General features: G+C 33.6%; 5 protein-coding genes and 1 long non-coding RNA gene across 8 annotated transcripts; 3 read left to right on the top strand and 3 right to left on the bottom strand.

Annotated features, from left to right (window-relative positions):
• Positions 1–17729: 17729 nt before the first annotated feature.
• On the bottom strand, positions 17730–19655 carry LOC133692952 (cathecol O-methyltransferase 1-like). Its single transcript, XM_062114136.1, has 4 exons — positions 19216–19655; positions 18729–19039; positions 18252–18316; positions 17730–18162 (listed from the first exon to the last, which is right to left on the bottom strand). Exons 1-4 carry the CDS (start codon positions 19617–19619, stop codon positions 17866–17868), a joined length of 1077 nt encoding a protein of 358 aa, XP_061970120.1. The 5' UTR covers positions 19620–19655; the 3' UTR covers positions 17730–17865.
• Positions 19656–22896: 3241 nt separating this feature from the next.
• Positions 22897–24120, bottom strand: LOC133692895 (uncharacterized). Its single transcript, XR_009842014.1, has 2 exons — positions 23548–24120; positions 22897–23455 (listed from the first exon to the last, which is right to left on the bottom strand). It is a non-coding gene; the product is annotated as an uncharacterized LOC133692895 (long non-coding RNA).
• Positions 24121–30284: 6164 nt separating this feature from the next.
• LOC133692491 (protein LATE ELONGATED HYPOCOTYL-like) lies at positions 30285–38897 on the top strand. Of its 3 annotated transcripts, none has more exons than XM_062113483.1 (8): positions 30285–30536; positions 30780–30906; positions 31061–31250; positions 31398–31509; positions 31732–31793; positions 36318–36542; positions 36630–38081; positions 38208–38897. In XM_062113483.1, exons 3-8 carry the CDS (start codon positions 31212–31214, stop codon positions 38622–38624), a joined length of 2307 nt encoding a protein of 768 aa, XP_061969467.1. In that variant the 5' UTR covers positions 30285–30536; positions 30780–30906; positions 31061–31211; the 3' UTR covers positions 38625–38897. The 3 variants fall into 3 exon arrangements, with proteins under 3 accessions (XP_061969467.1, XP_061969466.1, XP_061969468.1); XM_062113482.1 differs by having other exon boundaries at positions 30780–30805; XM_062113484.1 differs by lacking the exon at positions 30780–30906.
• A 580-nt stretch (positions 38898–39477) lies between these two features.
• On the bottom strand, positions 39478–45151 carry LOC133691234 (serine/threonine-protein kinase ATG1a-like). The gene is made up of 13 exons (XM_062111654.1): positions 44741–45151; positions 44524–44641; positions 43982–44040; positions 43671–43735; positions 42919–43012; positions 42748–42828; positions 42532–42643; positions 42068–42122; positions 41632–41921; positions 41163–41527; positions 40307–40604; positions 40139–40209; positions 39478–40048 (listed from the first exon to the last, which is right to left on the bottom strand). Exons 1-13 carry the CDS (start codon positions 44975–44977, stop codon positions 39812–39814), a joined length of 2082 nt encoding a protein of 693 aa, XP_061967638.1. The 5' UTR covers positions 44978–45151; the 3' UTR covers positions 39478–39811.
• Positions 45152–55694: 10543 nt separating this feature from the next.
• On the top strand, positions 55695–58839 carry LOC133692804 (probably inactive receptor-like protein kinase At2g46850). Its single transcript, XM_062113950.1, has 3 exons — positions 55695–56790; positions 57214–57297; positions 57580–58839. Exons 1-3 carry the CDS (start codon positions 56022–56024, stop codon positions 58650–58652), a joined length of 1926 nt encoding a protein of 641 aa, XP_061969934.1. The 5' UTR covers positions 55695–56021; the 3' UTR covers positions 58653–58839.
• Positions 58840–65413: 6574 nt separating this feature from the next.
• LOC133691203 (soluble inorganic pyrophosphatase 1-like) lies at positions 65414–68375 on the top strand. The gene is made up of 9 exons (XM_062111607.1): positions 65414–65672; positions 66534–66666; positions 66774–66802; positions 67065–67130; positions 67283–67390; positions 67513–67578; positions 67697–67817; positions 67920–68001; positions 68113–68375. Exons 2-9 carry the CDS (start codon positions 66534–66536, stop codon positions 68153–68155), a joined length of 648 nt encoding a protein of 215 aa, XP_061967591.1. The 5' UTR covers positions 65414–65672; the 3' UTR covers positions 68156–68375.
• Positions 68376–72089: the final 3714 nt, after the last annotated feature.

A 72089-nucleotide genomic window follows, 5' to 3' on the forward strand; every position in this document is an offset into this window, starting at 1 on the left:
TGTGTCAGATTGGTCTAGGTTGCTGGGTAATTCAGTGTACCTTGTGCAGAGAATGAGAGAGGGGTCATTTTGCATGTCCTTGTCCTATTGCACTGGTGAGGTCCAATCAGCTTCTAGTTCATTTATACTGGCTGGTAAAAACTCTTCTGGAGGTATAAATTTACTGCATGTCTCTTCATCTGATTCTTCAGTGCCTGATGTATCCATTGAGTATTTAATTGTGGTAAGCAGGGGGCTAAAACCTGGCTTCATTTCCATGACTGATATATCAAATTCCTCTCCGTCTAGAATCAGTGAAAGCTGCTTGTTTAAAGTCATGAAAGAGGTTGTGCTCAGAAGTACTTTGACTCCCATAAGTGAACCTTGACTCACACTTGTAATGTCGTACCCAATCATCTTGCCTACATCTTCTACCATGAATTCAATACATCTGCGGTTCCATCCAATCAGAGGAAGTCCTAGAATAGACACCCAAGCAAATCTGTCTACTGCTTTTACTTCCCTCTTCCATGGTTTGATACTAGAGAAGTAGTTTGCCAAAGCAGAGCAACTGTTTATTAATTCTTTCTCCATGGTCTCTTTGTCTGTAAAGGTGATAACTGCTTGGCTTGCTCCCAGGAAGCGAAATCCAATTGCCTTCTTAACAGTTTTCAAAACCATATGCTCCAGTTGTGCATAGTCCACTTCTGTGGCTATACAACCGACTAAACTTCTCAATAGCCATTCCTTGTCATCCTGTGTAGACTCATACACCACAGTCTTCTTTGATGGTTGTTGGACTAAAAGAGCTTCAACAAAGGTCCTGTTGTCTCTGAGGGCTAGTTTGGGCGAGATTTTGGTTTCTGGCTTTGTGGTGAGGGTTGTCTTTTCCCTGGAATCTGTAGGTGTTTGGAATCTTGCTAAGTTTGCACGAATTTTGAAAGAGTCAAACCATATAAGATTCAATCTGTCACAAAGTTCTGTTTCTTCTAAATGGGAGAAGAAAGTTACAAATCCAAATTGTCTCCCTGTTTTTGTTTTTTTCCTGGAAACAAAGAGATTGGTGACCAGACTAATTTTTGAAAAAGCTTTTTTGAGATCTTGGTAATCAATCCAAGATGGGAAACGTTCAAAATAAAACTTAGTAAGAACAGAGGGAGTAGGAGTTGTGTTAGGTAAGTGTTTGTTGTTTTGACTGTTGTTTGTGTAACACATAGGTTGCAGAAAGTTCATGGTGGCAGGATGAAGAGGGGGGTGTTGTGTATGTTTAAGAGGGACATTGACAGGTGTTTGTGGGGTTGGATTGTAAGAGGGAGGTTTGAAAGAGGTTGCTAAAACCTGGGTTGCAGGGGAGGGGATGATAGACAAAAGGGGAAGTGTTTTGGATGGGAGCATCGTTGCAGAGGAGAGGATGATAGACAGATGTGGCTACAGCAGCTTCAAAAAAACTCGGAACAGTGCTGGAATATCTGGTTGTCGCTGGTAATGTGAAAAATGAGGGGTTCGGATAGATCTCCTCCTTGCTGCCTTTCCTGTGTCAGCTGTGTCACCGATGGAGACCTTTATGCATCTTGAGGAAACGAGGAGGGAGAAGACATCGTCCGGCCAGAGCTAACCGGTCTTCACCATTTGCTTTGTGTGCTGCAGCCCGGTTTCATTCTTCATGGTCAGTACTATGCATGAGCTCCGCTCTGCATCCAAGCAATAGCTCCGGTGGAGGAAAGGGGAGATCGGCTGTCTCTTGATGATCTGGCTGCAGTTCTCTGTCCTATTCTCTGTCCTCCTGTTAAGATCATCGATTTTGCTGTGTGAGCTGCTTGCTTTCCCTCACTTTTGGCTTACTGTTTACTTTTGGCTTACTTGGGCGATGAAAGATCTCTTCAGATCTGCAGCGAGAGGATCTGATCTGCTTTTTTCCTTTGATCTCACTTTCTTCTTCTCCTTTACAAGTGGCTGGCGGCAGTGTTGGGTCCAAGATGAAGGTGAGGGTGGCTGGTTGGTTTGGTGGTCGGTGGAGCCTGATCTGTAGGGAGAAGAAAGCAGAACAGCCCCTGCCCTTCGTGGCTTTTTCTTCTCCCCGGTTCTGGGTCTCCTCTTCTCTCAGTTTTCCTTGAAGAAGAATGCCATCCTTCCTCTGTGATTCTTCATCTGTGTGTACTCAAAAGGAATCTCTAACTTTCAGCGGCCTGTAATCTTTCCAGATTCAATCTTTCACCTCCACATTCCAGAATTAGTCGTCGTGTCTGACTTCGTTGTATCAGTTGCTCCCACACTGTACGTACTTACCACATTAGACGTGAGTTAATGGAGGATAACCCAAATCATTATTGTTTGATTGAGATATATTAGCTTAGATCTATGATAATTTCTTCCATTAATGGTTAGTAGTTTCATAACATCCGGCCATCAAGTTTTTGTTCCAAGATCCAATAAATTCACAACTTCATTTCTCATCTGGTACGAGTAACTAACAAGTAACAAGGGCTTATACGAGTTACAGCTCTTAAACTTGGATATCATCTACTTCAAGAACTTCGTAACCTAACAGTGATAAAGATAAGATACAAAATTGACACTTTTAAATCCAGCACTGAATGCCAAGTTAAAAAGGTGCTTTTACCTTCGTTCCTTCCCTCCTGTTGAGTTAGTGAAACCATGTCAAGTTGAGAGTCGTCTATGCATGTAAACAGTAGTAATCTCTGCAAGATTTGGAAGAATCTGCTCCACAACAATTAATTTCCCATCAGTTAGAACAAATATATGACAGCTCTTTAACAATTCCAAGTAGCAGTATTCATCATCCCAGTCACTAGGGGAAACTGTCAGCAAGGTTTTAACTCACCTTTAGAATGATAACACATCTCCCTTTGGAACGCTTTTGAACATATCTCCCTCCACATGTTTTACACAAAAGTTCTCTTTTAGTTGCTACGTTTTCAACATTTCACAACAGGGCCACCCTGGCTCCTGTTTAATCTAGCTTCAAGAATCTATAAAAACATATATGAGCCGAGTTGACAGAATCTTAATTGTTGTTATGACTAATAACAACGTTGTACTGAGTAGAACTGATTCAATTGAAGATAAAAGGCACTGGATGGATAAAAAGCAGTGGCTTCCTGGCATGCTATTAATTATCTTTTAATCGAGCACAAGTCACAGAAACCTCAACTTTAACAGCTCACATAAATACAATGAGTGTTGAGTATTTCAAACCAATTTATTCTCAATTCCTGTCATAAATGCTTGATAACTATAGAAATACTTGACAAACTTAAATAATGATTTATTAAACGAGAAAAAATAGAGATGGGACTAACAGCTTGATTGTTCTATGAGACTATTTTGGTGTTTAATTTTTCCCTGTAGTGATAATAGAGAGTGGTGCAATGAAGGAAAGTGGTGAAGCTGTTAGAAGATTAATTGGAAAGAATTAGGCAAACAAAGGCAACATAGATTTTTGTTTCCTTTATCTACATTAAATCAACAACTAAAAGCAATAATACAAATAACTAGACTTAAAAATAAATATTGAAAAATATAAGAGTTTTAGAAGAAACCTGTGTTTGTAGCATGCAGAAGCATTTTTGCACATGGACAATTTTACATATAATACGCTTCTTTTCTAATATACAACAATTCATTCGAATTTTTGGATGCAAGAATAATTTCTCAAACCTTTTAATCATTTTAAAAAAAAAAGAGTCAAGTTCGTAGAAAGTTATTTATCAATATTATTAAACTCGAACATGTTATATCAATCTTGAAATCTATATGATAGGCTATTTTTCTAGCTCGAGTTTAAAATTAACCCGCATGAAAGTTGTCTCGATATGATTCAGTTAATTTGACTAGTCTAAAAACTACCCATAAAACAAGTAAGAAGCATGTTTTGGCTTTTAAAAAAAAATTCAAGATGACATCTTTTATTTTATTTTATTTTTCTAATATTGAGACGATGACATATTGGATCGACCCAACCTTCACGTCTTAACCCACCAAACCCTTAACCTGGATCATGAACTCCACTAGGTTTAACCGCTTTGTTTTTTAAAATTATTTTTTGCTTAAAAATATGATAACAAAAATCATCTCTTGCAAAGTTAAGCACCAATCAAATACCATGATATTTATTTGAGACAGTAATAACCTCATACAAAGTGAACTAAAATAAATTATAAAGACCAATTCAAAATCAACCAAATATTAAAAGACAAGATTGAAAAATAAAAGGAAAAAAAGATTCAATCAAAGAAAAAAATGGAGTCCAGCCCAACTTTGAAACATCCCAACCTGACTCATTATTTAGCCCAGATTTAAAATTAATTGATGTGGTAGTTTTTCTAACGTGACCCAATCAACTTGGTGGGTCCAAAGGCAATATGAAAAACCAATAAAAAGGCTGGTTTGGCTTTAAAACAAATTTAAGATGACATCCTTTTTTTTCAATATTTAGATTGTGATATTGTTGATTGACTCTGGCTTTGCTGTTTAACCTGTCAAACCAATAACCTGGATCATGGACTCTATTGAGTTTAAATATTTTTTTTAACTATTTCTTACCTAATGATATAATAACAAAAATAGATGCTTATAAAATTAGGCACTAACCAAATATTGTGATATTTGTTTGAGATTACGATAACCTTATAGGAAGCAAACAAAAACAAATTATAAAACCAGTTCAAAATCAACGAGATGTTTAAAGATGAAATTAAAAAAAATAGCCTAAAATACTTTGATAAAAAAAAATAAGAGATGAAATTTATAAAGAAAATAAAAAAGGCAACTCATTCACTCTTCACATAAGCAGTGAAGAAGCTGGGTTGTTCTAGTTCTTGCAGTAAAGACTAGTTAGATGGCCCGCACTACATCGCGGGCTAATTTTTTTGATATAAAAAATATCAAAAAAAGCTAAGATCCAAGAGCATTAGGTCTATTTATAAAGCTAGACCCAAGAGTTCTGGACCTTGTTGCAACGCCTGACCCAAGAGTAATATTTATAATATTAATTATAATAACACCAATAGTAATATTTATTATAAAAATAATAATATTTTATATATTAATAATAATATTAATAGAGAAAAATATAAATATGTCATTACTAAAACAAAACCGCATATTTTGTGTTTAACATTTCATTTATTTTTTTGAATGAATCATTTTTAATCTTATTTATTTTAATTGTCAAATTTATATTTTATTTATTTAGGGGGGCTGTTTGAGAGTGCTTTTATTTTTATTTCTTGGTGCTTTTTAAAAATGTTTTTGACTTTAAAACAAATAGCTAATTGATATTTTTTTAGTATTTTTTTCAATGATTTTTACACGCTAATGTTAAAAATTAAAAAAATAATAAAAAAAAGTTAATTATAAAAAAAATTATTCACCTCAATCTCAAACTATTACATAGGTATTTATGTGTTCATGCTTGATAAAACCCTCATAAAAAAATCAAACAATCATTCATTTCATCTCAAATCAATTGATCAGTGCATAAATCAATAAGTTATTTTTTAAAATTGTGGTATTAGTTACTTTTTAAAGTAATTTTTATTTTTAAATATATTTTAATATTTTATTTTTTAAAATAATTATATCATGACATTAAAATAATATAAAATTATTTAAAAACTTTATTTAAAATAAAAAATTAAAAAAAAATTAACACAAAAACAAACACACTTTTATAAACTACAACAAAAAAAAAAGTAAAAAAACAAATATCGTAATAATAATGTTTAACTGATATATATTTTCTTCTAAAAAAACAAAAAAAAGAAGCTCTTTCATTATTATTTTTATTATTTATTGTTAATAAAGGTAATAAACGCATTTTTTTTTTTTAAGATTTTTGATCCCTGTTTACCCCATAAAGATATTGAATAGAATGCGCTGTTTTTTTTACCATTTGTAGTTGTAAATGACTGTATTAACATTTTTAGAATATTTTTTAGATATTTTAGTATAAAATCAAGTTAAAAACATTTAATTTGAACTCTAATTTTCAATCATTAGAAGTAAGATGAAAATAATCGAAAGAATAATAGGTTATATGACACAACACGCAACTCGTCCGCCGTCTGTTTAGAAAAAAAAGCTTGACGAATGAAATAATTATAATTACAATCATAGAAAAGCTTTGTCCACCTGTCAGACTTCTCTTGACGAGATCGGTTACGAAATGATGCCAAATTTCGTAAACTATTGTAATAACCATCTTAGTAGTTTAATTACCCTAATACAAATGAGTTTCCTTATTTGTTAGCGTGGTTGTGGTTATTTTTCAAATAATTTTTTATGTTAATGATATTTTTTATTTTTTAAAAATTATTTTTGACATCAGCACGTCAAAATAATTTAAAAACACTAAAAATATATTAATTTAAAGTTAATAAAACAATAAAAGAATTCAAATTTTTTCAAAAACGATTTTGAAACATAGAAACAAACAGGCCAAGACGTTTACTTTTGTTAGATAATTAGAGTTGCATGGTTGCTTCTGCGTTTGAAGCAATCACAACCAAACAATTGTTCAATAAAGTTAAAAACGCAAATTATTTTTGATGGGGCCCAATGTATTTCGCGTTTCAAACGCAGGTTTTATCAAAGCAGTTCTCGACTGCTTTCTACTTTGCACTGTTTATTTTTTTAAGTGAACATTTTTTTTCCCAAGAAACCAGTGCAGTGAATTATAAATTCACTCGCACTGTTCACGTTAACGTGAACAATATTTTTTTCTCTCTCGAAAAACCAGTGCAAGTCTGATTTGGATTGCGATTGCCAATTTAAAAGATTTATTACTGACAAGCCGTGGCAATCGCACCTATCAAAGCAACTAAAAGAATTATTGAAATAAATTCAAATGGAAGAAAAAAATCTGTTGATGAATGAATTCCAATTTGTTAACCATTACTTACCAAATCTTGCTCTATAATCTGGTTTGCTCTTGTAGTTCAAATAATCCCATATCATGTTGTATTTGAAATAATAGTAATTAGTAAAACAAAAAGACTTGTACAAATTAGAGAAGTAAGACCATTCCCAACAGTCCAAAGATTGAAATCTTTGTAATATTCTGAACCACTCATGAACATCACAACAAATAAAATTAAAACATTTATAGCTCCCATATAAATAAGGAGCGGCGCCGCAGCTACAAAATGAGAGTTTGATAAAATATAGAATAAGGATATACAAACAAGAACCAATCCTAATGAAAAGGCAGAAAAAATTGGATTGGTAAGTGTGAGTGAATTTATAATTCACTGCACTGGTTTTTCGAGAGAGAAAAAATATTGTTCGCGTTAACGTGAACAATATTTTTTTTCTATGACAAACTAGTGCAGTAAATTATAAATTCACTCGTATTGTCATGTGAATAGTATTGTTTTTACCCGAAAAACTAGTGTAGAGTGAATTAAATTCACTCGCATTGTAATCTTAATTTTATTCATGATAATATTTTATCTAATTTTATTGCACGCTCGAAAAATCATGGAAACTGTAGTTCTTGTCAGATGAATTTTGTACGTAACGGAATTGTAGATAGTTTAATGAAACAATAAAAAATATTTTATATAAAGTATTATTTATTTCATGATGTGATAGGAGTAGTTAAATCTATAATATTTAAATTTAAAACCATTAATGTTAATATATATATATATATAGTTATTTTATTACCTCAATTTAAAAAGCATTCTTAACCAAACACATTAAACTATTTTTTGTTCAACCTTAGTTTTAACTACAATTTTAACCAAACTTATATAAATACCAAATCAACCTCAACCAAAAGTACTTTTTCTAAAATAACTTTTTTCAAACCACAAACACGAGTATTCATGAGCTAAGCTGCGAGTGCGATACAATTAATTTTAATGTTAAAACAAATCTCAGATTTATTTTCTTTCAATGTAAAAAAAAAATTAAACATTACTAACATGTTTTTTAATAGAAATTTTTTTAATCATAAAATCAAAATAGAATACATATTAGATAGTAATTTTTTAATTATAAAAATGATGATATATTGGATCAAATTCTTTTTAATATAAAAAATCAAGGTATTGCTAATGTGATTTCTAGCTAAAATAAAAATTATAATCATGAACTCAAAATATAATTCATATTATATGATATCTTTTTAAATATTGAGACAATGAATATTAGATGATATTTTTAAAAAAATATTTAAATGACTACAAATTAGATTGACTTGGGTTAACTTGTCAAATCCGTGATTTGAGTCATGAGATCGTAATAACCAATAAAAACTAATTAAAATAAATTATAAAACTTAATTCACAGTTAATCCAATGTTGAAAGATGAAATTGAAAAAAAAACAATTAAAAAAAAACAAAAAAAAACCACTCTAGTCAATGTGAGTTAACCTTCCAAACTCGTTACTCATGTCATGAGATTATGATAGCCCTATATAAAAGAATTATAAAAAAACATGAAGCATAATTTCACTAATCACATGTTAAAGTATGAAATTGCAAGAAAAAATAATAATAAAACAAATTAGGTTATTGAAAAATAAAATTAAAAATTATATAAAAAAAGGGGCAAAAGCAAAGCATTGTTCTAGTGAGGAAACAATAAAATAAAAATTCCCAAGTGTTGGCATAGGCTTTTTATTATTATTATTAAGACGAGATGCTTGTTTTTAAAAAAAAAATTGCGACAAGTCGCCTATAGTGATAAGTGACCTGCATTATTTGATCCGTCGGATGATTGAAAATCAGGATAAGTTTTTGGATCCTAAAAACTTAATTTTCAACTCTTTCTGCTTAAAAACACCTTTAAATATAATATGATCCTTAAAAGAGCACTTAACAACCTCAAAACACCCCAAAATCACTCTAAAAATAAAAACCAATCGAATACAAAAACAAATGGATCCCGATCTACTCTAAAAAACAAGGATTATGGGCAAGCCATGCACCATCTATTTCTGACTTAGAGACTTCAAAGCATGAAAATTCACATGCCCGTATCTTGCATGCCATCGCCATGCTTCTTCTTTGCTCCTTACCAGAAAGCATTCGGGTAGAGCTGGTGCTATGTTAAGCACATATAATCGGTTGCTTGACCTCTTCACTTTTGCTAGTAGCCTTTGTAATCTGTCCAAAATAGTCATAACACCTCCTTCAATCACAACCTTGCATCCGTTTTCATCCAACTGACCAAGGCTTATTATGTTGCTCTTCAACATTGGGATGTAGTAGACATTAGTAAGTATTCGATGTTCACCTGTGAAGTCTTCAAGCAAAACCGAACCTCTTCCTTGGATTTTTACAGTCAAGCCATCCCTAAATTTGACTGACCCTGTAATAGTCGTGTCAATTTCAGCAAATTTTTCAATACATCCGGTCATGTGGTTACTTGCGTCGGTATCTAAATACCAAGCCTTCTCTCGGGTGCCTTTAATCTTTGGCACCACCTTGTCTTCGTGCAGTAACACATGCTCGTTCTGTATTAAGTGGCTGATGACACAAGTTTCGGCCATCAGTATTGTCGGTTCATCAACGGTTTGTGTTGTAACAAAATTAGCCCTCTCTCTTCGATTTGGCTTGGAACAATCTTTTGCGAAGTGTCCAAATTCATTACAATTGAAACACTTAACCTTGGATTTGTCAAAGTTTCGTGGCTTTCGGTCTTCGTTAGTGCGTTCACCATTTCCTCGACCTCCACCATATCCACGCCCACTACCATGTCCTCTCCAGTGACGTCCTCCTCTTTTGTTGTTGCTGAAACTTTCATTTTTCTTTGCCTTGGGGTTCTTGCTTCCCTTTCGGCTTGGGTGAATAGCAACTGCTCTCCTGTACTCTCTGTATGAGATCGCCCCTTCAATCCCTCTTCAAATGTTCTCAAACGCCCAATTGCTTCTGAAACCGACATCGTGTCTACATCTCCAAACTGCTCAAATGTCCCAATGATTTGAAGAAATTGATCTGGAACCGAACTGAACAGCTTTTCAACAATTTCGCTTTCTTCAAGTTTCGCGCCAAGTGATCGGATCTCACCAACCAAGGTAGTCAACTTCATCGAATACTCATTTACGGTTTCTGAATCTTGCATATGCACCTTGTACAATTGTCGTTTCAGTACTTGTACACGTGCCTTCTTGACACGATCTTCGCCAATTCGCATCTCCCTGAGTGCGTCCCAAGCCTCCTTTGTCGTCTGCTTCTCCGCGATTGCCTTCATCACGTCATCTGGCACGGCTTGAGAGATGGCTACCATGGCGCCTTGATCTTTGTCGTCGTCTATGTCTACACCTTCGATCACTGACCATACTCCTAGCGAACACAAGATTATCTTCATCTTGACAATCCATATGTCGTAGTTCGTTTCGCTTAACATTGGATAATGGATCGGGATTGAGGCTCCTCTTGCTGTCGGTTTGACGACTGCAAGCGTCTTAGATTGATCTCCTTCAACACCGGCCATTGCTTTGACAATCTTGGCTCTGATACCATATGATGGTTATTCTTTCTTACGGCCAGTCACACAATTTAGGAAACTCACAGAATCACAGAGACAAAAATAATGAAAGAACAGAGGCCTTTTGTGATGCTTAACTCACTGCATCATTTTCTGAATTTCTTATTATATATAGAAGCAAATACGAAAGGTTACGTCCTCTAATTAACCTCTAAATCATAACTGCTATATGAAAAGTTACGTCCACTAAATGACCTCTAAATCATAACTTCTATATGAAAGGTTACGTCTACTCTTAAACTCTGCTGGAATTAAAACAAAACATAAACAAAACAAACTGAAATAAAACAACAAGATTAATTCTATCATTCTCCTCCTTAAGCTTGTTTTTCCTTATTGATGTCCAGTACACCAATCTTTCCTCTCATCTCCTGAAACTTTATCCTTCCCAGTGACTTTGTTAAGATATCAGCAAGCTGGTCCTCGGTACGAACATGCTGAACTTCAACCAATCCCGATTTCACACAATCTCTTATGTAATGAAACCGAGTGTCAATATGTTTACTCCTCTCATGATGAACTGAGTTCTTGGTTAGAGCAATTGCGAATTGATTATCCATTTTTAGCACCACTTTCTTAGGTTCAGCCTTTAGCAATTCTCCTAACAATCGACTCAGCCACACACCTTGACACGCTGCCGCACAACCAGCAATATATTCTGCTTCGCATGAAGACAGCGCCACCACTTTCTGCTTTTGTGAACACCAGCTGATCGGATTTGCCCCAAGAAAGAATATCAATCCTGAAGTGCTTTTTCTGTCATTATTGTCACCAGCCAGATCACTGTCCGAAAACCCGATCAGCTCCAAATCTCCTTCTTTCTTCTCATACACAAAACCAAAGTTCAATGTTCCCTTCACGTACCTCAGTATGTGCTTTACTGCTGCCATGTGTTCCAGCGTGGGTTTCTCCATAAATCGACTTACCATTCCAATAGCAAACGCCAAGTCTGGACGTGTGTGTAGCAAGTATCTCAAACTGCCAACGATACTTCGATACAAAGTTACATCTACAGGAGGTTCAAGGCTATCCTTGTTCAATTTCAGGCGAGGCTCCATAGGAATCTGTGTTGAGTTACAGTCCTTCATCCCACATTTCTCCAGCACCTTCTTTGCAAAACCCGATTGCTTTAAGGTGATTCTTGTTGGAGTCTAACACACTTCAATTCCCAAATAATAGCTAAGCAACCCAAGATCACTCATTCTAAATAGCCCTTTCATCTGAGATTTGAATTTGTCAATGTCTCGAATACATCCTCCAGTGATAATTAAATCGTCTACATATACTCCAACAGTTAAATTTCCTTCCTTTCTCGTGTACACCGCATGTTCTAGAAGACACCTCTCAAAACCGAGTGCCTTCAACGACTTATCCAACTTGGAATTCCATGCTCTAGGCGCTTGTCGCAAACCGTACAAGGCTTTATACAGTTTCAGCACCTTGTACTCTTCTCCTTTTATCTCAAAACCCGGTGGCTGCAGAACATACACATCCTCCTCCAATTCACCATTAAGGAAAGCGGATTTTACATCCATGTGATGCACTTGCCACCCCTTTTGTGCAGCGATTGATATCAACAACCGTACAGTTTCCAACCGAGCAACAGGAGCAAAAACTTCGTCAAAATCTATCTCGTGCTTTTGAACATACCCCTTTGCTACTAACCTCGCCTTGTGTTTGATTATTCTCCCTTGAGTATCTTTCTTCAATTTAAACACCCACTTCAAACCAATTGGCTTTTGATTTTCTGGTAAAACAACTAACCTCCATGTTGCATTCTCCTGTATGCTGGAAATTTCTTCTTCCATAGCCTTTCTCCATGCTGAATCGGTTCTTGCTTCTTCATAACTCGTAGGCTCCTCCTCTCCTAGCAAACATAGCCCCGAATAATCCAATTCAGTAGGAATAGTTTTGTCGTACAAACTGTTTAGGTCTCGTTTCCCTCTTGGTCCCACTTCTGATGCCTCTGGATGGATGAATTCGGATGCCCTCTGCTCAACAGGAAACGACACTGGAGTTTGTGCATTTCCAGAGCCGAATCCATCTGCTCTGTTGCTACCAGCAGATGTATTCTCAGGCTCGCCAGATTGATAGAACCCTGGCTGTGGAGACGCCATATTTGGATACAGCATCTCTTCCTCAATTCGTTGATGGGCAGCATCACTTGAAACTGCAACAGGAAAATAAAGAACAGAAAAGATATCCTTTGATGGTTTAGATTCTGTAGCCGATGAATCAGTCCACTCCCACTTCTTTTCTTCATCAAACACGGCATCACGAGTCACTACCACCTGTTTTGTCTTTGGATCAAACATCCGATAACCCTTGGTATTCAAATCATATCCAATAAACACCATAGGTTTATTTCGATCTGCTAGTTTCGAAAGGTGAGGTGTGACATTCTTCACGTGAGCAATACATCCAAAAATTCGTAAGTGTTCAACTCTTGGCTTTCAATTGTAGTAGGCTTCAGAGGGTGTCTTGTCAACTAGACTCTTAGTTGGTGCTCTGTTCAGCAAGTAAATTGCCGTTGACACCGCTTCTCCCCAAAATTTGCCGGGAACACTTTTACTTTTCAGTAAACTTCTTGCCATGCCAACCACTGTCTGATTTCTCCGTTCCACGACACCATTTTGCTACGGAGAATAAGGTGCAGTAAAGTAGTGTTTAATACCATTTAATTCGCAAAAGCCCTTGAACTCATTTGATGTGAATTCACCACCACGATCACTTCGAAAAGCTTTCAACTTACACCCTTTCTCCATTTCGACTGCAACTTTGATCCTTTTAAAACTTTCGAACGCCTCAGCTTTGCTTGAGATCAGAACCTGCCACATAAACCTTGTGCAATCATCGACAATTAGCATAAAATAACGCTTTCCCCCATTCGTAGTCGGTGTGATTGGCCCGCACAAATCTATATGCCACAACTCAAGAGGGTACTCGGCTCTGAAATTTGATTCAGCAGGGAATGGTTTTCGCTGTTGTTTTCCAATCAAACTGTCGCGGGTGCGCAACGTCGCGGCGATCGTCCACCCTCAAATGTGTAATGGGGGGATATATATCTGGTAAATATGGGGAGACAAGGAATTCTTTGTCTCTTATCAATGAAAAATGGTGTGGGAGTCGCCACCTAATATTTTGGTCACTAGGAACCCTAACTGGTCTCAGAGATCGGGCACGGGGACTGGTTGCGTAAAGGGAAGGTATTAGCACCCCAAATACGCCCTACCTAAGGTAAGCTGCATTGTTTATTTGTCTGATAAAATTTAAGGTCTCGTTATGTTTACTAGTTGTTGGTTCGTCTATAGTTCAAGAAAAGTCCTCCTCAATAAGGAGGTCCTTATCTTATCGAGTAAAACCTAACCGTTCTAACATCTATGTATGTTGGTCCGTCTATGGTTCAAGAAAAGTCCTCCTCAATAAGGAGGTCCTTATCTTATCGGGTAAAACCTAACCATTCTAACGTCTATATAAAAAAACCATATTTTTAATATCATGAATATGTTTTATGTATAAATTTATAATCCCAAATACTAAAAGAAAACCAAAAGATTTTTTTAGAATTTTTGAAATATTGGCCTAGTTCTCATGGCTTGAATAAACTGGTTATTAAAGCCAAAATGCATGCTAATACATATATTGTTTTGAAATTTTCTTTGTTGTAGGAAAAATATGATGTTATAATATTTATATATATATATTGGAGAGACTAGGCCGTATTTTAAAACAAAAACATTTTTTTTAATTGTGTATTTTTTGATGTTTTGACGAAAACCGGGTATTTTAATACTGAATTTATATCTCTACGGTATAAAAATACAACCCAATATCCTGCAAAATTTGTAGAAAAAGATGCAAGAAAATCACATTTTTTTAAAAATGATTTTGGAAAATTTTTTTAATATTATTATTTTTGTTTTTTAAAAAAAATATAATACACACACACACACACACACACACACACACACATATATATATATATATATATATATATATATATATATATATATATATATATGTAATTCACGTCCTGCATAAACAGTAGGACGTGAATTATATTTCACGCTACTGTTCATGCAATGAACAGTAGGTAAGGAAGAAGAAGAAGAAAAGGAGGAAGATGAAGGAGGAGGAAAGGAAGAGGGGCTCACTTGGCCGAAGGGGTTGTGGCTGCTGTGATGAGGTGGTTCAGCCGGTGGTTGTAGAGGTGGAGTTGGAGGAAGACGGCGTCGGTTTCCTGTGGCAGAGGGAGAAAGAAGAAGAAGAAAAATCTGCAGAAATTGGGCGAAAATGCTGGTTTTTGGCTGACTTTGGACCCGAATGTTTTCCCCCTCAGATCATCAAATCCGACTCTATTTATAGGAAGTGTAAGAGGGTTATCTTGCCTACGTTTTGGAAAAAATACAGCCCCTGATTCAGTTGGGAAGCATCTCAACCGTTGGCTCAAAGTGTCCACCTCGAGCTGCCAAATTTGGCAGCTCCAGGCTGTGAACTGCCCGAGGTGGCCACTATGAGCCACTCAACGGAGCCGTTTCTAACTTTTTCGACCCGACCGGACCATTCTCCGGGATAAAGGGGTTTCATGTGGACATGTTGGTGCATGCTTTGTCGGATTTGGGGGTCAAACGAGGCAGAAAACACGCCTGGAAGTCGACCACTCGGGCAGCTCGGTGGGGAAGAAAATGAACAGTTCCTGCCCCTTTTCAAATCAGTCCTCCAGTTTTCAATTTCTTCAATTTGGCCCCGGATCAAATCCAATACAGCCCCTCTTATTTACGTGCCTTTTCCAAATTGGTCCCTGGTTTCGGATTTTCTCAATTAAGTCCCTAATTGGCCCTTAAACTTCAATATGTATGCAATTAGGCCCTTGATTTAACCAAATCAACTCTCAAAAATTATAATTTAACCCCAGAACTTTAATTTCTTCCAATTAAAGCCTAAATTGACTTAAAAACTCAATTTTCCTTGCAATCAAAACCTCTATAAATTCAAATAAACCTTCAATAAAATCCAATTGAGTCCATAAACATCCAACTTTGGCCCTTTTCTCTTCAAATTAAATTTTCTCTTTCAACAGGGCTCTCCTCCTTCAAGAATATACTGTCAAAAAATTCACTCCTTGCATTTCTGAACCTCCTTAATCAATTTTTTCTGATTCTTTCTGAGCGCTCCCACCTCTTATTATTTTTCTAATTTTCCTCCGGCTATATATTTTTATTTTTGTGGGGGGACCCAAAAATGGGTTACAACACAAACATCCATCACAAATGTGATCTTCATGCTCGATTATGGGCAAGCCATGCACCATCTATTTCTGACTTAGAGACTTCAAAGCATGAAAATTCACATGCCCGTATCTTGCATGCCATCGCCATGCTTCTTCTTTGCTCCTTACCAGAAAGCATTCGGGTAGAGCTGGTGCTATGTTAAGCACATATAATCGGTTGCTTGACCTCTTCACTTTTGCTAGTAGCCTTTGTAATCTGTCCAAAATAGTCATAACACCTCCTTCAATCACAACCTTGCATCCGTTTTCATCTAACTGACCAAGGCTTATTATGTTGCTCTTCAACATTGGGATGTAGTAGACATTAGTAAGTATTTGATGTTCACCTGTGAAGTCTTCAAGCAAAACCGAACCTCTTCCTTGGATTTTTACAGTCGAGCCATCCCCAAATTTGACTGACCCTGTAATAGTCGTGTCAATTTCAGCAAATTTTTCAATACATCCGGTCATGTGGTTACTTGCGTCGGTATCTAAATACCAAGCCTTCTCTCGGGTGCCTTTAATCTTTGGCACCACCTTGTCTTCGTGCAGTAACACATGCTCGTTCTGTATTAAGTGGCTGATGACACAAGTTTCGGCCATCAGTAGTGCCGGTTCATCAACGGTTTGTGTTGTAACAAAATTAGCCCTCTCTCTTCGGTTTGGCTTGGAACAATCTTTTACGAAGTGTCCAAATTCATTACAATTGAAACACTTAACCTTGGATTTGTCAAAGTTTCGTGGCTTTCGGTCTTCGTTAGTGCGTTCACCATTTCCTCGACCTCCACCATATCCACGCCCACTACCATGTCCTCTCCAGTGACGTCCTCCTCTTTTGTTGTTGCTGAAACTTTCATTTTTCTTTGCCTTGGGGTTCTTGCTTCCCTTTCGGCTTGGGTGAATAGCAACTGCTCTCCTGTACTCTCTGTATGAGATCGCCCCTTCAATCCCTCTTCAAATATTCTCAAACGCCCAATTGCTTCTGAAACCGACATCGTGTCTACATCTCCAAACTACTCAATTGTCCCAATGATTTGAAGAAATCGATCTGGAACCGAACTGAACAGCTTTTCAACAATTTCGCTTTCTTCAAGTTTCGCGCCAAGTGATCGGATCTCACCAACCAAGGCAGTCAACTTCATCGAATACTCATTTACGGTTTCTGAATCTTGCATATGCACCTTGTACAATTGTCGTTTCAGTACTTGTACACGTGCCTTCTTGACACGATCTTCGCCAATTCGCATCTCCCTGAGTGCGTCCCAAGCCTCCTTTGCCGTCTGCTTCTCCGCGATTGCCATCATCACGTCATCTGGCACGGCTTGAGAGATGGCTACCATGGCGCCTTGATCTTTGTCGTCGTCTGTGTCTACACCTTCGATCACTGACCATACTCCTAGCGAACACAAGATTATCTTCATCTTGACAGCCCATATGTCGTAGTTCGTTTCGCTTAACATTGGATAATGGATCGGGATTGAGGCTCCTCTTGCTGTCGGTTTGACGACTGCAAGCGTCTTAGATTGATCTCCTTCAACATCGGCCATTGCTTTGACAATCTTGGCTCTGATACCATATGATGGTTATTCTTTCTTACGGCCAGTCACACAATTTAGGAAACTCACACAATCACAGAGACAAAAATAATGAAAGAACAGAGGCCTTTTGTGATGCTTAACTCACTGCATCATTTTCTGAATTTCTTATTATATATAGAAGCAAATACGAAAGGTTACGTCCTCTAATTAACCTCTAAATCATAACTGCTATATGAAAAGTTACGTCCACTAAATGACCTCTAAATCATAACTTCTATATGAAAGGTTACGTCTACTCTTAAACTCTGCTGGAATTAAAACAAAACATAAACAAAACAAACTGAAATAAAACAACAAGATTAATTCTATCAAATACAATATCTATTTGCAAAGTATGCAGCTCATCAAACTTCTATCTTGGGAATGCTAAAAGCTGATGAACAGCTATTTTATTTATTCCATAAATATCGTTCCACACGGGCAGTCATGAACGCTTCAATTCTGGTAGAAACTGGTAATGCATACTCCAATTTCTGCAAAATGCAATTTTAAGCAGTAATCTACTTGAAGAACTCCATGACCCAAAAATTACAAACAAAGGTTTCAAATTTGATGCCACGGAATCCAGCTGCAGTGGCCAGGGCCATGAATTCATCTTCAGTCCGTTCTTTCCCTCCTAGGTTTTGAGTCATCATCATTACATCAAGTTGCGAGATCGCTTTCGCAGCAGGGCTTGTCTTGGCCGTGATCGGAAGAACTGATTCCATAACAATTACCTTCCCATCCTCTGGAATTGCTTTGTAGCAGTTCTTCAACAACTTCAAGCAGAGATCATCACTCCAATTATGGAGTATCCACTATAAGATTATATATCCATTAGTCGTTATTAGTGATTTTGGTGTCTAAAATTGAGCAAGTAGATTATATGCCGTCAGAATTTTGGTACCTTCAGGAAAATGGCATCTCCTTTGGGAACACTTTCAAACATATCTCCTCCCACGTGCTCCACACCTGCATGAGAAACCAGTTCCCACATCTATGACCAAGTCTTTCATTGTCTAGTCTTTTCCTTGTCCTGTAAAGCCTGTGATTCTCTGCAAACTTCTCTTCTTTTCTTTTGGGTTCACTGAAAACATTTTTATGGGTAAAGTATATGTGTGGCTTGTCATGTTTTAGATTGTGGCACCTCAAATTTCAGATTTTGGTCATACGAGGTTTGAAGTTTCAGGCAGATTCATTAATGAATACGGAGCATGTTATCATGTTTTCCTAAATTCTCTCAATTTGTCAATTTAATTTTCCCACAGTGTTTGATTAACCTTAATCAATGACAGAAACATGAGCAAGTATCAGCGGAACCAGAAAGAATAAAATTTAACAATTACCATAAATTAAACGTAAGGAGAGGATGAACAAAACATACCAGGATAGGCCGGCGCATGCTCTATAACATGTGGCAAGTCGAAATTGATACCCTTGATCTGGGGATATTTAGACGTTACTGCCTTCATAGTGTGTCCCAACCCACCACCAATATCAACCAGCTGTTTCAGGTTCTTGAAACCATTGTATTTCTCAAGCATATTTCCATTTACAATAGTGGTTTGGTTGTACATTGCTGTGTTGAATACCTGATTGAACCTAGGGTCCAAGCCATTGTACTCAAAGGCATGTACTCCATGGACTCTGTGAAACGCAACTCCTCCTTCAAGAACTGCATCTTTTAGTTGAGACCTAGCAGGAAACGGATAAACATTGAGATTAGCTAGCTGCCCTTATCAACAAAATAGAGAGAGATAGGGGAGAGAAGTGATGATAAGAGGTACAATGTTTACTAATATTATTATAGTAAATTGAAGCAAGCAAAAATTAAATAGAAAAAATGTGACAATATATAGGGAGTGACAAACCAGCTCTGTAAGACGACGTTTTCTTGAATCAAGGCCATGAAGGGGGCCAAAGAAACACCATTTTGGTTGCGCACAAAGTACATGGACACAGGAGCCAGACTGTAGAACCTCTCCGAGCCATCGACAAAACAACAAAGCACTTGGTGGCTAGCCAAGAGCCTTAGAATACGGTCCAGCATCTTTGGTGTATCGGGGTTATCTGTTGGCAACTTGGCTGCGATATCTGCAGCAGAGAGTTTGACATCTGGACCTGCTTTGGCTATGATCTCAAAGATGCCAAGCTGAATCGCCGTGTGTAGAGTCATGGGTAGCACTGAGCTCAAAGCTAGTTGCATGGCATATCCAAAGTTTTCATCTTTCGCTTCACCAACTTGACTGACGTGGTTTTCTATAGAAGATGCCATAATGTTTTTTGAGGATGTCGATCAATTTTAGATAGAAGAAACCGGATGGGTTTATGAATATTCGGCTTCAAAAGTATTTATAATGGAAGATTAGATGAAATAGTTGACAACGAAGTAATCTTTTTATTAGAGGTGTAAAAAAAAACTGATTTAATCGAGAATACTGAAAAAAAAAAAACACAAAAATAAACATATTCTTGTAAACTATAATAAAAAAAATAAAAAAAAAATATCGTAAGAACAATGTTTAACTAATACAGTCATTAGAGATTGTGTAGTAGTTGTAAATGAGTTTTTTAACATTTGTATAATAATTTTTAGATATTTTAGTATAAAAACATTTAACTTGAACTCATTAGAGCTAACATGAAAATAATCAAAAGAATAATAGGTTGTCTGACACAACATGTAATAGTTTTTGTGTTTTAGAAGAAGTTATGTTGTTTAGATATTTGATTTTTATTTTTCTAAAGAAAACACACTTGTAATGCTTTTGTTTCTTTTTTTGTATTTTCTTTTAAATGATATCAAGAATCTAGTTGTATTTTAGCTCTTTTTTTTTTGTTGAAAAGTAGTTTCTATTTGAAAAGTGAATTTCAAAAAAGTAAATTATTTTTTAATGTTTGGTAGTGTAATGAAAAATAAGTTGGAAACAATTTCCAGTGTTTGGTTATGTCATGAAAAATGAATTGGAAAATAACTTATTAATGTATAATTTTTTTCAAGTTTATTAAAATAATGAGGAATAAATCTTACAAATTAAAAGGTTGAATATGAATGAAATTGAAAAAAAAAAATTCATAAATTATCTCAAATAAAATAAATAATAATCAAAATAATAGAGATCAAATCTAAAAAATAAAAAAAATTGAAAGATGAAGAAATTAAAATAATAATAATTATCATTTTATAAATTATTTCAAATAAAATAAGTAACAATCAAAAGAATAGGGACCAAATTTAATAGATAAAAAATTTCAATTAAAAAATAATAAAGGAAAAGCAAATAACAATTATAAAAATGAGGACCAAAGTTAACATAAAAATTAAATTCTAAGGGATGAAATTGAAAAACAAATATTCAAAACAAAATATATATAGCAATCAAGCCAAAATTTTCTTTGATTGAAAAGTATTTTCCGTTAACCAACTTTTCTAATAACAAACAAACACAGAAAAATTTAAAAAATAATATTTTACTTTCCAGAAAACTAACACTATCTTTGTTTTTTGAAATTCACTTTTCAGGAAATTATTTTTTAAATTTTTTTTAAATTTTATTTTTTTTCAATAAATTTTAACAAATTATTCTTTAATTTGACTTCAAAGTATGCAACCGTCTTAAAAAAGTTTGAGAACTGTAATAATAATATAAAAAAAATAGCGAGTTCAAGTGATAGAATTAACAATCACTTGGAATAAAAAAAAATTAAAAAAAAAAAAAGCATAAATGTTTCGGCAACATAAGTTTTTGCGGTTGTTGGCTGCGTGCAAATTAGGCTATCACGTTATTATTATAATTATTATAAGAGGGCTGCAAATTAGCGGCACGCAACCTGGTAAAAGCATGTGATGCAGTTAAGGTGCGGGGCCCGCGGGCCGTTCCAGTGATGTGATTTGCGTCTCGTCATGAAAAGCATGACCGAACCCAACGAGCGAGCGAAGGCGAGCCCAGACATCTCTTACACCATCTTTATCCAATGAGGAAAAGGCACGCGAGAAAGAAATTGATGGCATATTAGCAAAGCGTCCACCGTCACCGTCACCGTCACCGTCACCGTCACCGGCACCGGTTTAGCGAGGCATCTCCATGTATTTTGGGTCCTTGAATGTTTGTATTAGAACGAGAATCCAATCTCAGAACTCGTTTTTTAGATTAATTAAGAATATATTTTAGATATTATTTTATTAAATAACATTCTTTGTTTTTTTAGTAGGATTATAAGTCTTTTTATAATATTAGTAAGATATTTTTTTTCCCGGTCCATCATTATTTATTTTTAAATTTTATTTGGTTTTTTTTTAAGTGTATGTTTTTGTTATTATATAATAAAATAAAATTTTTAATTATAAAAATAACATTACAAAACCTATTAACTTCATAACATGAGTTATATATTTAATAATTTAACTTAAGTTGACTAGATGAATAAGTGTAGGTGTGTATATAGGTTTGTTAGCCTACAACAACTAGCAAGAAAATAAATAGGAGAATTAAAGTCTGCAAATTAAATCTAGTTAGGGAATAAATGGTAGAATTAATTGTTGGTACAACATTTAAAAAAAAAATAGTTGTTAGGAATGTTAAAGAGCTTTTATAAAATATATAGTTGTTAGAAAATTATTTTTAAGAGTTTAAAAAACTATGGTGGCAATTTAAAGGTCAAAAAATAAATTATTATTAAAGATAAAAGGTTCAATAAATACAGGCGATGTCTCACGCGCAGGGGGCAATCAAAGGTTTTTTTCTTGCTCGATCTAACCTTATAAGCATGAGCCTACCACATTTGTTGGCTACTAATTCATATTAAAGTTCATTATATAAATACTAGAAAAAAAAATCTTATTTTTTAAATGTAGGACTGAGAGTCCATTAGTATATATACTTTATGTTCACAAGAAAAAAATCGTGCTCTTCTAATGTAGGATAAAAGATTTTTTTAATTTAAATACTTTAACTTAAAAGAAAAAGATAATATCTTTTAAACATGAGATAAAAATCTTTTAAAATAATCTCCTAAACTTTATTATTTATAACTAAGATATCATTGTTTTGATATTTTAAAAAAAAAAATCGCGTTATACATATTAAATTTTAAGCTCATAATAAGAAAAATTTCCTGCAAATAAAAAAGAAATGGATATTTTAGAGATGATTGTTGGCAGCACCAAGGAACAGAGAGGGAGGAGGGTGAGCTGTGATTTTGGTTATGATTGTTTAGGGATTTCTTATTATAAGAATGAAAGGACAGAATTTTTATTTTTTTTTCAATGTTGTTGACATGGATTTTTAATGACGTAACATGCTAATAAATAATAAATAATCAAACTGTAATAGATCCTTGCTTATGAATAAATAAAATGGAGAGGTCGAGTGTTCTTTGCTTCTTTCTGTGCTGCTGACTATTTTCTTTCTCCTTTAAACAGTAAATAGATCCTGAGGCTGGGGATCACCAGGCCATAGAATTCTCGTGATGGTTCGCTAGGGTTTATGGTTTTTTAACTAGTGACAGAACTGGATACTGATGAGTGAATTGTAAGGGCAAGCACGAAGGTGTAATCAAGAAAATCAAATCTCAATTGTAGTTTCCATTCTGAAAAAATACACGCAGAAGGAAAAGGTTTCAGTTGGAAGAATGGTGCCTAATTTGCTCAGAAAACAACTCCATGCTCAAATCCAGGGAAAATTTTGGCAGCTGCTGTCTTCTACTGGCGTCTTACAGAATAAATCAGCTAAGTAATCAATCTCGTAATACATAAACAAGAGGCTACGAGAGTATATCAGAGCACATGAATATGCAATCATGAATCACCTACCAAGAATCTAAAACCAATTTTACTTAGATTTACTTGGATTTTCTCATGTACTTTTAATATAAAGTTGATGCCTACAAAACTTTGACGGGTACTCAAACTTCAGTGTGAGATACAAAACTTGAATTTGAAGGAACGAGGATGACAAAGCAAACCCTCTGCCAATGTTTCAGGTAAGGAGAATGCTTCGAGCTATTGTATTTGTCCAGCCTCCTTACATATATGCAAGCAGCAAAATCTCAGTCAGAGCTTGGTCGTCTCTCAACCCCTCTTTTAACAACTAAAACACGATCATGGAAGTCCTGCAAGAAAAATTCAATTAACGGGTAACAATGACAAACGAAGTGAAAGAAGAGAGAAAGTTGAAAGAAGGGAGGATGCTACTGAGCTTAACTGCTCCATTCATTGAAAGTGCAGCATCGCGTTCTGCAGAAGATGAAAATGAAAGGAAGGCATAAGTACGGTTCTTTCCTCCTCTACGATCATACAACACCCTTGCACTATCCACAACCCTAAATGTTTAATTTTTTTCAAGTTTATTAAAATAATAAGGAATAAATCTTATAAATTAAAAAGTTGAATGAGAATGAAATTAATAAAAAAAAATAATTTCATAAATTATCTCAAATAAAATAAATAATAATCAAAATAATAGAGATTAAATCTAAAAAATATAAAATATAAAAGATGAAGAAATAGTTGACAATGGAGTAATCTTTTTATTAGAGGTAAACAAAAAAATTGATTAAACTGAGAAAAATAAAAAACAATTAACCGAACCATAAAAAAACCGATTAGAATATTTAGAAAAACTTCTGGTTCGATTCAGTTTTGGTTTTATAATACTTAAACGAGCAACCCGAACTGAACCAAACCGAACCGGTTTAAATTAAAAAAATCTATAAATACTCCTCAATCTTCATAATCACAGACACACCACACAACCCACACGAGCCACACCATTTCAATCCTCACAGTAGCACAACCTCCCACAACACTCAAAAGTCTACAGACTCTACACCCAATTAATTATTCATTCTTTAACTACCCCCACCCAAGCTCTCACAGGCATAGTTATTAAACCTGGCCTGGTGGGTTGGCTCGGGACCCGATCGACCCGGGGGCTGAACCGGTCTGGTTTTATCAAAAGATTGCCTGGTGTAACGACCCGGCCAAACCCAGTCGACCCGACAGGTCAACCCGTGACCCGGGTGAGACCCAGTTTTTTTTTTTCAAATGTGGGATTTGAAACCCATTAGCATATATACTCTACATTTCCAAGAAAAAAGTTATGTTTTTTCAATGTGAGATAAAAAAAAAAAACCTTTTGGTTTAAATACTTAAACTTAAAAGGATAACATAGTATCTTTTTAATATGAGATTTGAAACCCACTAGTATATATACTCTATGTTCTCAAGAAAAAAGCTATGTTTTTTCAATGTGGGATTTAAAACCTACTAGTAAATATACTCTATGTTCCAAAAAAAACTATTTTTTTTCAATGTGGAATTTGAAACCCATTAGTATATATACTCTATGTTCCCAAGAAAAAAGATTTTTTTTTCAATATGGGATTTGAAACCCATTAATATATATATTATATATTCACAAGAAAAAAGTTGTGTTTTTTCAATGTGGAATTTGAAACCATTAGTATATATATTCTATGTTCCCAAAAAAAAATTATGTTTTTTCAATATGGGATAAAAAAACTTTTTAGTTTAAATACTTCAACTTAAAAGCTTAACATAATATTTTTTTATTGTGAGATAAAAAACTTTTTAAAATATTCTTTTAAACTTCATTATTTACAATTTATATAACCTATATTCACATGGATTTTTTCTTAATTTTTTCATATAAAATATTAAAACTTTAATTTTTAAAAAAAAATTTCGGGTTGACCCGAGTTGACATGGGTTGACCCATGAAACCCGAGACCCGGCCCCTTGACCGGGTTAACCCCGAGCCGGGTTTAATAACTATGCTCACAAGTCCACTCACATCTCACAATTAATTTTCCATAGCACACAACACAATTAATTCTTCACAGCATTAATTCTTCGTTCTTCAAAGTTTAACCACCCCAACCCAAGCTCCCACACATCACACCTAACCTTCCAATCTTCATTCTTCAATCATCTCTATATCTATCATCCCAATAACACCCATAAACCTCAACAGCAGTAAGATTTTTTTAATTTGCAGGTGATTAGTGGAGGCAATAAAGGTGGGGACTGAGCTTAATTTTATGGTTTGGGTTATTGGTAGCTGCTGAGTTTTCTTTTTTTATGAATGGAAAATGGATAAAGAAAGTGGCAGTGGGCACTGCACAATGTTTATTGTGGCGGTGATGGTTTGTATTTGAGAGTATGGTTTTCGGTGATGTAGGTTTTTGGGGTTGTGATAGTGAAGAGTGATTGATTATTGTAAGAGAGCGTGATGTGTTTTTGTGGTTCTGTAGGAGGCTATTTGCTTGAGAAAAGGCCGGTATGGATTCAACACTGTCGTGGAGGCTTCTGGTGATGAAGATGGGATTGATTTTGTGGCTTTTTTATGTTAAAAAACAATATAGGTTTTTTTGGTTTTTGACATAGAAACCAAACCGAACCGAAACCGGTCGGTTGGAACCAGGTTTAGTTCGGTTTCAGTTTTTTTTTATATAAATTTTTTTTTCAGTTTGGTTGTTTTTATAGGTAAAAACTGAATCGAACTGAAAATGATCACCCTTACTTTTATGAACCATAATGGAACGTACCACTCACACGTTAAAAAATTATTTAATTTTTTTACATATTTTTTTAATATATTGATATTAAAAATAATTTTTTAAAATAAAAAATATTATTTTAATATATTTCTAAATAAACACTAGAAAAACAAGAATTACTGCACGCTCAGGTAGCTTTAACAATAATTATTTGAGCTGTGGCTGCTTGAGAACGGAGACATGTCCGCCTGTTTCACATGTTTTTATTTCTAATCTCGGAACTTGACAAATCCACTTATATATTAAATTAAATTAAACCAGAAGAAAACCAGATACCCTGGGTGTTTTACTATAGATGAGTGTATTGTACATACTCTGTGAATTGTAATAATGGATTTTTTTTCATTTTAATAATTAATTCTTTATATGTTCTATTTGTGTTTTGTAGGTTAGTTTCTTTTCTTTGAATATCCTTAAGAATTAAAGGCGTTAATTAGATTCAAAAAATTAATTGGATGTCAATTAAATGAGGTATAATTTGAATTTGTAGCATATCTAACAAATTTAAAAAAACAAAAAAAAAATTGCTCATCTTAAATTCACGCAAAAAATTACATTTTAGACCATATATGATCTGTGACTTTATTTTTTATCCATTTAGTTTTAGAAATATTAGTTTTGGTTCAAAACTTCATTTTATTCATGTTTCATTTTAGTTTGAGAGAGAAGAGAAAAATTACTGAAAACATCATATGAAAGAGAAAGTTATCGGTTGATAACATTTCAACAATAAAAAAATCAATCTTAATATTAATGAGTTTCATTTAATAATAAGAGGAATGTTTTTTTTTATCTTATTGGAAAAAGTACAATGGGACTCGAGAGTTATTTATTGATTCAAATTATTTTTTGTATTTTTTGGTATATTAAAGGGTGTTTTAAGTTTAGGAATAAGTTTATTATGTTTTTTTTTTTTGGTGTTTTTTAGATTTTTTTCAAGAAAATAAAAATTCAAAAATAGGTTTTTTTAGATTAGATAAGTTGAAACATGATTTTCCTGCCGTAGCTAGAATTTGTATAAATAGATCGTGTCATCTAAAAAAAAAAAGTTGAGGCATGTAGGCCTAGCTTGCATGCTCACATCCTCCAGAACTTTTATTTGTTGGGTCATTTGCACCGGCTCACCCTAGCCCAAGCGTCCATGTTCTTTTTAAACAATCCTTTATTATTATTATTATTATTATTTTTCATTATTTTTTTATTAATATAAATTGTTAAGAAAAAATTAAAATTATATTTAAGATGTCATTCCATTAAATACCATTCAATTTTAACTTTTTTCAAATAAGGTTATAACACCTTTTTTTATATAATATTAGCAAATATTGTTTTTTACAGTGATTATATTATTCTTAAATTATTAGTCAATATTCATTATAATCACATAATTAAAATTATATTTAGAATTTTAATCCATTAAATACCATTAAATTTAGCATTTATTTTCATATAAGATTATAATACCTTTTTTTAATAATATTAGCAATCATTTTTTATTATTATATATGAACCTACTACGGAGGTATTTTTAGTTTGTATATATGAATACTCAATGAAAATAAAGTTTATAAGTTATTATAATTTTATTACAAAGTTCTTAAATTGTTTTCTCAGATTAGCCATTTTTTATTATATTGCATACAAAATGGCTAGACATGATTTTCAATGTGTTTTGTAAATTAAAATTTATTTTTTATATCATGCTAAGTTTTTATATAAAAAACAATGCTTATGATAAAAAAAACTATTTTTGTTAAAAAAAACATATAATTTTCATTTTATTTTTATTAAATGCACACATCAATTTTCTAATTTACAATTAATTTTTTATGATTAAAGAAAAACAGGTTAATAATGCATGTTCATTCTTCGTTGTTTTAAAAATTAATCATATTCATAGCATAACACCGGTACTGAGTTAACTACTATAATCTATAAGTATAATAAGGTTGGGGTGATTCTATTTCTATAATAAGCACGGAACCAAGGAAATTAACAGTTTGTATATAGGAATTTTGTGAGGATTGACCTTGATTTATTAGGATTTTGGATTTATGATTGTTTAGTAGATTTTTACGAGGTTTATTTTTTAAAAAGGTGTTACTAGAGTTGTATTATTTTTCTATAATTTTTGTTATAATTTTCTTAATTTGATTATTAAATTTTTTTCATACTCCATTAAGCTCTTTTATGGCTAGGTTAATAACCAATTTAGGTTAATTTACTAAGAAAGTGGAGGATTGAAAATTACAGGGTCAAAGTAAAAAAGAAAAGTGGAGAAAAAAGGTGGTGGTTTTCAAAATTTGGGCAAAAAGTTTACTTTCACCCACCAACTTTTTAAATGATAACATTTCGGTCCCTTAATATTTTTAAAATTTAAATTTGATATAAAAATTTATTTTTTTTATTTTCCGGTCTCTAGTTTGAGAAAGAAAAGAGAAAATCATCGAATTCCGCCAATAGAAAAAGAAAGTGTCGATTGACAACAAGTGACCATTTTCATCTTGGTCATTGATTTTAGATTTGTACAACTAAACCCTTAATTGATTATCAAACTTTTATGTTTTTTAAATTTGACCCATAATTTGGTCAATTTCATCCCCCGAAGTCTTGTGTCTCTTATGATTTGGTTATTGACTTGAATTTCTTCAATCAAACCCCTAAATAGCTATCAAACTTTAATTTTTTTCATAATTAAGCCTATGATTTGACCAATTACACTTTTCATGTTCAATTTCAATTCCCAAACTTCAATTTCTTCTAATTAACACCTAAATTGACTCCAAAAAAATAATATTCCTTATAATTAAGTCTTCGGTAAATTTAATTAAACTTTTCAAATCCTCATTGAGTCCTTACCAAGGTTGTCAATTCTGTTTTTTCGGTTTGGCTCGGTTTTTTTCTGTTTTTTTTTGTTTGGGTTCGGTTTGGTTTTAGGCTTATAAAACCGAACCGGTCAGTTTTTTAAAATTTTAATCGATTTAATCGGTTTTTTTTCACGATTTTGTTTTTTCGGTTATTTTTTTCTGGTTTTTTCGGTTTAGTCGATTTTTCAGTTGTTTTACTCACCCCTATTTTTGGCTTTGCCTTAGCTGCCCCCAACGAAATCATCGGCATTCTTTCTTTTATTTTTCTTTATTTTCACCTTTGTTTTATATTTTTTCATGATGTCCATGAAAAAAATATAAAACAAAGGTGAAAATGTGTGTTATCGTGTTTATTCAATTTATCTACTATCATCTTTACTTTAAGGTTTGATTTTGTTTTTATTTTTTATTATGTTTTAAGACTTAATAATTACAATAAAAATTTTGTGAAGAATTTTAATGATTTTATTTTTAGATTTATTGTCTAAATATGGTTACCAAGCATCTATATATTTAAAGAGTTTTAGTTATTTTATAAAATTTTATTATATTTTTTAAATTTATTTAAAGTGATATGTAAGCTTGTTTCAATTTTTATAAAAAACAAATTTTATGAATTTTTAACTGGCTAAAAGATTTAATTATATCTTGGTCGGAAACCCTTCACAATTTTAGTTTAATGAAATGATCAAACATGTCCGAGTTCGAATTTTTCTTTTAGCTCAGCTAGAAAGTTTCACGTGGTTCAGATTTTAAACTGCAGGCTTGATGTTGTGCGCACCGAAAAGCAACCATGGACCAATTGTTTTGAAAAAGAGGCCCGAGCTCATCTGTCCAGTTGCACCATCGGGCCTGTTTTCTGGCCCACCTCTCAAAAGCAAGACTGTCCCTGTCTCACGCAACGCAGCGTATCCGCCCCTTCAAGATTCATACAGGGTAAGAAATGAAAAGGAAAAAACTTCAACGGCCAAGATATTCACTGTCTTCTATCACCTTGATCACACCGTCCATAACGAAACTTTAGCAAGTCAAAACAAAACCCAGCAGTCAAAGATAACGGCACTCGACTATTCACTGGAGTAAAAAACACCAGCCTCGTTCTGTGGTGCACATCTTCCGTTTTCTCCGTAAGCCGCCACGTTGGCACACACCGTCCCTTTCCCCCTATCTACCCCGTCCGTACATAAACGCTACCGTGTGGAACCGGTCCTTGGAGAAGAGCCACGTCACCAATGAATCCCCCACATGATATGCGCGTTTACGGAATTAACCTTAGAGAGCCACGGACTTTGTGGTGGAGATTTGGAGATTGAACGAGGAGGGCAAAAATGGGGGAAAAGTGCAGGGGTGTGATTTAGACTAATCAGCCACTAAATAATTGCCACATGGCATCTCTCTCCCATCTCTCCCTCATAGTTGGGCAGCCAACTTCAATAGCAGCCTCAAATAATAAAAATTAATAAAATAAATAAATCTACAAAATATAGTGGCTGAAATTGTTCCTTGGTGTAGTTTCTGGTGTCTTCGGGGTCACCGAAAATTGGCTTTCTTTTCTCACTGCCGCTTCCCCTCCTCATCAGTTCTCTCAGGACATAGTTCTTGCTTTTCAATTTTTTTCTAATTTCCGATCCACCATTACCGGGAACAGTGAGTTTTCATGTGAGTTTCCGGTGAGTTCGTGCGTGCATGGTCGCTAACTCTATCCGTACTTGTACAGCTTTCCTTCATCATGACTTTCTCGCAAGGTACTTTCTCTCATTTCTAGGTATTGTTTCTTTTCATTTCCCTTTGGTTGACGAGAAAATTGAACCCTTTTTTTTCCTCAGAATTCAATCAGTTGATTTGCTCATTAAATCAGTGAAAATATTCGAGATTTGTTTAAATTTTTCTCTGCAACAATTATATTTTACTGTTAGAAATTATTGGAAGCTGTTGTTAATCACTGATTCGGATTTCACTGTTTTTCTTTCTCTGTTTGTTTTTTGAAGGACTTGGAGTCTATGTGTTCGTTTTGGTGAGGATTCTGAATAAAGGAATTTACTTTTAAGTTGTAACGGAGAAGCGTCTCTCTGTTCTGGTGGATTCTTTTATGTTCTTGAATGATTTATTATACATGTACTCTAAGTCTCTACCTCTATACTGGAAGTGGTATTTTATAGTTTATCTAAACGTATACGTATAATTATAGCTGTTGTAATACGTACATACATACGGATTACAGAGAGACGAATCTCTATCGATTGTTGGCATCTTGTTTGGGTGTTTGCAGTTGCAGCGGATTTTCTGATTCTGTGGAATTCAAACAAGACGACGGCTTTATTGGTAGTATTGAGTGGTGCAAGAAATGAAGGGAGGCTTCTGTTCTATCCGTTGCTCGTTAGCGAGGATTTGAAGCAGCGTTAGCTGCTTAAGGTCCGGTAATGGATACATACTCCGCAGGAGAAGACTTGGTTATTAAGGTAAAAAATAAATAAATAAATTAGTATTAGGTAACTTTTATTATTATATTTATTGATCTTTAAATTATTTCTTTCAAATTGAAGTAGTATTAGTTTTGAATGTTTATATTTAATCTAATCTGAATTATTAAGTTGTGTTAATTATAGACGAGGAAACCATATACAATTACCAAGCAACGAGAAAGATGGACAGAGGAGGAGCATAACAGGTTCCTAGAGGCCTTGAAGCTCTATGGACGAGCTTGGCAGCGAATCGAAGGTCTAATTTTCATATATTCTTCAGTTTTATTTTTTAAAGTTAATATTGATGTGGGCTGATTTATTGTAAATTTATGAAATGTTTTCAAAATAAAAGTGGGTGGATGATACGAAATTATGAATATTCCTTATAGGACTGCATGAAAAACTGTTCTTTTGTATTTTACTCTTAATTGGAGATCGGACTCTTCTCTCTTTGTGTTTTCATCTTGGTGTTATGCAGAACATATTGGTACAAAGACTGCCGTGCAAATCAGAAGTCATGCACAGAAGTTCTTTTCGAAGGTCTGTATCTATTTGCCTGCCTCTATGTCAACTGTATATTTTTCTGCTTCTATATTTCTTGATTCGGTGCATCATTGTTGATTCTTCAGTTGTGTGCATTTAAATTTAAATTTATTTTGTCATCATATATGTAATTTGAATTTCTGTTCATTCTTTTAGAAGCAAACTGTTTCTGGTGTTTGGAACCAACTAGAGTGTATATGTTGTTCTTACATGCTTGTTGCACAATACCCACACAGCTTATCAAAGTTTTTGAGAGATTGACAGTGGTGGACTATTTGCTGGGACTTTTTTGAACTTATAATTGACAAGATCCATGCATAAGAGTTGAGTATATTTAACTTGACTTTGACTTTTTGAGGAAGAACAGAGATGGATGTTGATGTTTGTTTGCACCCCCCCCCCCCCCCCCCATTCATGAAGAACATCCTCCCATAAAATATTTAGTCTCTAAAGATGCTTGGTTTTTAAGCAGTCAGGGAAAGTTAGAGAAAAGAATAGGGTGTTTGAAACACTTTTTTTTTATGCTCAAATAGTACTAGTTCTTACACATTGTGTTTAGACTCTTGTAGAATTTTAAGCAGCGTACACCACCAGTCAATATCTTTGATTAAATATTTAATTAGCGAGGTAAATATTAGGGAAAATTTGCATTTTGTATAATTTGTGCCCTTTTAGTCTCTGTAGCCATGTGGGTGGCACCTTTGGCTGTTACAATATGCAAACTTCGTATTGATCCCTTTTAGTCTCTTTAGGTATGCATGGAGACTTTAGGCTCATGCCAGCCAGCATTTTCTACTTTGGACAAATTCAGAACCATCTAGAAATTGAACTATTGATCATCTAAGGTTTTAAATGAGCATGGAGATTTTTATTTAACAAATATGCTTCTAATAATTCTTGAGGGTTTGGAAGTTTCATTTTGGTTGTTTACTAGACTTGGACTGGAGTATCTGAAATTTCTGACAATGTATTTTGATGACCTTCCACTTTTGAATGTCATCAAGATCACCATATGTGCTTGTCAATATATCTATATCATCAGGTGGAAGTTCATTGTAATCCATGATGCTGTTGATATCTTTGTGCTGACATATGGAGGTGCAGATGACTTTGTTGTCTTTTCTTACCATTTTTTAATAGTAATCTGTGTAGTTCATGCTGTTATGAAGATTATATCTGGACAATGTGTTGTGCCATACCAAGCTACAAAACCTTCAATCAACATCAACTGGTTTATAGACTTACATCTTATAGAAAGGCACTAACTTCTAAGAAAGGATCCTACTGAAGTTTAAAAGGGTCTAGCATACTTTCATATGGTCATACTGTTTCTACTCAATTATGTCAAAATCAGTAACTTGGAATTTATAATGAACGATATATAGGAGATTGGTGATCTTTTTGGCAGTGGCACCTGGGAAATCTGGATCTGTGATTTGTGACAATAGTGAACTTGCTAAGCAATTTTGTTAACATTCACCCATGAAATTATGTGGCCTACTGGCCTCGTCCAGTCACTTAAATAGGTCTTGGCTGTTTTTTGTTGCTTAATTGTGGATTTTGACATTAGGACCCAGGTTGGGTATATTTAGGAAAGTTTGTTTAAGGGGCATGCTTTCTCTACCAACCAGCAGACTTGTGCTGTCTCAGTTGGAGGGTGACCCCATTTTTTGTTTAAAAGAAAATGTTTCTTCTAGTTATTCGTCGAAGAGCAGAGTACCAGAACAATGTCAATGAGGACTAGGAAATATTTGTTATCAGCATAAAGCTGTTTTCCAAAAGTAAATTTAAAGACAAAATGGCTTTGATTTTTTTTAAAAAGAGTTAAAGAACAACTTCCAACATTTTAACCAATTTTATTAGAGCTTCAAATGAAGTTACAATGTGGACAGAGATGGCTATCCCAAGCTAGCGAAGTTTGAAGATATACAATCTCCTTATCATTGGTTGAATTAGTTGTACTATTTCTATTTCTGCGCTTGCGATCCTTAGTCCTCTATAATTGCAAGAACCCTTGATATTACTTGTGCTAGGCAGAGTATGTATGTTCCAATTTGCAGTCCCTGACTTGGTCAGTCCATTTCGGATGTTTTTTTAACCATGTTACTTTGTTATAAAAGCAACAAGATATGATTCACTCAACTAGTGTCTTAGAAGGGAAAATTCAGAGTATTACCATTCTTTCAACATTTTTGCAAAAAGTTGCTGCTCTTAAATGTCAAAACTGCAACCGGCGTGAGCCTTTTTCCATTCCACCAAGAAATAGCCCCTAATTTTATTTGTATTGTATGATATTCTGGTTAATAAAGTATACCGTTTTCCACACTTAACATATGATTCTTTACTGTTAGATTTCCTTCAATTTTTTTAGGCCAGAGATGGAGGTGGGCTATTTTTGTGAAGGTTTCACAAAATGCTAATGGGACTATTTGATCTCTTTATCCATTTTAAGTATCAGACGTAAAATCTATGTGTTGCATGATAATAACCATTGGGAAAATCCCTCATTTTGCCCTGTGTTTGTGTTGATTTGGAAAACAAGCCTTTGTGAAGAATTATCATCAAAATCACCCTGTATTCATCACATTTCATGAATTCAACCTGATTGGTCTGAATTGTAAACAACGTGATCTCTCCCTCTAGGGTAAATTCATCACAGTTTGTTTACAATTTAATCCAATTGGATTGAATTGATGAAATTTGGCAAATATAGGTAAATTTGATGAAGTTTTTCTTTTAGGGGCTTGTTTGCCAAAGTGACACAAACACAAGGACTGAAATGGGGAGGGGGTTTCCAATATCATTGAATACTAACTGAAAAACAATGAAATGGCGAACTATATTGATTGAACTTTCTGTTTGGATCATAAATAATAGTTCCCTTCTTCAATTTACCCTGATTTGTTGCTTATCTTTGATATAAATTAGAAAACCTTGAATGGAGTTTGATGATATGAAGGATTATGTGCAAGCGTTTGTGTATGTTAATCTAAGAGCCAATTACCATATGAAGATTTTCATCTTACAATAAAAAAAATGAAATTCTTATTAGTTAAATTTGGAGTCACTGAACCTTTATATAAGATGTTGAAAACAAGCTCAAAACAAGCTGCCGAGCATAATGCCAACATCCATTAGTATTGAAATGTGAGAAATAATTCAGCTCTTTCCATCTGGATTGAGTTTCTATTAGCTGGGGTATGGTCAATAGACTACCAAAGAATGGCATAGCTGTTACCATTTATTGTCCTGCCTAATCAATCAATATTGTGAATATTTTCAGTGAAAATTACACCAAAATGTGCCCATGAGAAATCCCATGGTCTGTTTCTATCTGTCTCAACTTGATCTCCATATGTATTTTGCTGTTCTGATAATAAGGGGGGGCTGGTTTGGCCAAGGAGTCAAGATGACTGCTTGGCCAAACCAGTCCCCCTTTTTTTTTGTTATATGAACAGTAGCAAGTACAGGAACAGTACTGAGTGAGTGTATGCGCAGATGTACTCTTTATAGATGATAGGTAAACTAATTTTACAGCATATTCAACTGACAAGGAGGGACAGTAGCGAACTAAACTACTGTATTTTATGATTTGAAAGAGTGCCACATGATTGAGGATGGATAGTTTTGTGAGGAATTGCAAGTTTAGGAGTTCAAGGAGTTAAGAGGGGAGATTATATTTTTAATAAATGAAAGGAACGAGTATCAAAAAGAAATCCCTCCCATTTTCCTATGCTTATTTCAATGAAACTTATAAATGGTACGAGTAAACATCTACTTCAGAGGAGGTGGGGGGTCACATGAGCAAACACATCTGCATGAGAATGCAAAATGAGCAAGTGTAGGAGGATGCTATCTGAATAGCATATTTTCTTTTCTTTTCGAGCATGGGTGTGCATTTTTTGTAAGATCTCATGGAAACTCTTGAACATCAGGTGTTTTAGTGCTGCATATTGAGGCAGTTTATCCATCAGGATTATTCCTCTTCTTTTGTATGTGCGCCAATTAGTATAGCAGGCCTAGGTTATTTTTGGGTCGTTAACATGGAGATTTAGACCTAGGAACGACACTGAATGATGTTTAGGGGCATGGAGATGTCATCTCATAAAATTCTCATCTCATCCAGCAACATTTTAGGCGATGGGTTGTGGGATAAAGTGGCACAATTGGATTACTGAGGTAGCAAAAACTTTCTGCTGAAACTTAATGCATCTTATCTGACTTATTTTGGCAATATATAACTGCCTTTTTTACCATGTTTTGATACTGAAAGGTCTTAGATATGTTACTATTTGGTTTGAATCCTATTCTTTCTCAACCAAAATAACATGCTTTTTCTGAGTTCATAGAATAAAGTTGCATGCCATAAATGAGAATATTTAGAAATACTCTTATCTGATAAAAGAATATTTCCCTGCCGAGGTCTTACCTTCGATTGTGGACTATTGCCATGTTGTGGAGCAGATTTTTTTTCTTGTAATTTATTCTCCGTTGAGGTGTTAGCAAATATCTCACTTGCAGTTGGAGAAGGAGGCTGTTGCTAAAGGTGTTCCGATAGGACAAGCACTTGAAATAGACATTCCACCACCACGTCCCAAAAGGAAACCTAGCAATCCTTATCCTCGAAAGACAGGTGTGGGTCCTCCCGCATCACAGGCAGGAGCAAAGGATGGAAAGCTTTTAACTTCAACTTCTTCTCCACATTGTAGGAAAGTTTTAGATTTGGAGAAAGAACCACGTCCTGAGGTGAACTATCATTTTCTTTTTCCCTCCTCGTTCACTCAGTTGTTCCTTCCCCTTCATTAGGATTTTTTTTTATTGTACATTCTACAGAAACCTAATGGAGATGAGAGGCCAACCAATGCTAAGGAAAATCAGGATGACAATTGCTCAGAAGTATTTACCCTTCTCCAAGAAGCTCATTGTTCCTCCGTAGCTTCAGTCAACAAAAATTGTGTACCAGCACTAGAGGTTCTCAAAAAGACTAGCTCTTTCAGGGAGTTTGTACCTTCACCGAAGAAGGGAAATGATGATGCATGCAATGAATCCTTTATCACTGTCGAGCATGAAGCAAATCAAAAGTTGGACAGCTCTGATGCCAATCAGACAGTTTTGGATAATGGCACTGTTAAAGCTTCAAAATCAGAAAATTCTTGCTCTTTGCATGAGATATTGTTTCAGCAAAAGAAATCAGATGATTTTATTGGATCATTGCCAACAGATGAGATGCAAGCCATGCAGAACTATCCAAGGCATGTCCCTGTACACGTTCTAGATGGGAGCCTGGGAACATGTATGGAAACTCCCTCGGATTTGTCATTTCAGGATTCCATGTTTCATCCAGTAGGAGATATTCCAGCGTGTCCTATTTTATACTCACATCCTGCTGGATCCACTACCACTGATCATCCAACTAATTTGCCAAGATCCTCTATGCATCAATCATTTCCATTCTTTCCTCCTCCATTTATCCCAACTCATCATAATCAAGATGACTACAGATCATTTCTCCACATATCCTCCACATTTTCGAGTCCCGTTGTATCTACTCTGCTACAAAACCCGGCAGCCCATGCTGCAGCAAGCTTTGCAGCTACCTTTTGGCCCTATGGAAATGTGGAGAGTTCCGCAGATTCTCCAGCATGTGCCCAAGAAGGTTTCCAATCGGGGCAAATAAACTCTGCTCCCAGTATGGCAGCTATTGCTGCTGCTACAGTGGCAGCAGCAACTGCATGGTGGGCAGCACATGGACTCCTTCCCATATGTGCTCCTCTTCACACTGCCTTTGCCTGCCCTCCTGCTTCTGCAACTGCAATTCAGTCTGCGGATACTGATCAAGTTCCTCCAGCCAAGCCAGAAAGGAAGGAAACAACTCCTGATAATCCTCCTTTGCAAGGTCAAATACAGGACCTGGAGCACTCTGAAGCTGTGCAAGCTCAAAACTCTGCATCAAAACCACCAACGTTGTCATCATCAGATTCTGAAGAGAGTGGAGGCACAAAGCTAAACACTGGACCAAAAGTTACTGATCACGAGTTAAATTCAAAAGCTCCTGAGGTCCAGGATTCAGGCAAAACAAAGAGCAGAAAACAGGTTGACCGTTCTTCATGTGGTTCAAATACACCATCTAGCAGTGAAATTGAGACAGATGCATTAGAGAAGACTGAGAAAGGCAAGGAAGAGCCAAAAGAAGCTGATGCAAATCATCCAGCCTCTGAGTCAAACTGTCGCCGCAGCAGAAGTAGCAGCAGCATGAGTGATTCGTGGAAAGAGGTCTCCGAAGAGGTGGCTAGATAAATATACTTCTCTGTTGATAATTATTTAACGGCATTCCCATAACCCAGAAGAGTAGAGATTATGATTGTATTTTGCATTTATCTCCACTCTACTCATGTTTTACTACTTTATCAGGGGCGGTTGGCATTTCAAGCACTATTCACCAGAGAGATATTGCCCCAGAGCTTCTCACCTCCACATGATCTGAAGAGTAAGATGCACCAGAAGGAAGATACTGAAGAAAAGAAAAATCCAGATGAGAAAGATGGAGATGCGTCACTGTTAGATCTCAACAGCAAAACATGGGGTTACTGCTCTGGCTATCAAGAAGGGGAGAAAAATGCCGTAGTGCCTAGATGTGTAAACGATGGGGAGGAAGGGCTGCTGACTATTGGACTTGGACATGGAAATCTGAAGGCTCATCTAACCGGATTTAAACCTTACAAAAGGTGTTCACTGGAGGCCAAAGAAAGCAGGATGGCAACCACTGGTGGCCAGGGCGAGGAGAAAGGCCCCAAGAGGTTACGTTTGGAAAGGGAAGCTTCAGTGTGATACTTGATATTGCATGCTTAAACAAGGGAAAACCTTTGTTTTTGCATGTAATTTCTAATTTTCTCCCTTGTCTATCATTCCGTTCATGTTTAAATTTAGAGTAACGGCAACCCAGGAGACTTTTCGTGTGTGTGTGTGTGTTTATATATCAGACATTGGCTTATTTACTTTCTTGAACCCATGACTGCAGTTAAGTATCCATCAAAAGAACTAGATAAGAACTTAAGAAGCATTAAGTATTGAATTGGCCTTGCATGGCCTTTTTCCCCCGAAGTTCATTATTCTTTCCTAACATCTAGGTTTTACTGTTCTCTTTCTTACTAATCACATTGTGGCTGTGACCAGAAAGTATCTACTTGTTGGTCAATTGCCCGTCGCCACTGATGTGTGAAAGAAAATTGAACTTGCGTTGAGATATCTTCTGATACAAGGTTTTATTATTATTATTTTTATCACGAAGTTGGATTATGTCTCAAAGAGGATGGATACAGAATGACATTTTAGTGTTTCTTTTAAGCAATTTTCTGAGGCTCGTGCCTTTTTTCTCAACAGTCCATACCAAAGAATCTCACATAGGAAGAAGGTTTGACAAGCTTTCCACATAGGGAAGTTATGGGTATGTGCGCAGAGTTATACAAGACTTAATGCATCTAACGAGACAATGATGGCTGGTCATACAAAAGAATAACATACACGGCGGGTTCAGAATTTTGCCTTCAGAAACTAGCGTGCTCTATTTTTCATCCTTGTTTTTACAAGTAGGAATCTTATTATTCACCTGATCATATTTGATTTTGGATACAATTGATTTGAGGTAACAATGAGAATTTCCGTGCAATCATCAACTTAGAACTTACGCTAAGAAAGCTCGCATATTTACAATTCTTTCCAGACATAATAAGCAGTCTTATTTACACAGATCCATTAATTAATAAGCAGTCTTATTTACACATTCCTCAAACATTGATCATCCTTCTTCCAGTATGACGGGTCTGCTGTATGTTATTCTGTACATCATATATGCATCGAAGGGCTTCCTTGGTCATGTCAGCATATTACTGTGCATCCATTTCAAGAAACATGCAGACTTAAAATTGCACGCCACATCTGACCTCAATTTTCAGGTTATGTGCTGGTAATCTGCAGCGTAAGAGGGTTTCTAGATATAGCTGTACAACAGTTGTCTTCTACTTGGTATGAGAATCAGGGGATTGTTCAGGAATAGGCTGCAACATTGAGAAGTGAGATCTATGAGACTGCAAGTTGAGAATGTAGCTTTGGATTCGCTTCCTACAAGCAGAAGTTAATGAAAATGGAGGTTTCAGTGGGAGAGATGTTGCTTCTTCTGCTATAAAATGAAGCAGAAGCATTGCTTTGGAATATGAGACATCAGCACCACCCTTGTTCTCCATATATTCATCTACCTGAAACGATTACAAGAACTGCCCGGCATTAATGTATTTGTATAAGGAACAGGACAATTGATGCTTACAGCAAAGATGTTGGTCACTTACGGCACCACTTCTCCCAACAGCGAGTGCTTCTTGGAATATCAGTTCCATGGCATCAGGCATCTCAGCAGCAGCTGCAACATATTTGATAGATGAGGATATTGCAAAAGCAGTAACACGGTTAAAAAAAAAAAAGGCAAGCATTTACAGCACATTGATACAAAGCCATACCATCCATGTGTCGGAGATTATGCGATAACTTCTCTGTACGATCAAACGCGAGAATGAAACTTTTTTCTGCCCACTTGTAGGCAGAAGAAGGCTCAATAAAATCCATTTTACCACTTGCAAGCGGGATCAAATCTATGCCTCCATGAACAAATGTAGATTCATTGGCTGAACTGCTTTCAGGTAATTCGCTCCCTTCATTAGAGGCTACCCAGTGGTTGCAAATTTCAAGAACTTTCTTCCATATAGCCAAAACAACAAGCTCAACTGAAAATGATTCCAGAAACATTCCTGAATCATACTGCAAGCAATAGCAATTACAACTTTACATCAGAAACAGAAACAGAAAGGAACCATTTCTACACGAAATCAAAAGTGAAAGATCAGTTTAAAAGCAACTGAGCATGTGCAAATATGTTTAGCAGTACTATATATATGAATCCTTTCTACTCTTCAGATACCTAGTTATAGCACATGAAATTTTTCGACACTGCATATAATATTATCCTATAGCTAAAGAATTCAAAATTAATATTAAAAATGGTTCTCGTAAGACATAAGACGAAGGTTGGTGATACTGTGAGTAAGTTTCCACTGGACAAGTTGCTCATGAAGAAACCTAAAAGAAAAAAGAACCTCTGTTCTTATACTTTGCAGTGGTACCATATGCCCCAATGGGCATCTGGATTTATAACCCATCTTGTCTTAGAAAGCAAAAGGGCACTGCTAAACAGAGAATAACATGACTAATGAGTGATAATTCCGAATTATAACTTTGTATTACATGTCCTGTGCAAAATCGATGGATTAATCAACAAAAGTGAGACAAGAGCTCAGCATAACATACTGAAGAACTCACCTTTTCTTGGGCTAGTTCTACAATTGCCTGTGCATACTGATTTAGGAAGTGAAGCTTAATTGAGGGATGCGGTATGGGTAGTCCTTGCACTTCCCTTAATATATTTGGCACACATGATGCAGTTAATGGCTCTGATCCATGGACCTGAGGATCGTTTGCACTACTAACAGAACTACCAGTAAATGCCTCTGTTTGTATAGCAACAACCATATCCTGGTTATTTTTCTGTGGTAGCTGTACAGAAGATTTGCTGGTGGAGCTATCTTGCAGAGATGTTTCAAGGTAATAAGAGAAATTTTCCATTGAAGAAAAATGACGATTAACAATAACATAATCCTTCTCTAGGGACTCCATTAAATCAGCAACTGAATAGAAAAGAGGAAATCAGTACTTGCCCAAAAAGAAAAAACCACAAGCTGAATTGTAACATATAAGAAAGCAAATGGAATAGAATAGAATAAAAGCAGACCTCGAAGCTGATCCAATGAAGATTGGCTGCCATAAGCAGATCTCCCCATCCTATCATGCACAATACTTGGCACAATCCCATGAACACTGTCATTTCTGGATGTCCTGTCATGAACCTTTGCCAGCATTGTTATGTTGTCATGCTCAGATGTGCTAGTTAATATAGCATTTCTATTAGCTGAGTGCAAGCAATGCTCCATTTGAGACCTTGTATTAGACGCAGACGCATCAAACTGCTCAACTACTGATTTCATTTGTGGAAGTAGAGGAGATTTAGCATCCAGCAAGAGCCTACAGAATTTTGTGGTGGTAAATATATGTAAGTAGCTTTGATATGCCTAACTGCTAGCACGTCAAAGCAGAAAGTCTCAACAGACATGAAATGCACCAATAAGAAAGCATGAAAAAAAATGAAGGTCCGGACTTAAGAACATTACCTTGGCTCCTCAAGGAACTTGTGATTGAAGAACTCCTTGAATGTTAATCGCTCAACTGCAAATAAAAGTCAGAACATCTACATGAAAATTTCATAGGTTACAGCACCAAGTGACTCCGTAATGACCCTTGTACTTTCTAGCTTGGCTTATATACTTTGGGGGTGTTTGGAACAATAGTAGAGGTTGCTTTTCAAAGTGTTTTTTGGTTAGAAATGCATTAAAATAATTTTTTTATTATTTTTTAAAATTCATTGATGACATCAGCACATTAAAACGATTTAAAATCGTAAAAAAAAAAATTGAAGCAAAAAAAAAAAATATATATATATATATATATGCAAAACTCCGGTTGAAGCGTGGGGCGAACACCCCTTTCCACCAATAGTCCACCCCACCCACATGCAAAGACATACCAAGCATGTGCGCATATACTAGAACAAAAATTTCACCATAGTAATCAGTACCAGGGTTTCGGCATAAAAGGCTTCTGCAAAGATCCACACAATCTGGATGGAGCTCCTCCAACGCACCTTGTGGAAACCTCAGCTCTGTAGATGTCAAAATATTCTGGAAAAGCTGTTTACAGCAATTAGCAGTGAGAATTAGCCTTGAGCTGCAAAATGTATGGCAAATCTTTAGGTTTCTCATATGTTTAGTTTGAGTATAATTCTTTTAAAAACCTGATATTGGCTGTTGCCATCAAATGGAGGCTTCCCAGTTACCAGCTGGAACAAAACTGCCCCAACACTCCATAAGTCAGCCTGCATATATGATAAATTATGTTAAAGAATATACTTCCAAAAAATTAATTTCATTACTGTCAATTTTATGTAAATTCAATGTTACATCACCTTCGCATCATACTTTTTATTCTGAATAATCTCTGGGGCCATGTATAATGGTGAGCCGCATAGTGTATCAGCCAAGTCTGATGATGTCAAAGACCTGGCATATTTTAGAAATTCAGGGAGATAGCCGAGTGTTAGAGAGAATCTCATGAGCATTACGAAGCAGCTTAGTATTTTAGGTTTTTGGCATTCAGATCAATAAGAACTATTTGTCAAGTTTAGCAGCTTAACGAAGCTGCTACTTGCTTGTACAATTTTCTCAGTGAACTAGACTTTTCTACATGGTAATTATTACATAGAGTTAACAAATTTATCTACAAAGCTACTAAAAAATTGTGTTTTCACAGAGGTATAATAACAGAAACCAGCAATGTTACTTCCATGACGACCCCTTAAACCAAGAGCCGATCATAAATCTGATCATTCAATAGTATCTGGTTTTTGCGATGATTTAAGAAGTTTCATATAGAATTGGATCGCATTATTCAAATTATTCAAGAGCATATAAAGGCAAGCCCTTTTTATCAAATTGTCTCTCTGAAAGATAAGCATGAAATTGGGATGCCACTTATGAAATACATGGGCCTGGATAAACTGTGATAAACTTTGTAGGCAAGCCAAATAAATGGGAATAGAACATTTTCAAATTGGTGGAGCATGCTAAAAACAACAGACATTTCTATTCTTAGAAAAATCTGAAATGAATATCACTTTCCGGGAGAAAAAAAACATCACTAACATCAAAGCATGCTTACCTTGCAAAGCCAAAATCACCTATCTTCAATTGTGGAGTTAAGTCATTTGATAACAAAAGTAGGTTCTGCAAGTATGACAACTTCCCAGTTCAGAATGACAGTAGAGTGAGCTAGCGGTTAACAACCAATGAAAGCAAACTAGAACAGAACATAAGAGTACTGTATGAGTAGACAAAAAACAATATGTGCAGATGCAAAGGCCCTGACAAAAAGGATCCAAATGTGATGATATAGCCAGACACAACAACTACAACAATAAGATAATCTCACTAAATGTTGCCAGAATAGAACTTTGAAAATAATCAATGTACCTGTGGTTTTAAGTCTCTATGAATAAGATATTTTTCTTGAAGCGCTTGCAACCCTGCAGCTGCAAAAAAACAAAAAAACAAAAAACAAAAAACAAAAAAAAAAAAATGTTTGTTTATTTCCCTCATGAACCGCGGTGAAAGGAAGGGATGGATATAGTACCAACAATCTATTTTGAGAAAAACCTCACGACTTTCCAATTAAGAATATCGATTTATTATAACCTTGCGTTAAATGTCCTCTTTTCCCATTTAATCTGAATTAATCATCCTTAAAACAAATAGCAACGCTTTTTAAATTTAAACAGACACTCAATTGCTCACTATTATAATATAACAGTAATTACACAGACAGCAAAAGAAATATTTGCAGGAACCCAATTGCAGAAACACTAAAAGCATGAAACCCATTATAGTTAAGCACCCAAAACAGCATCTTTCTAAGTTTAACCATTCAAAAACTATCTGCAAAGTTCATATTTCATGAAAATAGAACCACCAATATATCTATAAAAGGAAGATTAATAATTGATTGTGTGGAATACCCAATTGCCTCATAAAGTGCCTTGCTACAGCCTCAGTTACTTTTCCATGGCGTTGAATATACCCAGCAAGATCACCTCCATCACAGTATTCCAATACAAGAAATATCTTATCTTCAGTCTAAACAATATCATTACAGAAAAATCAAATTACAGCAAGACCATATTAAAAAATAACAAGCGCGCGCGCGCGCGCAAGGGGAAGGAGAGTAGAGTTTACCTCAATGGACTCAAAAAGGCGAATAATGTTGGGGTGATTTATAGTACTAAGAATAGAAATTTCTTTGAGCAAATTATCACTAACTTTTGGACTGAGTAATTTTTTGTCAATTTCTTTAACCGCAACTTCTAAACACGAACACCGGTGTTTAGCCCTCCGAACAACAGCAAAAGATCCCCGCCCGATTATCGGGCCAAGAATATAATCACCAATCAAACGGGTCTGGTTAAGATCCATCGAAGGAAGAAAAAAGAAGGAAAACTAAAAAGACTGGGTCTCGGTCTAGGTCTAGATGGGTTGATATTGGTATGATTAAAGAGTGACAAGAAAATATTGATCATGCAGTTGCTTTTGCAGCTGTTGTCGTAGAGTCATGTTGGTGGTCTTTTACGTGTTTGGCTAAATAGTCCCTGATAGATAAAAAGAAGGACAGGATATACCGGGGACGGGGGCAATGCGTGTTTCACAGTTATTTTTATTTAAAAATATATTAAAATAATATATTTTTTAATTTTTTTATATTAATACATTAAAATAATTTAAAAATATATAAAAAATTTAATTTCAAATCAATTTTTCTTAAGGAATTAACTTTCTTAAAAAATTATTTTAAAAAAAAACATCGTTAAATCACAAAAACAAATACAAACTCATTTCAAAAACTTCATAACTTGTGTATTTTTTCAAGAATTTATTTAGTTATTTTTTTCAACTTTTTTGCACCTCTTCCGTTTTAATCTTGGATTTTGGTTGTATTTGTTTTCTCTATATATTATTATTCTTCTATTTTTTTGGGTTAATTTTGGTTATGCTTTATAATTCATAGAATCTTATGATATTTAAAGAATAATTAGTAGTTAGTTGTTATATTCACTTTTTTAAAAAAATAGATATAAATAGAAAAAAGAGATTATAGGCATAAACATTCTCATTACTTTTAGCAGTTCATGAGTTTCATTTTATATCTTTTCTTTAAGTTTGTTTCTTTCTTTATGGTGACCTCAAAGAGTAATTAATAGAAAGCTATTAATTACTATATGAAAGCATTTCCAAGAAAAAATGTTATTTTGAAGAGCTAAATTAATAAAATATTATTTTTAAATAATATAAATATGTTTTTATTATTATTATGTATACTCCAATGAAAAAAAGCCATTTGAAAAGTTAATTGTATTGAAGTGAGAGAAATAAATGTTTTATTTTTTCTTTAATGAGTTTAATATCATTTTTTTTTTATATGGCTACATTTAATTGGTTTATATTTTTATTGCCTTACTTTGTTGGTTTTTGCTTTTTTTAAAGATATGTAGAAATAATATTTTTGGAAGAGAAAAGATATTTTAACATTTTATTTAGCATTCCTTTTAAAGCATGTAAAACAAGCATGGAAAAGTCAAAATAATATTTTTTTATTTATTTTTGGCTTTCCATTTAGCACACTCCTTGAGTTGCTCTCAGCACCATAAAATTTCCCAAAGTAATAAGATTACTCTTATATTTACCTAGATTATTATATTATAGATTAATTTAGCTCATACTAATTTATTGACACACGTTATGTTGCTGGTCAGATTAAAATTATTTTGAACATGAAAAAAAAAAGTTCAAGCACAAGAAATTATTTGGCATTGTTATTAAACCTGAATTAACAGTCTACTCTAACTTCTTGTCTAACCTTTGTTTAAAATTAACTTGCGTGAGAGTTGTCATGATATGATACCGTCGACTTGGCAAACTCAAAAGCAACCAAGATGATCGGTAATTAAAAAGCGTCGTTTAACTTTAAAAAAAATTCAAGATGATATTTTTTTTAAATTATGACAATGACATATTGGATTTATTCAAATTTCACGATTAACCCTCCAAACTCATGACCCAGATCATGAACTCCACGAGGTTTAATAAATTGTTTTTTAAAAAAAACTATTTTTTTTTACATAATTATATAATAACAAAAAAAAGACACTAGAAAAATTAAACACCAATAAAATACCAGAATATTTATTTGAGACTATAATAACCTCATTGAAAGCAAAACGAAACAAATAATAAAAACCAATTTAAAATCAACCAAATACTGAATGATAAAATTTAAAAAAAAAAGTACAAAGAATTCATTCAAAAGAAAGAAATTGGAAGATTGAATTTAAAAGAAAAGAAAAAAAGCCTCGACCCAACAGTTCAACCTTATAACTTCTTGATTTAATTCCTTATCTAGCCTAGGTTTAAAATTAATTCACATGGAAGTCGTCTCGATATGATCCAATTGATTTGATAGGTCAAAAACACATTGGATGACTGGTAAAAACATTATTTGACTTTAAAAAACTTAAAGATAACATTTTTTTTTAATATTGAAAGGGTGATATATAGGATCAACCCGGGTTTCGTGGTTTAACCTGTCAAACTTGCAATCCAGATCACAGACTCCACTTGGTTCACAAGTTTTTTTTTATTTTTTACTTAATGATATGATAATAAAAATAGACGCTCGTACAATTGAGCATTAACCAAAAGTAACGATGTTTATTTGAGATGATGATACCTACTAGAGAGTAAACAAATACAAATTATAAAGATTAATTCAAAATCAATCAATGTTAAAAGATAAAATTGAAAAGAAAAACAAAAAGGAATTCAATTAAAAGAAAAAAGAAATTGGAAGATTGAATTAAAAAAAATAGGAAAAAAGAGAGCCCAACACAACGGGTCAACCTTAAAACCTCTAAATTCGATTTAATGTCTAGCTTGGGTTTAGATTAACCCTTATGAAAGTTGCCTAGACGTGACCTGATTGGCTTGACGGGTTTAAAGACAATACGGACAACCAGTAAAAAACATGGTTTGGTTTTATAAAAATTTTCAAGATGACATCTTTTTTTTTTAATATTCAAACTATAATATATTAGATCGACCTAAACTTTGCAGTTTAGCTCACCAAAACTCGTGATCTAGATAGTAGACTCCACTCAGTTTAAACATTTTTTTTAACTACTTTTTACTTAATAATATGATAAAAAAAAATAGGCACTTGTAAAATTAAGCACCGACAAAATATCAAGATGTTTTTTTAGACCTCATAGAAAGTATACCAAACAAATTATAAAGACCAATTCAAAATATGCAAAATGTATAAGATGAAATTCGAAAGAAAAAAAAAAGGGCAGAAAGGATTTAATTGAAAAACAAAAATGGAAGATGGAATTAAAAAAAAAAACAAGAAATAAAAAAGAGGTCTAACCCATCAGGTCAACCTTGAAACCTCTTGACTCAACTCCTTATCTATCTTGGGTTTAAAATTAACCGCGTGGAAGTTACCTTTAACGTGACTCAGTCGACTTAGCGGGTTCAAAGACAACACAAAAAACCTGTAACTATTGTTGTCATAATGAAATATTAAATCGATCTAGATTTCAAAGTCTAACCCGTCAAACCCGTGATAGACTCCATCTTTGTTTTGTTTTTTTTAACTATTGTTTACATAATTATATGATAGCAAAAATTAGCGCTTGTAAAATTGAGCACCAACAAAATATCAGGATGTTTGTTTGAAATTATAATACCTTATAAAAACTAAACCAAAACAAATTATAAAGACTAATTCAAAGTCAATTAAATATTAAAAGATGAAATTGGATAAAAACAAAGTAAGAAAGGATTCAATTGAAAAAAAAATTAGAAGATATAATTAAAAAAAAAAAAAGAGCTTAACCTAGCAGGTTAATCTTAAAACCTCTCAACCAGACTCTTTGTTTATCCTAAATTTAAAATTAACTCATGTGAGAGTTGTTTTAATGTGCCCCAGTCAACTTGGCGGGTTGAAAAATAATATGAAAAACCAGTAAAAACCGTGTTTGACTTTAATAAAAAAGTTTTAAGATGATATATTTCTTTTTAATATAGAGACGATGACATATTAGATTTTTTTTATTTATAAATTATTTTTTCTTGGTAAGAAGAAATAACCTCTAAGATAAAAAAATAAAATAAAATAAAAACTAGAATACATAAATTAAAGAAAATTTAAGGTTGAATATTTGCATGATAAGCTCTTTTTATTTTTAAAAGAAATTCTTTCATGGTTTATCAATATATATATTTTTTAATAACATCATTTTTGTTTTTTAATTAAAAAGTTCATATTTGCTTATATAACATTCTTTACGTAAAAATTGTAAATCCAATAAGATGACTCACGACTATTTAGAACTTGAAATGAATTCCAAAATTATACAAGCAAATTTGGTTTCCACTCTCAATTGAAATCTTATTGTTACTCGTGCACATATACACTAGAGTTCTTAAAGTAGATCATAAATTTTAACAAGCTCACCATTAATATATATATATATATATATATATATATATATATATATATCAAAATAATATTATTTTTTTATATAAAAATAAATAAATAAATAAATAATAAATTGTAATCGGATTTTAACTGGGTTAACTCGAGTTTTTTACCGGATCACTCATTTCTTTTTTTTTTTTCATTAAACTTAACGAGGATTAACTGGCCAAGTCAAACTGGGTTTTAAAACTATGATGCTTGGTGTTTTTTTAACCAAAAAATAGGCTGAACTAATTCGGATAATGAATCCAATTATCTTAGTTATTAGTTATTGTCTTAAGATAAAATAAATTAAAATATAGAGAGAGAAAAAAGATAGAACAGAAGATAAAAATAAATTGTATTTAATAATGGTGCATAAGATATATATATATATATATATATATATATATATATATATTGTTTAATTTATAATGAATAAAAAAATAAAACATAAAAAATCTATTATTTTAATATGTATTATTGTTAAACTTTAATTTTTGTTTCATTTAGTGATTCATGGGACTTCCTACAAATCCATGCTTTACATCCTGCAATGAAACTAATCCATAACAAAAAAAAAAAAGTAAAATTGGTAAATGCATAAATCTCCTGAAAAAAATATACCCAAATAAATACATAAATCAATGGAACAGAGCATGTTATTTAAATGGCTTTTCCAGATTCTTGGGTCAACTTATATGGAAAAATAATTGCTTATATTATATTAAAGAATGCCTAAAATTGTAATTCATAGATATTGGAGCTTAAAACCCTAAAATTTCATTATTATTATTTTTGTTCAAGCTTCGATGTTCAAAATCCTAAATGGGTTTTGGCCAGTGGAAAAACAATCACTAAAGTTTTCTTGAAAACCCTAAAAAATCCTCAAATGAAAAATCAGCTAATCTTTAAATATTTTCCTAGGACATGTTTTTTTTTATGTTTTGAAACTTATATTAACTTGTTTTCAACCATGGTTTAACCTAATTAGTAAATTTTTTTATTTCAAACATTAAAAAAAAAACCCTAATAATAATTTTGAATCACAATGGCATGACACAAAACACTACGAATTATCGCTCATCATTGAAGTGCTTCATATGTCATGAGATATTGATGTAAATGAATTCATGTTGTTAATATGTGTATTTGTTGTGCTGAAGATTTGAGCACTGTTTGGTCATTAGAATTTGGGCACTATGGTTAGATGTATTAGGATTTAAATGAAAAATGTAGAAATATACTATTTCAAATCAGAGAGTCTCTGCTAAAATAATTCTAAATCAAAAATATTATTTTAAAATACCCTTTTTTTTAATCTCGAGAACCAAATACCCCTTTTTTTCCTCTAAAAAACCCTCTAACTTCTCTTTATTATTATTATTATCCAGCATACAACGAAAGAGTAAGCATTGATGTTTTTCCCCGTACAAGGTTTGCCAATTCTGTAAGAATTCTCTTGCCAATTTCATAAGAATTATGTAATTTTATAGTGGTAAGGGGTTGAAAACAAAGAAATCAAGAAGCAGGAGACATTTTTGCTCTGCAAAATCACACAGAAGAATAGGTGTTGGTCAGGGCATAGATTAAACCAAAATTAATATCTTTATTATTATTATTATTATTATTATTATCCAGGATACAATGATATAGTGAGGGAGTTGTCGCAGCTTGGATTTGCTGACATGAAGGTATTTATGTGATGGAACTTCTTCTTAAGTGGCTGTGGCTGTGGCTGTGGCTGTGGCTGTGGCAAGGACATTTCTAGATCAAAACCATGCATGTCTTAAGAACTCTGGTGGTTCCCAAAACACAATTCTGGGGATAAAACCCTAAACACCAAGTAGGGATGCTATGATTTTTCATGGAATTAAATACAAAGCAAATACATTCCCTCACACACCAACATTCACGTATGATTTTAATCATGCAAGCAACTATTAACTAATCTCACTTCCATTCTTGGTTAAGTATCATCTCCATCTTCAATAGGAATCTAGCCGACAAGACAAATTATTAACGTTAGAAAACATACAACATCTTATACATTCCAAACTTATGTCACAATAACTACCTCCCTGAGCAATTTAGCAATTATAAGCTCCACAGTCTTCAACCCATCATCAATTCCTCTAGATATTAGAATAATCCTTTCAGATATTCCCGGGAAAAAAAAACTCATAATTTTTCGACAATTCAATTCTCGCTCTAGACCGTGACTGAAAATTAGCAATTATCCACCCTTTCGAAAATAAATGCGGTGGAGTAGATCTCTTTTACCAGAGAATAAAGAACATCCACAACATGACCCATGTCTGACCTTTGTTATGGTTCTCGTACACAGCAGTGACCTGCCAACTCTACAACGGAATTGAAAGCGATGTTGCTGGTGTTGTTTCTGCTGCTGCTGTTGAAAGCGATGTTGATGGCGGTGGTGGAGGCATTGCCGCTGAGTGCTTTTAGTCGATGGATGGAGAACGGAGGAGGAGAAGAACGACTACATATGACAAAAGGGTGAGAATATATAGATGGTATAATTATAATAAGATGAAAAGTGAGAGGTATTTTTGTCAAAACAATTATTAAGATAAAAAAATCCAGGTATGTTTGTTTTTTTTTTTATTGGAAAGTAGTTTTATTTTTAAAAGTAATTTTCTTGGAAAATGAATTATTTTTTCATGTCGGGTTAAATTTTTTTTTTCTAATCATAAAAAATATAAATATGTTAGGAAACCTAAAATCAAATGCATATTAGATGAAACACTTTTAAAAACATTGAGATTGTGACATACCATATAATATATTTAAAAATTTAAGAAAATAAAATATTGGATCGATTTAGAAAAACTTGTGAGTCGATTAATGAGATCATGATAACCTCATAAAACATAATTCAGTACAAATTAGAAAGTTTATTTTCAATCAATCAAATATTGAAGGACAAAAATAAAAAAAAATCAATTAGAAAAGAAAAGGACAAAAAAAGCTAAACTTGTGACTCGAGTTATGAAAACAAGATCCCCTCATAAAAAAAAACAATACAAAAGTCAGTTTATAATCAACTCATTGTTGATACATGAGATTGAAAAAAAAATTAATTTTTTTTTCAAAAAAACTTGAGTCAATTTAGGCTAACTCGTCAAATTCGCAATTTGAATCATGAGATCGGGATAGTTTCATAGAAAAAATTACACTTTTTTAAAAAAAAAGTTAAGTGAAAAAATATTTATCTTGTCATAATCTAAAAAAAAATCATTGATGCATTATTCTTTACAAAAATAAATTCTTTGATATTTATTTAGAAAAAAATGAAGGAAAGCCCATCCAAAAAGAGTCTAGGAGTCTGGATCTAATGGAAATAAGGGCCGGCATGCCCACGTCTAAAAGAGCAGGCCGACGCACTTGCCCTTTTTTTTTTTTTTTTTTTTGCCTACCCAGCTAATTTTTTAATATAAACAACATAAATAATCGTTGTTTACCCTTTATAGTTTTTGACAACCCTCGTATCATTGAAAAATCTTCTCATAATCTAAAAAACATTATTGATGCATTATTCTTTACAAAAATAAACTCTTTGATTTTTATTTAGATGAAGTAAAAAAAAAAAAAAGTTGAAGTAAAGCCCTTTCAAGAGGAGACTAGGAGTTTGGTCCTAACGGACTAGTTCTTTCAATTTTTTTTTGACCTAAAAATCTCCTAAAGATCCACATAAATTTTTTTAGTGCCTTAAAATAACCAAAATATTTTTTTAAAAAAAGAAATTAACTTAGAATCCAAAACTTTTTCAAAATTAGATCTACTTTTTAAAATATTTCAAGGTGAAATAACACTCAAGTTATACTGCTCATGTTGAATAGAATATGTGAACACCAAGACTAATCTTTTTAATGGCTGAAATTAGTGTTAATAAGAACTTTTTTTCGTTGTTACTAGAATTCAGCCAACTTTTCTCTATTATCTTTCTAACCAGGAGTTAAAAAATAAGAGAAATAAAGTTGTGTATTAAAATTGAATTTCAAAAATATTTAGGAACTCAAAAGTTATAATTGGGAAAGTAAAAGGGTGATTGCAAACTTTGAAGTCGCCACCTATTTTATCTGTTTTTTTCATTTTGATCCTCAATCTTTTAATTTTGTTCTTCCTTAACATTTTAACTTAAACTGGCCTTAAATTTTGTCTTGAAATGACAAAATTGAAAAGAAAAAAAAAGTGAAAATAAATAAAATACATTGTGCATAGTGAATTCACGGTGCATATATGTCTATAATGAAGGTGCTATAGTAAAAACACCTTACGACTTAGTGTTTTCTATAACTAGGTTACTGCACATGTTATGTTATGGGTCGTACCAAAAAAAATCTTAAACGTAAAGAACAGTTTTAAAGTCGCTAAGAACTCTTCGGTATTAAACCTGATTTAGTGGGTCAAACCTAAAAACTTTTGACAAAACTGTTTGTTTAGCTCGAGTTTCAAATTAAATTGTGTTAGAGTTGTTCCGATATGACCTAGTAGACTTGTCAGGTCTAAAGGCAACTTAGAAGACTAGTGAAAACATTATTTAACTTTTTAAACAAATCAAGATGACTTTTTTTTTTTAAGTACTGAGACGTCGATATTTTGGATTGACTTGGTTTTTATGGCTTAACTTATCAAATCCATGACCTGGGTCATGGATTCCACTAAGTTTAATTCTTTTTTAAAATTAGTTTTGACTTAATTATATAATAAAAAAATAGACGCTCTAAAATCGAGCATCAATCAAATGTTATGATATTTATTTGCGACAACAATAACCTTATAAAAAACAAACTGAAACAAATCATTAAGACAAATTAAAAATCAACCAAATTAAGGATGGAATTAAAAAAATAAAAAATAATAAAAATTCAATATTGAATGGTGGAATTGAAAAAAAAAAATAAGGCAATAAAAAAGGCCCAGACGCGCGGGGCTAGGCAGGGTATCTAGGCCGTTTTATAAAAGACTAGTTGTGCGACCCTTGGGTAGGCCCACGTACCTTGACCCTATTTATTTTTTTCATCCACCCCTAATTATATTTTCTTTATTTTTTACATTTTAGTACTCTTGCTTTTAATTTTGTATATTAATCATAATCTCAAGCCTAATTTTATCTAATTAGACTATAAAAGGATTTAAATAAAAGAAAAATATTTTTAAAATTAAAAAAAAAGATCAGTTACTTTACTGTTTATATGAATAGTGAAGTATTTGGGAAAAACCCAAACCTTTTATCTTATACTAGTTTACAAGTCCACAATCGCATCTATTGTTTTTAAGTAACAAAAGATATATAGGATGTAAAAAACTATTTAATATTGTTATTAGATCCCGCCTAGCGGGTCAACCTTGAAACCTTTCGATCTGACTTCTTGTCTAATCCGAATTTAAAATTAAATCGTACAGGAGTTGTCTCGACATAACCCAATCGATTTGGTTGTTCCAAAGGCTACCCGAATGTCCTGTAAAAATAGTGCGGGGATAAAATTGACAAAAAACACCCCTCTCGACTAAACTTTTTGTTGGGCTCAGGTTTAAAATCAAATAGTGTGTGGGTTACCCTGACATGACCTAGTAGATTGATTGATCAAAAGGCATCCCGACAAATGAGTAAAAAACATTTGAGAACAAAATTGAGATAAAAATAATGAAATTAACATAAAAAAACCTTTTAATCTGACTCTTACCTAGCCTGAGTTTAAAATTATACTGTGTGAGAATTGTTTTGACATGATCCATATGGCTTGATCGGTTCAAATGCAACCCTAATGATTGTTAAAAAAAAAAACTTAAAGATAAAATTTAAAAAATATTGAAATTGAAAAAAAGGAGGGTCGACTCCTTGCCTAGCCTAGTTTTAAAGTTAAATTTTTTTAGAGTAATTTTGACATAATACAATTGATTTAACTGATTTAAGATCAACTCGAGCGATTATTGAAAAAAAATCCAAGATGATGTTAAAAAAAAAATTTAATATTCATAAGTTTTCAAAGGTTTTTTTTTTAGTGCTAAGGTAGTGTTAATATAATCCTACCCGGAGGATATTATTGCATAGGTGCTTGAAAACTAGAACCAAAACATTAAAAAAATAAAAGTAGCCTCTCTTCCTTTAAAAAAAAGATACGTTAAGACAAAAGGTCGCTTATTTCTTCATCTAAGATTTGAGCACGTAGCTCTAATTAATTTAATATCCCAACATCAGCGACGGCAGAACCGAGAAGAGAAAACTCAAATTGTTTTTGAGTCTCTGTTTGGATACAGGAATGAACTGACCTAAGGGTGCATAAAAGCACAGATGTCAGCAGCCCAGTGACCAGAAAAGCGGGTAACATACACCCCAGGCGTGGCATTAGCATTGGGGGTTCGAAGGGGTAATGTGTAGTTAGCAAAAGTGGCTTTTTCCAAGATAAAATAACGTTATATATAGATCTGACATTCCGTAATTCTCAAACTATATCTACATTTCCCAGAAAAAAGCTTGAAACTTGTGCAAATGGTTTTTACTATGCTAATAATTTTAGAGAAAAGATTAGGTATTGTATAATCCAAGCCATTGAACTTAATTGAAAGGCTAAAACTAAACTCATCGGAAGTGCTCACTCTTAGCACACCATTCTAAATGTAGCCCATTCCACGGACCAATCTTCTCCTTTTCTCCAACTTCTATGCCTCCCCTCTCCCCCACATGACCTCTCTCAGCTGATCTTGTCTTGCCAGCATCTGTGTGATTTGTACCATTTGCGTGACACTCTTCTGACACGGCAATGTATTTGGTATACGCGAGCCTTGTAATTAACTCTCACTTCAATATTGGTCCATGAACGGAGTGTGAAGAATATTCAGCTCTCCCTTGCATTCCCCTCTTCCTGTACTTCTATTAAATTCTTCCCTTGATATTCTCTCCGGTCAACTCTTTCAAAGGCAATGTTAGCTCTACTCTTTGCACCTTTGTTTCTCTTCACATTGCTCCATCAATCGCCCATTTCTCACTGTCTTCAAGAAACACAGCAGCATCCTCAGAAATTAATTAGTCAGTGTGATGAGAAATGCGGGAAGTTGCGTATCCCATTTCCATTTCACCTGAACACTTCTTGTGCTTCAGTTTCCAACGCTTTTCATCTTTCTTGCTCAAACTCCACTACCCTTTACCTCAACATAGACTCTCTAAGCTATAAAGTCCTTGAATTCTTCTCCGATGGTATATTAGTAGACTTTTCGGGTAGCTCCACTTGTCGACAGTACAATGATTTGAATTCCTTTGATTTGGCAGGAAATGACTGCTTTGGCATATCGGTTGATAATGTTATTGGTTTATATGATTGTGAGGACTCTTCTTTGTGTAAAGCAGACTGTGAAACGATTGACTTGCCTGGTTGTGATGGCAGTGGCAGTGGCCCTCCTGCCTGCTGTTATCCCCTTTCCGATCATAGTTCATGGGATTTTGGAGATGGCTTCTCAGTGTTTTCCAAATTTGGATGCCGGGGGTTCTCTTCTTGGGTTGTTTCTCGCGGTACCAACACTGGAAAGCGCGGGGTTAAGTTGGAATGGGCCGTTCCAAAGAATTCATCCAAGGGAGTCTGTGCTGACAAAGCAGACATTGTAAATGCTACAGCAGTTGATGGAGGGACACGGTGCAAATGTCAGGATGGATTCGTTGGTGATGGATATGCTAGTGGAGAAGGATGCATGAAATGTGAGTAGCTATCGATACCCTAGTAATTGCTTCATAAATTGGGTTCAGTATTTTAACTCTTCCTTTCAATCAGAAAATAAGAAGGCAGACATTGGATTAGCTTTCTCACGTTAGCCAAGGGTTATTTGATCTTGTCTTTCTCCCTTTTTAATTAATACTCCACAAATACACAAAAGCAAGGGGCATGGATACACACTACTGATTGTTCAAAGTGTTGATCCTTAATCCTTCACTACTTTCTCAAAGATATCTGCATACTGTTTTAAGTCTTGGTGTTTGACCATTCAATCTATTTCTCACATTGTTGGTCTCGCTACCATACGCTATAAACATAGCGGTAAATTTAAGACTCAGAATATGTTTGATAAGCCTATTTCCAACATGCATTAAACAGAATTCCTTTCATTCAATGTGTCTTAACAGCCAGCATCAAGGATGGAGAGGAAGCACGCGGCAGTGATCGTGATACAAAAAAGCACAGGGGAAAAATGGTTACAATTTTAGCTGGTGTGTACTTAGAATTCAGTAGTTAAATCCCAGGCCATTGCAATGCGCACTCATAATAAATTCACTTGCATGATTTCAGTGCAGAATCACAAAATGCAATATTGACTTGAACTGTATTTTTCTCATTTTCTCCCAGCAAGAATTTACAGGCAAACAAGCGAAGCAAACGTGCCTTAGGAGTTTTCCTTACTCATCCATTTTTGAATTGACGCGATGCTATCCATAACTTTTCTTTGCTCCTGGTTGCTGTGAGAATAATACCATCACATTCTTACTTTGCAGGAGTTGTTGGTCCGATATTCATCATTGCCTCCCTGATTGCACTCTTTTGCCTATTGAAACGGCCTGTTAAGGCTGACATGTACGACCCTGACCATGCTCATCTACATAGCACCATCTCATTCAGGAAAGCTTGTAGGACTAGATTATTCAATTACCATGAGCTAGAAAATGCTACCAGAGGATTTGATGGTGATCAAAAACTTGCAAGCAGCAATAACAGTACAATTTATGCAGGGGTCCTTGGAGATGATACACATATAGCTGTGCACAAGGTAGAATGCCGTGACGAAAGAGAACTCACTCAGGTCCTGTCTAGGGTTGAGGTTTTATCTGCAGTTTTACATAGGAATATGGCTCGTGTCCTTGGATGCTGCATTAATTCTGTCTACTCTCCACTAGTAGTCTATGAGTATCCTGCTAATGGTACCTTGGAGGAACATTTGCACCAGAGTGGAGAACAAAAGGTTGGCCTTGATTGGTATAAGAGATTGAGAATTTCCGCAGAAACAGCAAGTGTTCTTGCATTCTTGCAGTATGAAATCATCCCTCCTATCTTCCACCATGATCTCAAACCCGGCAACATCTTTTTAGATGAAGATTTATCAGTTAAAGTCGCCGGGTTCAAGCTATTTACAGCTAGCCTTGGGAATGATACTCATTCATACAGCAATCATGAAGGATCACGTATTCACCAGAGTGATGTTTACAACTTTGGCGTATTGCTTCTAGAGTTAATTACAGGCTCCAAAAACAAGGAGCTCCCAGCTGTAGCATTGAAAAAAATTAGAAGTGGGAAGCTAGAAGAAATCGTGGATCCGGGTCTCCATTATCACGAGCAACCGCCATTTCGCCGGGATCAGATAGAGGTAATTGCCGACCTTGCCACAAGATGCCTGTTGTTTGGTGGAGATGGTAAGATTGGAATGGTTGAGGTTGCAAGGGAACTGATACACATTGCAAAAGAGAGCATTGATGGAAGTAGTAAACGGGGACGTGGACTTGAAGAGACCTTTTCAAATTCCAGCCTCCTACAAATGATATCCATGTCTCCTGACTCTATATATGTTCCTTGATGTCAATAGGAGAATTGTTCTCGATGTGAATAGTAGTATTTGGCAAAGGATTTAGCTCGTCTATTTCACTTGTGAACAAGAACATTGCTTTCCAGCCCAGTCGTGTATGCTTCCATTTTCATTTTGAGGATTCAGACACTGCACAACACTCCATTGTCTACGGTTAATATATATATATTTGAATGCATCTTTACTTCTAGCAAACAAGCAGCAATAAAACTCATTGATATAGCTAGAGAATGCTGGCAATGGCCCTCAAGATTTTCTAAGTAGTGAGTGCTGGTTTCTTTGGGGGGATTCCTAGAAAGTTATTATAGCCGTGCATGAATGATTTTGATTTTTCCTATCTGGTGAACGACCAGAACAGTCTTGTGAACCTAGCTTAACTGGGCATGGACTCGATACCTTTGAAGAAAAATAATTCACACGATCAGACTTCTAATGAGTTCCAAGATCAGATGGCTCACATTTTCGTTTCGATTGTTTGTTCTTCTTATTATTATCATGGTGTAAAACTGCTTTGATCTCTTGAGAATGACATCAACTCTTAACCATAGATATTAGATGTTACCCGACTCCGATAGATTAACCTGGAATTTTAGCCAGGTCTGAATTTGGCAAGACATGCAATTGACCCGAATAAAATTATTTGACATGTCGGGTCAATTTAAAATTTAGGTGATTCAGTAAAAATTTGATAAAAATTCTTTATTTTTTCATATTCATTTTTTTTTTGTATTGCTCAGCTGTTTTTTTTTTCCATGCCAACATTTTTTTTAATAAACTGAAGAATTAAATCTATAGGTATTTTTTTAGTTCATGCCGAAGAACATTTTTATGTGGTTAGATAAGCAAGTGGTTCTAGTTAATGGATGGATAAGTCATCATTCCTAATTTACTCATATCAAATTTCATTTTATAAATATTAAGAGAAAATATAGGTTTACAAGTCCATTAATATCTATATTTTATATTCATAAAAAAAAATTGTGTTTTTTCAATATAAAAAATAAAAAAAAATTTTGTTTAAACACTTCAATTTAAAAAAATAAAATAATATTTTTTTAAATGTGGAATAACAAATCTTTTAAAATAATCTTTTAAACTTCATTGTTTATAATATGTACAACTTGTATTTATGTGGATTGTTTTTTTAACATTTTCATGTGAAATATTAAAATCTCAAATAATTTTTTAAATTTTTTGAATTGACTCGAGTCAATCCGTGTAATGTAGAATCCAATTCCTTACCCGAATCAACTCCAAATCAGATTTAATAACTATGTTGTTAACATAATCATAAAATGGTAGCACAATAAGCATATCAAAGAGGGAGCAATCTAATTTCCCCCATAGAAATTAATTTTTAAGGGGGGAATTAGATACATATGCGAATGTCCACTTTTCCTACCGGGAAAGTGCACAAAACTCAGCATCAAATTGAGGAATAAACTTTTGTCCAAACAGAATAGAGGAATAAAATAAACCAAGGCCTTGCTGAGTGCCATTCACTGCCCACGAAGACCCAACTACGGACAGCAGGGGATTTTCCCTCAGTGAAACGTGCAGCTAGCTGGAGACGTGTTGGAGAAATTGGACCAGCAGATAGAAAGGTAGGTGAAGACTTCGCTAGCTGTTTTTTCCCAAAGACTTCGTGGCCAGTAGAAGGCCGATGCCACAAGACATGATGGACACATAGTTGTCGCATTACTTTTTCGCCAGTTCAAATAATGGCAATGGTACAGTTTAGGTTTTTGACGCATTTGAAACAGCACAAGATAGATATTAAGTTCAGGAATACAAAAATTTAAAAGAAGGTTTTATATAGAAATCTTAATTCTTAGTTTCATTGTTGAATATTTCATTTTCTAGAGGATTAAATCATAGTTACCAAATCTGGGAGTTGATCTGCTCAAAAAGTCAGGTCATATAGATTGATCCAATTTAACCTTAGAAAATAAAAAAAATATTTGAAATTTTAATATCTCATATTAAAAAGTTAAGTAACAATTCATATGAAAGTAGACTGTATATATATACACACCACATAAAAAAATTAATAAGTTATCCATGTGAATATAGACTATAAAAGAATTTATGGGAGGCTAAGTATTCTTAAATAAATTATGTATTTTTTAGGTTTATTAAAAAAAAAATTGAGTCCCACCTAGGTTATGTCAGAGTCACCTGAATTTTAGGTTGACCCAGCGGATTGCATAGGTTTGATCGAGTTAATTGCAAGCTCGAGATTTGCCTATTTAAAACTTGGCCAAGGTTTCAGGTCGCCCGGGTCTCAGACCAACCTGTCAAGTCAAATTTTATAACAATAGTTTAAACTTGTTAAATAAATTCAAAAACCAAACTAAACAAACTTGAAAACTTGAAAATAAAGAAAAAAACAATAAAAGTCTTAAACATACTAGTAAAAATAAAATTAATAAACATGTTATTTAATTTCCTAAACCAAATAGAAAAATAAAGTACTTATAAAACCTTTTGCATTAGTCTCTCTAGTTTGAAAACAAATTCATCTTAAGTTTAAAATTCTTGTCTCGATCTTGTTGATATATAATCAAGGTTCTCCAACCCCTTTTCTTTCTTCACTCTAGGTATATAATAATTTTAGATATTAATTCCAGTCTCTTCATGTTAAATTTTTTATAAAAACATCAATTGACAAGTAATTTCTCATCTAGAGTAATGAATTACAAATATCAAGCTTTCTTCATCAATATATGTTGCATTCATATAACTCCTAAAAAAATCTACTTTTATGATAATAGTAAACTTGTAATCAAATAGATCAACATAACTTATATTAACAACTTTTTCTTGATGAGCACCTTTTATATTTTCTTTGCACTCACTTCTAAATTATTAAGGAGACCATTAATGATATAATCACTATCATTACTATTATTGTTTATGATATCATTACAACATAATTACCATCAAAATAAATATTATAAAATAGTGGAGAATATCGGTCAACATCTATTTCATCTTAAACAAGACTACCAAAATCTTCACTATATTGATCATAATCAAGAAGCTACATATTATGCTCATATCTCTAAAAAGGGCTCTTAAAACTAGTTATGGATTCATAATCACACCCCTCACATTCCTCTAGTTTTCTCTTCTTCATCTTTTTCATCAGTATATTTGTAATTTAATCTATCACCGCTAACTGATTGGTCACTTTTGGAGTTTGTCTTTGTATGTCTTCTATTTTCAATTCTTGAACATTTCTTTCTCAAGAGAGAAACACATCATTCTCTTCTATTTGAGCATGTTTTATTATGTGACCACATTTTCCATCCATGGTTATTAAACGACATACAATAACTAACCACCATAAATTGTTGAGCTTTAATACTACCTGTGTAGATGAAAACAATACAAAAAAAAAGCATAAGAATATAAAATTTTCTAAAGAATGGATCACACAAAACTCTTATTCATAATTTTATTATTGTTGAATATTTATTTTTAAGTAGTATGTCAACTTAAAAGGTTTACAACTCCTTAAATAAATAAATAAATAATTAGCCTCAATAAATTAGAATGAAAAATAGAGAAAAGGTAATAAGAAGTTTTAAACAAACTAAAAAGAATAAAATTATTAAGTATATTATTTAATTTTCTAAACTAAATAAAAAAATAATTTTCCTTAAAAAACCTCTTGATCAGTGTTATTATCTTCACCAAAAATAATTTTTTCTAGATGTAATCTATCATTTTGGAGGTATTTGATGTGCTTACTTTATCCATAGAGCACTACAATTTGGCGTTGGGTGAGACTTTTTTTGGATCCTTAGTTTTTGTTTACGTTAGAATTGTCGAAAGGTAATGAAGGGGCAATATTAAATAATAATTTCACATAAAGTATTTTGTGATTATACTATTACTCAAACAGTAAAAGATTTGGGTTTCTACAGTTCCCCCCTTTTTTTCTTTTTTATTTTCATTTAATTATTTTGTAATTTAATTTCATAAGATAAAATTTTAAATTACAGTAAAAAGATGAAATTTTAAGTGAGATAACCACAATGTAAAACACTTAGAAAATATATAGTTAATTTTAAAGTTTTTCAATTTTTATTTTGATCCAGAAATTTATTTTTTTATTTTTAAAATTTTTAAATTTGAGATAGAATAGATAAACTCATCAAAAATTAGCGAAGTTGTTAGTTGATCACATTTATTCAGGCTAAAAAAATGATATTTGTCTTAATAGGTTTCTTCTCTCAAGAGAAGCCTACAAACATGCCGAAAAAAATAGATCTAGTTTATTTGATTTATTTTTATTTGATTTATTTTTATTTTTTTAGAGTAATTTTGAGGTTGTCAAGTAATTTTTTTAGGTTAAATGTTGATGTGGAGGTATTTTCAAGTAAATAGTTTTTTAAAAATTAGATTTTTAAAGTCTAAAAACATGAAACCTATCTATCACCTATTGCACGCCTTAAAAAAAACACAGGCATGGCCCTAGTTATATTTATTAAAGCTAGATGCATGGGCTTGACTCTTCAGCACCTTGCTTTTTTTATTTTTTTATTTTAATTATTTTCATGAATTTTTTATTTAAATATTAATCTTTTTATATTTTTTAGTGGTGTGATAATTTAAAGAAATTCGTTTAATTTGAAACAAGTTTTTCTCCTCTTATATTTTATATGAATTAGTTGCATTTGTACAAAATTTATATAAAAATAAAAATTATTTGTTATTAACAACAACATTTAATCTAATTGATAGAATAAAATAAATAAAAATATTTAAAATAAAAAAGATAGTTATATTAGTATACGCATTTATTTTTTTATTTTATATTATGAAGATTAGATTCCTGCTTTAATATTTAATTATTATTAATAATTTTTTTATTTATTAGTTTATATATTTTTTCGTGACACGAAAGCGTGTCCTTAACATAATTATTCGGATCCCTATCCGCGACACAAACAACGTATTTGGGTAAATAACATGTTTTTGTTTCTAAATATAAAAAAATATAATATTTTAAAAAAGCATTCAAAATATTAATATATTATTCTATTACATTTGAAACTAACTCGATGTAATGCGGCTAGTTACGATGAAACAAGCTGAACACCTATCGTTGTAGGGTTTCTTAATATTTCCATCCTAAATGTAATTATCGAGCAAAGTGAACAATGAAGTGAATTGCAGTTCATCCATGTCCATCTCAACCTCGATAAAAATCTCATGTCGAAGGAGTTCCATTGTTTGATGCCATATCACATGTATGACAATTTTTTGTTCGAAATCTGTGTACAAAATGACCAAATCTACACCAGAAGATAAGAAAAGATCAAATCAAACTATTTAGGTAGTGATCCAGTTGTAAGAGCTTGGAATCAAGAGATTTGCTCTTTTTATAGTCTCAGGTTCAAGCTCTATGGTGGTTTATATGATGGCCACTGGAGGCTTATATGGTTGTTAACTTCAGGGCCCGTGAGATTAGTCGAGATGCGCGTAAGCTGGCTCGGACACCCACGTTAAACAAAAAAAAAAGAAGACCAAATCAACCATCTAAGTGGTGGCCAGTTGTAAGAGCTTGGGACCAAGAGATTTGCTCCCTCTGTGGTCTCAAGTTCGAGCCTTGTAGTTGTTTATATGATGGCCACTGAAGGCTTACATGGTCGTTAACTTCAAGGCTCGTGGGATTAGTCGAGGTGCGCGCAAGCTAACCCGAACACCTACGTTAAACTAAAAAAAAGAAGAAAAGACCGAATCTTAGTTATGGTGTATGTAAATTGGCCCGGATATCTCGGGTTATAAAAAAAAAGCACTTGTTCCCTTCCTTTGCACCCGGGTCCGATCCTCTGTGTGCATGTATGTCATCTCCGCAGTGTCTTACCTGCCCACTAGGCTTGCAGGGTATTCGGTGGGTCCGAGAATTAGTCGTGGTGCACGTAAACTGGCCCGGACACCCCGGGTTATAAAAAAAGGATTAAATGATCCTTCTATTAGGTGGTCCAGTGGTAAGAACTTGGGACTAAGGGGTTTTCTCCCCCTGTGGTTGCTAATATGATGGCCACTGGAGGCTTACATGGTCGTTAACTTCAGGGCCCGTGAGATTAGTCGAGATGCACGCAAGCTGGCCCGGATACCTACGTTAATAATAATAAAAAGATTAAAGGAGTGGAACTCAACTAGTCAGGTTTTGTGTTTGTTTTTAAAGGTTATCAGTTCGAGTTCTACAAACCTTAAGGTCATTGGAGGTTTACAATTTACATGGTCATTAAGTTCAGGGCTCCTGAGATTAGTCGAGGTACGCACAAGCTGGTTCGGACACCTTTATTAAATCTAAAAATAGAAAAGATTGAAATAAATTTTGAGAGGTATAGTTCAATTGATCAGGTCCTGAGTTTGCTATCTAGAAGTTATCAGTTTGAGTTATAAAAATCTTAGAGTCATTAAAGACTTACATAATCGTTAACTTTAAAGTTGTAGAAGATTAATCAAGTTATATAGGTAAGCTGTCAGAGATCAACGGTTAAAAAAAAAAAAGATTGAATGTTCATGCTGCGTGCAGTAGGAATGATGTTTTCCTTATTCTGGGAGCTCATAGGGCTAAAATCCCAAAAGAATGTAATTGGAGATAAGTGGTTGGAATTTTGAATTAACAGTGTACAAGTAACAAGGTTTCGCTTTTTTTTTTTTTTTTTGAGAAATGGCCATGGACAAGTTCAATTTTAAGCAGCAAGACTCGCATCCTTGCATTTCCTTATCAGTCCTTGTACATTAAAGTTCATATTCATTGCGCACAAAAACACCACAAACAAGCTTTTGAAGGATGTTGACCTAAAAAGTCGCTCGAGGAAGGAGGTTTCAAGCTACCTTCTCTCCACTTCGTACACGACGTTTTGACCAGCCCATGTTTCTCTCCCTCCCTCCCTTCTATAAATACCATACATAACACCCTTACACACTACACATCCTTCGCGCATTGCCCTAACCCTTGTCTCTGTCCCTTCTTTATCGATCAAGGTATGTTCTTTTTCTTTCTTTTTGCTCAAAGAAAGTTTCTTTTCTTTCTTTTCCTGATTCCTTCTAAGTACACCCCAATCGAACTCTTTGATACTCTTCGATTTTGTAGATATCGTGACGCATTTCCAATCTTAAATGGGACTTTATGTTATATCGTGATGCATTTCCAATCTTAAATGGGATTTATGTTATGCCTTTTTTTCTGGGTTCCTGCCAATATGCACAAATCCCAAAAAAGAATTTAATGGGGGAAACTTTGGTTCTGTTTTTTGCTTAGACACAAAGAACTGTGAGCTAATGTCAAGATCAGAGGGATATTCATCTCGAACCTCACTAAAGAAAAAGGTGTTTATTTAGATTTATAGTCCTGGATTCCTGAGAATGATATAATAGCAGGAGATCCAATTAAATGCAAACGCATGCTAATCTCTATGATATATCACCTTCACAACATTCAAGTTCTTTCTCTTTTTCTCCTGATGTTGATGGTGTTGATTATTGTATTAGACTACTTAGTAACCTTACATTGCAAGAACTGGTTTAGATTCTCAATCGTCTGGCTGTGTGTTATTGCCAAGTCTTTGATGACACTAGATCAGTGTTCATTCATTTAGCTATATTACACCCAAAAAAATGTGAGGTAAGCTTAAAGTGCATGGATGAATTGATCCATGATCTGCATTTTCTCGGGCCCTCTTGGGCAGCATGCTTATACCATAGAGAGACTTGCTTTGAATTGAATTATTTTTTTATACCACATGGAGACTTGCCTTGAATTGAGCTTTGTTTCTTCGAGAATAATTTCTTGCAAGTTAAACAAACATCATCAGACAATGAAGTAATTTCTTCTTCTGGTTACAGATGAGTGACGTAACAAAAACACAAGAAAATGAAGTTGAAACCAAGCGCCAAGCGCCCCGTCTGAATGAGAGAATCCTTTCATCTTTGTCAAGGAGAACTGTTGCTGCACATCCTTGGCATGATCTTGAAATTGGTATTTTTGCAGAAGATGATCGTATTTGTCATTTATATTTGATTTGCATTCAAGAATAATTATGAAATTAATTGTGCTGCAAAAAAAAAAAAAAATGTTTTGTGCAGGGCCTGGAGCTCCCCACATTTTCAATGTCGTGAGTATTTCTACTAACTTTATCTATCAAATAAGTTCAAACATCATAGACCCAAAATAAAAACTGAAAGGAAGGACACATTTATGATTCAGCAAAACATTGCATCAATCATTTGTTTCTTTGCTCAATTTTTCACCAATGTTTCTCTTCCCAAGAATCAATTGTGACTTGTAACAAGAGTGTGCATTTGAAATTTCCAAGCTCCTAGCTTATCTTTTAAGTGTTTTCTTGATTCTTTGTTTCTTTATCTTGGATCAAACAGGTGGTTGAGATAACAAAAGGAAGTAAGGTCAAATATGAACTGGACAAGAAGACAGGACTAATCAAGGTATAATTATATCCGTATCCATCGAAATTGAAAAATATTAGTCCTAGTCTCTGGAACTTTGAAGGAAATGCTTTCCATGGAATTTGATTCCTTTTCACTTCATTCTTTCTCTCACAGCCTTTTGTTATTTTTTCTGTTCAAATGAATGCTAGGTTGATCGGATTTTATACTCCTCAGTGGTCTATCCCCACAACTATGGTTTCATCCCTCGCACATTATGCGAAGACAATGATCCCTTGGATGTTTTAGTACTCATGCAGGTGACTTGATTTCTGTTCGATATTTAATTTTAAATTCTACCTTCTGCTCAATGGTTTTCCTACAAACCTAATTGTGTTGAATTTCCCACATTGTGACCCAACTGAATATCTGATCTGAGTAGGAGCCTGTCCTTCCCGGTTGTTTTCTACGAGCCAGGGCCATTGGACTTATGCCCATGATTGACCAGGTAATCTTCTGGAATTGTGAAGCAAATTGAATCACTGATACTTAAAAGGTTTAGGTTTTATACCATTGTTAATTCTTTCCTTCAGAATGCAATTAAATTACCCATCATTTTAACACAGGGAGAGAAAGACGACAAAATTATTGCAGTTTGTGCTGATGATCCTGAGTACAAGCACTACACTGACATCAAGGAACTGGCCCCCCATCGACTTTCTGAGATCCGACGTTTCTTTGAAGACTGTATCCTTTCTCTCTTGCATTGACCAATGTTAATTTTAGCGAGTATTGTTTGATGTTGGTTTACAATGTGAGGCGTACTGGTTTCTTAACACACTTGCACAGACAAGAAAAATGAGAACAAGGAGGTTGCAGTTAATGACTTCTTACCTTCAAATACTGCTGTTGAAGCTATCCAGTACTCAATGTAAGTTTCTCTAAATGACAAAAAGGATATGTGCCTGCGTCTCCATCCAATACCAGGTCTTGAATTTGATGCAGAAACATTGGTTCTGAACTCATTTACTGCTTGGTGCAGGGACCTTTATGCTGAGTACGTTTTGCACACCCTGCGTCGGTAGATAGCTGACTTGGCTGTGTTCCCATGTTTTTCCGTCGAGGGAATTCCTTTGATTCTAACAAGGGGATCATCAACTGTCATTTAAGATTATGTTTAAACTTATATTTTGACTTTCCGTAATTTGAATTGTTTATGGTACTTGCTTGTTTTAAACAATGCTGCTAGATCATTGATATGTTTGAGTAATAATGTAATGTGCTAAATCGGTGATTCGTGATCAAGGATAATGGAAACTATGAAGTACTCTCCCTAAAGAACTTTTCTTTTCCTTTGAAAGCGGACGCTCTCAGTGCAAATATTAATAGAGAATTCCGGCACAGAAAAACCATGCAGCATTCTCTACCTGAAAGAGCAATGCAAGGTCGTTTTCTTGTGGGATGACCTCCAAAATAGGTTTCAAAGTTTTCATGCTCAGATATAAGATATCATCCACTTGTTTTTCTCAAGAGACTCTGATGTTCAATCTCACTGGAATAATGAATCAAAGCTTGTGGGATTGCCACAAAGTTGGTTCAGCCAAGTGACTTTAGATTCATCAATAATATAATATATTATTAGAAGAAACTAAAAGGGGTAGAACATTTACCCGAGTTTTTCACCGTTGATCATAGTTATTGTGGATTGGAATAATAAAATAGTGATTTTGCCCGTAACAACAGAATACAAATGGCCTTGGAAGCGGGAATAAAGTGTTTTTTTTTTTTGTTGTCCACAGTAAAATAACTAGTATATCTTCAGAAACAAAAAATCATGTGCTGATAGATAGAGTTATTAATCTCCTTGTTTTTGAAGATTTTAATTCAATTTTCTTATGTGAATTTACTTTATCCAGAACTACTAGTTGCCCATGAAATGGTTGTTATTCAAAATTATCTAAATGATTTTCTTGAACAATAACCAATTGTCTTAGTTGCTCTTGAATTGGTTGCTGTTCAAAATTATTTAAATGATTTTCTTAAATAATAGTCAATTGTCTTTTATCTTTATGCAACTTAATTGAATCCCATATTTTCTCAAGTTCTATCATTCTAGAAATATAACTCCCACTAAAACTAAGATTCTCGATAAATTTAATATTTTTTACCGCTACCATTCTTGTACTACGAGAAGGATAATAAAATCTATATCCTTTAGAATTCACTGCATAACCAATGAAATATTCATTAGTTGTTCTTGGGTTCAATTTTTTTAGTTGAGGATTATAAATCCTTACCTCAACAACATATAACCTCATATAAGTGTATGATTTAAACCGGCATCCATTAATTCTTTAATTTAAAAGATGTCTTAGACATAGCTTTGAATGAAACCCTATTTAAAATACATACAATAGTCTTTAGTGCTTCACTCCATAAGAGTAATGATAGATTAGAATTATCAATCATGCTCCTTACCATGTCCATAAATGTACAATTTCTTCTTTCAATTATACCATTTTGTTGTAATGTGTCAGGCATTGTATATTGTGTGATAATGTCATCTCCTTCAACGAACTTTGCAAATGGACCTTATATTTGTTCTTTTTCTGTTTACCTACCATAATAGTCTCCATCTTTATCTGACCTTACAATCTTTATAGTTTTTTTTCCTTTTCGTTTCACTATCTCAACCTTGTAGGTTTTAAAAGCATCAAGTGCTTCAATCTTATTAAATAAAAGATAGAGATACATAAATCTAGAATGGTATCAACAAATAAGTATTAAATGATCCACATATATTAATATATATGATTTTTAAAATTATTGAACTTTTTGTGGCATCTTTAAAAGTCTTGTTAATTTGTTTTTCCTTTATACAATCCATACAAGTATTAAAATTAGTAAAATCAAGAATGTTTAAAACTCCATCATTCACTAATTAATTCTTTTAATGGAGATATGACCTAATCTCCTATGTCATAACATAGAAGAATTCTCATAAACTTTGCTTCTTTTTAATAACAGAGTCAACATGCATTGATAAATAGTTGAGATAAAAATGAGGTCTGAAATAATTCTATATAAACTATCAATTAATATTCCACCACCAAGAGAAACTTTATTTTTTAAAATACTAAAAAAAAATTATTAAAAAAAAACCATAACCAAACATTATAGAGTCTGGAAACTGAAATCAGATTTCGAGAAAACGATGGAATATAAAAGATATTTTTCAAATTCAAAATAAATTTAAATTTTAAAACTAATCTAAAAGTCCCTACAGTGTTAACTTTAGAGCGCATCTGATTTCCTGAATAGATGTCTTCTTCATTTCCCTTCGATTTCCTTGGACTTAGAAAGTCTTGCATGCTATTAAAAATATAGATTGTAGAATCAGAATTAGTCCACCATGTATTACTAGGAGCCTCAATAAAAAAAAGATTCATGACATACTAAAGAGATGAGTTTACCTTTTTTTTTAGGAGCCATTTATGATACTTATAGCAATTTGTCTTAACATGTCCTCATTTATTGCAAAAGAAACATTGGTTATTTTTGTCAAGTTGCTTTATTGACAAATTTCTATATTTCTTCACTTTAAGGATCATTTTACCTCTCTTGGCATTTCCCTTAACTTAAGAAATCAAATGAGCACTTTTAGGTTTCTCAAGTTTTGATTTTCCTTCTTCTTAAACACATGGTCAATAATTCATTAACTGACCATTTTTTCTCATATATCTTACAAGAAATCTTAAATGGACCGTATTCCATGGGAAGAGAATTCAAAATGAAATAAACCAAGAATGACTAAAAATCTCAACCTCCAAGGGCTTCAATTGAGCAAAAGTGTCCCTCATTTCTATAATGTGCTCGCGCACATCCTTAGAATAGTCAAATAACATATCTGAAAGCCTCTTCATTAAGGTGTTGGCCAATGCCTTGTTAGAATAAACAAATTGTTCATCTATAACCTTCAGGAAATCTTCTGCCTTTGAGCATTGCAGGATAAAACCCCTATTACTCTTACTTATGCAAGACCTTATAAACATTAAACATAAGTGATTAGATTGCTCCCACCGCTCATAATCAATCTTTTCCTGAGCATTACTTGATTCCGTGGAGAAGTGTGGTTCATCTTTATATAAGGTCAAATCTAAATCCACACACCTCAATTCAAAATGAATACTTTCCTTCTGATCCGCAAAATTATCACCAGATACCATAGAAATACTAAATGTATCTATAAAAGTAGTAGAAAAGGCTGTAATAACCAAGAAAATACTTTAATGCAATGAAACATATATTTTATCTAAATCAACCAATGTCAATTTAGTAGTAAACTCTAACATTCATATTAGCAGAGGTTGCATCATGCATAGAACTTGCTAATTCCTTAATAATAACACTAATAAATAAAATATCAAGACTAAAATGTATTCACATCCGAGGGTTTAAAATAGAATTCATCTGTAATGTTTATTTATTATCTTATTCCAATTAAACCATAAAAATAACAACCCCTCCCTTTGTATGACGAAGCCATTACTTTTACAAAATAATTGTAATTAAACTATGTACCTTATGAGCATAATAATTTAATAAATCTTAATTAGATCATCAAAATAACTTAAGATGCTAGTCCCAAACTAATTAACATCACAATCTCATCATGCTTAATTATCAAATAAAAACTTTAAGTTGATACACTTTTAATAATCATGTAAACCATATCATGATTTTTTTGTAGTAATTCTCAATAAATAAATATACTAATAGATCCAGAAAAAAATATTATAAGCTTCGTAGGCAGATGACCCAGTAAAAGAATTGCGAAAATCCCTTGCAATACATTATATTAGCATATAATTAAATTTCATAAGAGGAATCATAATTTTCCAGGATTGACTTCCTGAATAGACGTTGACACAGAGACTTGATAATTAAAAAAACAATTTTTGGGATCCATATCTCTCTGCCATGATTATTAATGCACAACTAGTCAGGAATTTTTATGTT

This window comes from Populus nigra, chromosome 4 (genome assembly GCF_951802175.1).
Source record: "Populus nigra chromosome 4, ddPopNigr1.1, whole genome shotgun sequence".
Classification (NCBI taxonomy): domain Eukaryota; kingdom Viridiplantae; phylum Streptophyta; class Magnoliopsida; order Malpighiales; family Salicaceae; genus Populus; species Populus nigra.

Coding starts and splice junctions, on each gene's coding strand:
- LOC133691203 (XM_062111607.1), top strand. CDS start 66,534: ATGAGTGACGTAACAAAAACACAAGAAAATGAAGTTGAAACCAAGCGC. Junction 66,667..66,773: donor TTGGCATGATCTTGAAATTG/GTATTTTTGCAG, acceptor TGTTTTGTGCAG/GGCCTGGAGCTCCCCACATT. Junction 67,131..67,282: donor AGAAGACAGGACTAATCAAG/GTATAATTATAT, acceptor AATGAATGCTAG/GTTGATCGGATTTTATACTC.
- LOC133692952 (XM_062114136.1), bottom strand. CDS start 19,619: ATGGCATCTTCTATAGAAAACCACGTCAGTCAAGTTGGTGAAGCGAAA. Junction 18,317..18,728: donor GCATGCGCCGGCCTATCCTG/GTATGTTTTGTT, acceptor TTTCTCATGCAG/GTGTGGAGCACGTGGGAGGA. Junction 18,163..18,251: donor GAGATGCCATTTTCCTGAAG/GTACCAAAATTC, acceptor ATAATCTTATAG/TGGATACTCCATAATTGGAG.
- LOC133691234 (XM_062111654.1), bottom strand. CDS start 44,977: ATGGATCTTAACCAGACCCGTTTGATTGGTGATTATATTCTTGGCCCG. Junction 43,736..43,981: donor ATAGAGACTTAAAACCACAG/GTACATTGATTA, acceptor TCATACTTGCAG/AACCTACTTTTGTTATCAAA. Junction 42,829..42,918: donor ATAAAAAGTATGATGCGAAG/GTGATGTAACAT, acceptor TCATATATGCAG/GCTGACTTATGGAGTGTTGG.
- LOC133692804 (XM_062113950.1), top strand. CDS start 56,022: ATGTTAGCTCTACTCTTTGCACCTTTGTTTCTCTTCACATTGCTCCAT. Junction 56,791..57,213: donor TGGAGAAGGATGCATGAAAT/GTGAGTAGCTAT, acceptor GTGTCTTAACAG/CCAGCATCAAGGATGGAGAG. Junction 57,298..57,579: donor AATGGTTACAATTTTAGCTG/GTGTGTACTTAG, acceptor CTTACTTTGCAG/GAGTTGTTGGTCCGATATTC.
- LOC133692491 (XM_062113483.1), top strand. CDS start 31,212: ATGGATACATACTCCGCAGGAGAAGACTTGGTTATTAAG. Junction 31,251..31,397: donor GAGAAGACTTGGTTATTAAG/GTAAAAAATAAA, acceptor TGTTAATTATAG/ACGAGGAAACCATATACAAT. Junction 36,543..36,629: donor AGAAAGAACCACGTCCTGAG/GTGAACTATCAT, acceptor TACATTCTACAG/AAACCTAATGGAGATGAGAG.